We start from the raw sequence: 72,089 nt of genomic DNA on the forward strand, positions 1-72,089 counted from the left end.
ATTTTGTTTGCCTTTTTAATTTTGAAAAATATATCAAGGAAACGCTTAGCCCGAAAAAGTTTAATAGATAATTTTACATAATTATGTGTTTGAAGCCACCTCATTCACTGTTCAAGCAGTGAGCATTTGTTGCATGTCACATCCCCATACAATGTAATTGAATGCAATGTGATAGTATATAATGTATTTTTTAGTATAAATGTAATTGCGATGATTTATAAGTTTCGATATTAATTTGTGACCACGCTGTAACGCTATATGGGACATGAGCGATATGTTTTTAGGTTTTCTTTGAATATTCAGGCGGTGCTGATGTAACATGTATTGCTGATGTTACATGTAATGTGATATATAATTATATACTGTGATGATTTACTTTATGTTTGTATGACTATGATATTATCTGACAAAGGGTATAAGACCACGCGATATGATACATTGTGATGCATTATATTAATACGATGTGATTTATTTTATTGAGTTGATTTGATATGAGCGCTCTCATGCAATATGTTGATAAATAATTTGATATGAATACGCTGCTTTGTGTTGCGAATGCCGTGAGGCGATACTATGTGATTTGGCATGAGCGCTATGATACAACATGGTGATAAGTCATGTGACGTTTCTTATGTGACATGTTATATTATAACAAGCTGATTATTGTATCTGACTTACTGTAAGTTTGTATGAGTATTCGCCACCTTCAGGTGATATTATCTGAGTAAAGATATAAGACTATGCGATGTGGTAAAATGTGACACATTATGTTAGACGATGTGATATATTTATTTACTTGATTTGGTAAGATGGTGATGAACCATGTGATATAAATTATATGACATGTTATCATATGATATGCTGTGATAATTTACGTTATGTTTGTACGCGACTTGACGTAATATCATTTGCCTTACTTAGTTATAAGTTAGGGCTTCATTCTGTATTGCGACCGATAGCTCAGACGAATGGTTGGTCTCCAAACGATTTCGTCTAGCTATGGTAATCCCTTTCATTACCGTTCGGTCTTTACGTTTCTTACTTTATGTCAGACAGGAAGGCGAAACCAATTGTCAACTGATATCTTGCCATTGCTTAACATAGTGCAAATACACTAGCGAATGTGGCCCTTTAAGAATATTAAAAACGTGTGATATGCTGTTTTAGTATATCATATACCTTGATCAAAACAGCGATCAACTCAAAAAATCGCAAAGTTCAGAAAACGCGAAAAATAGACTGCCACCCTCATACGCGTCAATACAATTTTTTATTTTTTACAAAGCTTTTTATCTCTTATTAGTTGAGGTAATAACAAATCGACGAAAAAGTTATATAGGTAATGAATCGAGAAGCCCGAAGGTACTAATAACTTCGAAATTTCAGATTTTTGTGTTAGCTCCCTACTGATTACGGCCGACATGATGAAAACGTATTTACTATTAAATTTCATAAAAAATTTGATTGGTGGAGTAATCTGATGATATGCATGTGATGTAGTACTTGTTGATGTGATATGACGATTGATTTCTATTAAATGGCTAAAAGCAATGTAAATTTTAGATTTTGAAACTATGTTATATCAACGATTTAGCGCTTTGTTTAGTTAAGTACTATGAGCGCTAGTCAAATCATATCGTATGGCCATAAATGATGTGGCATATCATATCATGTCGCAGCCGAGCTTTTTCGAAGGCTGAACGAATTGTGATATGATCTGATATCACCTTAGTAAGCTTATCATACCTTTGAAGTAATGTCCTTCGGTCCATTATAAAGCAATAAACCATACTACTCTAATATTACCGGAACTAGGAATATAAAACCAAACTGATAACGTTATCACGGACCAATTTAATGGATTCAACCTAAAAAAAAGACAAAACAAAAATAATTAAGCATAATCGAATCGGCATTACCCGGTATGTAGTCCGGCTTATTTATCAACAAAAAAAAAACAAAAAAAGTGTCGGTTTCACGCATATGCTTCTCTCTATGCCGAAAATTATTTTTTTAAGAACCAAATTAATTACCTTTTTCCAGTTCCTTTCTCCTAGCAGTACACTCCGTTCTTTTTAACATAAACATAGACATACGCAAAAATTCAGTTGACTTTGTCCATAGAAGCACTTGTACATTATAAATGTTTCTGTAAGGGTGCAGATGTATACAATATATATTTTCTTGTAAAACTATTTCATTTACCATATCTGTTACATACAATTTTCTTTACAAGTAATTTCTGCATCAGCACAATTTGCGCCAACGCTCCGCTTTTCAATTAACTGTGCTCTTCTTTCGTTGATATTAATACACACACAAACAACACGCACTGAGCTATATTCGTGCTTTAATAAACATTACTTTGAAATATATTTTCATTGTCTACTGCTGTTTTTCTTTCACAGATGTGTAGATACGCACACACAAATATAAACAGTTTCTTTGTTGAAAATTTGTAGTTTTTCTATGTTAGTTTTGAGAAGTGCAGCGGATTTAATAGCGATATGTATAATGGCATATTTTACAGATTTATAGGGCAAATGCAACTGGAAGACGTATCTACTTGCTGCAGCTTGAAAATCAAGAATGCTTGCACACTCAGCATTTCCTGTCGCTGCATTCTTACAAGGTTGCGTATACGTCATGGCATATTTGCATGGCGGTCGCAGTGGTGTGGTGGTAGCGTGCTCCATCTACAAAGTTTTTTTAATCAGAAGACACTCCGAGCGTATTTCTGGCTCAGTGAAAACTTATCTACGTTGCCGATGCCGTTCGGAGTCGGTAAATGACAACGCAAGGTTGTAGGAAGAATTGTAGGAGGAAGATCGAAACTTGAGGAGAAGCTCGGCCTGGATCTCTTCGGAAATAAATAGTGGCAAGTATTTTTTTTTTTTTTTTTTTTAATTTTTATATCTTTAATATAAGCACGCGTAGGGGTAGAATATTTTTAATAAAATAAAAACAAATTTATATAATACAAAATAAAATATAATAAAATAAAATAAAATAAAATAAAGTGAAATAAAATAAAATAAAATAAAATAAAATAAAATAAAATAAAATAAAATGAAATAAAATAAAATAAAATAAAATAAAATAAAATAAAGTAAAATAAAATAAAATAAAATGTAACAACGTAAAACAAAATAAAATAAAATAAAATAAAATAATATAAAATAAAATAAAATTAAATTAAATTAAATATAATAAAATAAAATAAAATAGAATAAAAAAGAATAAAATAAAATAAAATAAAATAAAATACAATAAAATGAAATAAAATAAAATGTAACAAAGTAAAATAAAAAAAAAATATATAAAATAAAATAAAATAAAATAAAATAAAAAAAAAATAAATAAAATGTAACCAAAAAAACAAAATAAAATGAAATAAAATAAAATAAAGTGAAATAAAATAAAATAAAATAAAATAAAATAAATTAAAATAAAATAAAATAAAGTAAAATAAAATAAAATAAAATGTAACAACATAAAATAAAATAAAATAAAATAAAATAAAATAAAATAAAATAAAATTAAATTAAATGCAATAAAATAAAATAAAATAAAATAAAATAGAATAAAAAAGAATAAAATAAAATAAAATAAAATAAAATACAATAAAATAAAATAAAATAAAATGTAACAAAGTAAAATAAAAAAAAAATATATATATAAAATAAAATAAAATAAAATAAAAAAAAATAAATAAAATGTAACAAAATAAAATAAAATAAAATGAAATAAAATAAAATAAAATAAATTAATATAAAATAAAATTTAATTAAACTAAATGTAATAACATAAAATAAAATAAAATAAAATAAAATAAAATAAAATAAAAGAATAAAATAAAATAAAATAAAATAATATAAAATAAAATAGAATAAAAAAGAATAAAATAAAATAAAATAAAATAAAATACACTAAAATAAAATAAAATAAAATAAAATAAAATAAAGTGAAGCAATTAAAATGAAATAACATATAATATTATAAAATAAAAAATAAATAAAATTAAATAAAATGAAATATAAAAAAAGAATAAAATAAAACAAAATAAAATAAAATTAAATATAATATAATATAATATAATATAATAAAATATAATAAAATAAAATAAAATAAAATAAAATAAAATTAAATTAAATAAAATTCAAAAAATAAAAATAACATAAAACAAAATGAGATAAAACTAAATTTAAAAAAAATAAACAAATTGAGAAATTAAAAAATTGAAAAGAAATAAAATTAAATTCCAAATAAAATAATTTTCTAAATTTTTTTGGTTTCATTTGGCAAATTATTCTTTTTTCTGGATATGTGTAAACGTGTGGCTTGAATGAAGTGGATCGTCATATCAGCAAGCTGCACCTTAATGTCCATACATTCAGTGTCTAAGTACTACAATATCTACTCAATTCAGCTCAGCTTACCTAGCAAAAGGAAGTGTGCACCTAATTAACCTTTGTTGCCCGTCGTTAGACGGAAGCAAGAAGATAAGCTATATTCTAGTTTGGCTTTCATGAAAAACATCAGAAATATAAAAGACCGTTTCAATGTACTTATTTTTCTTAGACGACAAGCATTTTACAAATCCGCTTACTTGCCCAACAATCTCCAACAACCTTCATTACTTTAATACTGGGGATATTTTCTTTGTTTTCCTTACATTCAATGTTTGTGTGATTTATTTTGTTGCTTATAATTTAATGTTGCATTTAAAAAACTTTTTTTCTTTAAGTTCTCCCTCTGCCTCTTCATACTATTTAAGTAGATGTTTTGCTTGCTAAAGAGAAAAAGTTTCTTGTAGTTTCAGATAGTTTTTCAAGTAAATTATGGCTATGTAATAAATATTGCATTTACTTGTAGTTACAGCTTGTTTATAGAAGAATTATTCTTAAATAACATTCACTTAAGTAGTACTACCTTTCTTCGAACTTGTTAGAGAAACGACGAAAAATACAAACATCAAAAGGAATAAAACAAACTTGTGGAAAGTAGAAAGCACAAAATTAAAAGAAGCGAACACCGTTAAAGCGTTTAGAACTTCGAATTCTATACAATGCAAAAGATAAATGCTATAAGACGTGGTAAAATATATAATCAGTTGTGAATTTAACAGGAATATCAAATTTGTGCATGCAACTTTGACAAGTTCGATCTGATTTGGCTTAATAATAGTGATATTTTTAAGGCAATCGCCATGGTGTCGTGGAAGTGTGTTCCGCCTACCACACCTGGGCGGGCAGACCCTGAGATAAAAAACCGGGCAAAGATACATCAAACGCTTAGAAGCAAGTTTTAATACACAGTTGACCAGAGCTCACAGAGTATATTAAGTTTGATTGTATAACGGTTGGTTGTACATATATAAAGGAATCGAGATAGATATAGACTTCCATATATCAAAATAATCAGGATCGAAAAAAAATTTGATTGAGCCATGTCCGTCCGTCCGTCCGTCCGTTAACTTGAGTAAATTTTGAGGTATCATGATAAAATTTGGTACGTAGGTTCCTGAGCCCTCATCTCAGATTGCTATTTAAAATGAACGATATCGGACTATAACCACGCCCACTTTTTCGATATCGAAAATTTCGAAAAACCGAAAAAGTGCTGTAATTCATTACCAAAGACAGATAAAGCGACAAAACTTGGTAGGTGAGTTGAATTTATGACGCAGAATAGAAAATTAGTAAAATTTTGGGCAATGGGCGTGGCACCGCCCACTTTTAAAAGAAGGTAATTTAAAAGTTTTGCAAGCTGTAATTTGTCAGTCGTTGAAGATATCATGATGAAATTTGGCAGGGACGTTACCCCTATTACTATATGTACTTACTTACTTACTTACTTAATTGGTGCTTAACCGTCTAAACGGTTATGGCCGTCCAACAAGGCGCGCCAGTCGCTCTTTCGCTCCGCCAACCGGCGCCAATTGGTCACACCAAGGGAGTTTAAATCGTTTTCCACCTGGTCCTTCCAACGGAGTGGGGGCGCCCTCTACCTCTGCTTCCATAGGCGGGTTCCGATAGAAACACTTTCTTGGCCGGAGCATCATCTTTCATTCGCATAACATGGCCAAGCCATCGCAGCCGCTGCGTTTTAATTCGCTGGACTATGTTGATGTCTGCGTATAGCTCGTACAGCTCATCATTAAATCTTCTTCGGTACTCGTCATCGCCAACGCGTAGAGGTCCATAAATCTTTCGGAGAACTTTTCTCTCGAACAGTCCCAAAGCTGCTTCATCTGCTGTTGTCATGGTCCATGCTTCTGCCCCATATAGCAGGACGGGTACGATAAGTGACTTGTAGAGTATGATTTTCGTTCGCCGAGAGAGGACTTTACTTTTCAATTCCCTAGCTAGTCCGATGTAGCATTTATTGGCAAGAATAATTCTTCGCTGGATTTCTTACTATATTTACGCCTAATAAAAATTAGCAAAATCGGAGAAGGACCACGCCCACTTTAAAAAAAAAATTGTTTAAAGTAAAATTTTTACAAAAAATTTAATATCTTTACAGTATATAAGTAAATTATGTCATTCAACTCCAATAATGATATGGTGCAACAAAATGCAAAAATAAAAGACAATTTCAAAATGGGCGTGGCTCCGCCCTTTTTCATTTAGTTTGTCTAGGATACTTTTAACGCCATAAGTCGAACAAAAATTAACCAATCCTTTTGAAATTTGGTAGGGGCATAGACTTTATGATGTTAACTGTTTTCTGTGAAAACGGGCGAAATCGGTTGATGCCACGCCCAGTTTTTATACACAGTCGTTCGTCTGTCCTTCCGCATGGCCGTTAACACGATAACTTGAGCAAAAATTGACATATCTTTAATGAACTTAGTTCACGCACTTACTTGAACTCACTTTATCTTGGTATGAAAAATGAACGAAATCCGACAATGACCACGCCCACTTTTTCCATATCGAAAATTACGAAAAATGAAAAAAATGCCATAATTCTATACCAAATATGAAAAAAGGGATGAAACATTGTGAGGTAATTGGATTGGTTTATTGACGCGAAATATAACTTTAGAAAAAACTTTATAAAATGGTTGTGACACCTACCATATTAAGTAGAAGAAAATGAAAAAGTTTTGCAGGGCGAAATAAAAAAACCCCTAAAATCTTGGCAGGTATTATATATTATATATATAAATAAATTAGCGGTATCCAACAGATTATATTCTGGGTCACCCTGGTCCACATTTTGGTCGATATCTGGAAAACGGCTTCACATACACAACTTCCACCGCTCCCTTTTAAAACTCTCATTAATACCTTTAATTTGATACCCATATCGTACAAACACATTCTAGAGTCACCCCTGGTCCACCTTTATGGCGATATTTCGAAACGGCGTCCACCTATAGAACTAAGGCCCACTCCCTTTTAAAATATTCATTAACACCTTTCGTTTGATGCCCATATTGTACAAACAAATTCTAGGGTCACCCCTGGTCCACCTTTATGGCGATATCTCGAAACGGCGTCCACCTATGGAACTAAGGATTACTCCCTTTTAAAATACTCATTAACACCTTTCTTTTGATACCCATATTGTACAAACAAATTCTAGGGTCACCCCTGGTCCACCTTTATGGCGATATCTCGAAACGGCGTCCACCTATGGAACTAAGGATTACTCGCTTTTAAAATACTCATCAACACCTTTCGTTTGATACCCATATTGTACAAACGCATTCTAGAGTCACCCCTGGTCCACCTTTATGGATATATCTTGAAAAGGCGTCCACCTATAGAAGCAAGGTCCACGCCCTTTTAAAATACTCATTAGCACCTTTCATTTGATACCCATATCGTACAAACAAATTCTAGGGTCAGCCGTGGTCCACCTTTATGGCGATATCCGTAAATGGCGCCCACCTATAGAACAATGGCCCACTCCCTCTTAAAATACTCTTTAATACCTTCCATTTCATACACATGTCATACAAACACATTCCAGGGTTACCCTAGGTTCATTTTCCTTCATGGTGATTTTCCCTTATTTTGTGTCCATATCTCTCAACTGAGTATGTAATGTTCGGTTACACCCGAACTTAGCCTTCCTTACTTGTTTTGTTTAGGCGCGGTTAACGTTAGAGGAGGTTAAAGCCAAGCATTTCTTACAACCTGTAGTGCATCAAAATCTTTTATTTCAATTTCGGACAGCATAATGAAACAGATTGGGATGGCTTTCCACACCCCTGCCTATGGGTTGGTCTAAAAACTTCTCTAAATTGTTATGAGTTGGACCCTCTTGTTAGTTACAGCAGCATACTAAAATGTTTTTGCTCATATCAGAAGTTCCAAAAACGTTAACTTTAAAAGAAAGCTTCTAGAGTTTAAAATTTTTTCTCAAACACAGTCGATAATTTCAAGACCCAATAAATCGATTACTTGGCTTTTCACGAGATTTTCGAATATCAAAATACTCATAAAACTCGCAAACTTCTCGACATTCAAAAAGTCGCTGCATTGCCTGTAATAAACGTAGAACTTACGAAGATCGCCCAATAAAAGCTGGCACCCTTCGTTTTTGCATTTTTTTCTCTCTTGTTCACTTCGAAAAATGTGAGAAAATATGTGGGGAGCAGGAGCATCATTCAGTCCCAGCCTTAACCCATATCTGTAACTCCGTCGCATTTTTTTAACTGACAGTTTTAAAAATTCTTAAATTATTAAAAGTATCGTTTTGTGCTAAAACTTTTCTCACAGTCAACTTACCTTTTTTGAAGCTTACCGTAATCTTAAAATACAGCTATCTTATAACTTTAAATGAGCAATTCTTGTATATTTGTATAGCCGAACGATCTCGGGAACGGCTCATCCGATTTAAATGAAATTTGGCCTGGAGATAATGTATCACCTTCTAAGACTTTCCACGTAGGTGTTGCCACTCAGAATGTTTCACAAGGTTGCCACCGAATCGAAACTAAAAAAAAAAATTTCATGAGATATGCCGATATGGGTATCAAACGAAAGGTGTTTCACTCCGCATTACAATAGGGACATTTTTGAGTAGGGTTGCCATTTAGGGTTGCCACCTATTCGAAATTTAAAAAAAAGCATGAGATATGCCGAAATGGGTTTTAAACAAAATGTATTTCACTGCGCATTACAATAGGGATATTTTGAGGAGGGTTGCCATTTAGGGTTGCCACCGATTCGAAATAAAAAAATAAATTGCAAAAGATATGCCGATATGGGTATCAAACGAAAGGTATATCACTCCGCATTACAATAGTGACATTTTTGAGTAGGGTTGCCATTTAGGGTTGGCACCTATTCGAAATTAACAAAAAAAATTTCATTAGATATGCCTTAATGGTTACCAAACGAAAGGTATTTCACTCCGCTTTACAATAGGGACATTTTTGAGTAGGGTTGCCATCTAGGGTTGGCACTTATTCGAAACTAACAAAAAAATTTCATTAGATATTCCGAAATGGGTATCAAACGAAAAGTATTTCACTCCGCATTACAATACGGAGATTTTTGAGTAGGGTTGCCATTTAGGGTTGGCACCTATTCGAAATTAACAAAAAAATTTCATTAGATATGCCGATATGGGTACCAAACGAAAGGTATTTCACTCCGCATTACAATAGGGATATTTTTGAGTAGGGTTGCCACCTATTCGAAATTTAAAAAAATTCATGAGATATGCATTCATTTTGTTTCAGTTTCTTTGTTAGGAGAATATTCCGCTCACAGGAGTACTTGCCATTAGTTTGATTGTATTGGTTTTGTGAATATTTGAGTGATATTTGCATTAAGCCGCTGTCAATATTCTTTTTTCCTAAACATTTAAAATGGAATTTTTTACGTTAGTTTTCCTTTTTAACAGCAAATACGCCTATGGTACATTCATACGAACACATGTCTATGTAAAGCTTACATATTCACTGAAAGCTCTATTTGTATTATATAAAATGGTATTTATATATCTACATTAACATAAATGCCTAAATGTGAATGTATCTCTAAATCGCAATCAAATCTAAATATGCATTAACTTTGTGTATAGATTTGTATTTACATATATTGGCGTTTATTTATGCAACAACAAATGCAATATACGCCGTGTTTGATTTTAACGGAAATTAGTACAACCCATTTGACTGTAGCATGAAAGAGCTCACGCATACTTAAGGGATTGATTATGCCAATGAGATGACTATAATGTTCCGTAACGTGTGCACATAACTAATTTCCATAGATATATTTGAATTTTTGTAAGTATTGTATGATATTAACATTTAGAATTGTGGTAGGTTATTGAAGTAGAGCATTGGGTAAACGTAATATTCAAGATTTACCATAATTTAAGGTTAGGCCATATTGAATGAACAATTGATAATTTTCTATATTATCTATATACACCTCACGTATATATATGAATATATGTCTGTGCATATATTAAGCCAACTAAATATCTAACAAATGAAGGATCGAGTATCTCAAAAAACTCGTACTTGTGGTCCGATTTGAGTCATATTTTGAACAAATAAAAGAATGAGAAATTACAGGCAGTTAAAAAAAACTAAAAACATCTGTATTTAATTAGCAAGACATTCTCATATTGCTTTATACAATTGTTTTTATACTCAGTTGAGCAGAGCTCACAGAGTATATTAACTTTGATTGGATAACGGTTGGTTGTACAGGTATAAAGGAATCGAGATAGATATAGACTTCCATATATCAAAACCATCAGGATCGAAAAAAAATTTGATTGAGCCATGTCCGTCCGTCCGTCTGTCCGTTAACACGATAACTTGAGGTACCTTGATGAAATTTGGTATGTAGGAACCTGGGCGCTCATCCCATATCGCTATTTAAAATGAACTATATCGGACTATAACCACGCCCACTTTTTCGATATTGAAAATTTCGAAAAACCGAAACAATGCGATAATTCATTGTCAAAGACTGCTAAAGCGATGAAACTTGGTAGGTGGGTTTACCTTATGACGCAGAATAGAAAAGTTTTTGAACAATGGGCGTGGCACCGCCCACTTTTAAAAGAAGGTAATTTAAAAGTTGTGCAAGCTGTAATTTGGCAGTCGTTGAAGATATCATAATGAAATTTGGCAGGAACGTTACTACTACTACTATATATGTGCTTAATAAAAATGAGCAAAATCGGAAGAAGAACACGCCCACTTTTTAAAAAAAAATTTTTTAAAAGTCAAATTTTGACAAAAAATTTTATATCTTTACTGTATATAAGTAAATTATGTCAACATTCAACTCCAGTAATTATGTGGTGCAACAAAATACAAAAACAAAATAAAATTTCAAAATGGGCGTGACTCCGCCCATTTTCATTTAGTTTGTCTAGAATACTTTTAATGCCATAAGTCGAACAAACATTTACCAATCCTTCTGAAATTTGGTAGGGGAATAGACTCTATGACGGTAACTGTTTTCTGTGAAAATGGGCGAAGTCGGTTCAAGCCACGCCCACTTTTTAAACACAGTCCACCGTCTGTCCTTGCGCTCAGCCCTTAATACAATAACTTGAGAAAAAATCGATATATCTTTACTAAACTTAGCCCACGTACTTATCTGGACTCACTTTATCTTGGTATAAAAAATGGCCGAAATCCGAACATAACCACGCCCACTTTATCGATATCGAAAATTACGAAAAATGAAAAAAATGCCATAATTCTATGCCAAATACGAAAAAAGGAATGAAACATTGTAACTGGATTGGTTTATTGACACAAAATATAACTTTAGTAAAAACTTTGTAAAATGGGTGTGACACCTACCATATTAAGTAGAAGAAAATGAAAAAGTTCTGCAGGGCGAAATCAACAGCCCTTGGAATCTTGGCAGGAATACTGTTCGTGGTATTGCATATATAAATAAATTAGCAGTACCCAACAGATGATTTTCTGGATCACCCTGGTCCACATTTTGTTCGATATCGCGAAAACGCCTTCACATATAAATCTAAGGGCCACTCGCTTTTAAAACCCTCATTAATACCTTTAATTTGATACCGATATCGCACAAACACATTCTGGAGTCACCCCTGGCCCACCTTTATGGCGATATCTCGAAAAGGCGTCCACCTATAGACCTAAGGCCCACTCCCTCTTAAAATGCTCAGTAACACCTTTCGTTTGATACCCATATCGTACAAATATTCTAGGGTCACCCTTGGTCCATCTTTATGGCGATATCTCGAAAAGGCGTCCATCTATACACCGAAGGCCCACTCGCTTTTAAAATTTTCATCAGCACCTTTAATTTGATTCCCATATCGTACAAACACATTCTAGTCACCCCTGGTCCACCTTTATGGCGATATCTCGAAAAGGCGTTCACCTATAGAAATAAAGCCCATTCCCTTTTAAAATACTCATTAACGCCTTTTATTTGATGCCCATATCGTTCAACCACATTCTAGTCACCCCTGTTCCACCTTTTTGGCGATATCTGGAAACGGCGTCCACCTATGGAACTAAGGATCACTCCCTTTTAAAATACTCATTAACACCTTTCATTTGATACACATATTGTACAAACGCATTCTAGAGTCACCCCTGGTCCACATTTATGGCGATATCTGGAAACGGCGTCCACCTATGGAACTAAGGATCACTCCCTTTTAAAATACTCATTAACACCTTTCATTTGATGCACATATCGTTCACACACATTCTAGAGTCACCCCTGGTCCACCTTTATGGCGATATCTGGAAACGGCGTCCACCTATGGAACTAAGGATCACTCCCTTTTAAAATACTCATTAACACCTTTCATTTGATACACATATTGTACAAACGCATTCTAGAGTCACCCCTGGTCCACATTTATGGCGATATCTGGAAACGGCGTCCACCTATGGAACTAAGGATCACTCCCTTTTAAAATACTCATTAACACTTTTCATTTGATGCACATATCGTTCAACCACATTCTAGTCACCCCTGTTCCACCTTTTTGGCGATATCTCGAAAAGGCGTTCACCTATGGAACTAAGGATCACTCCCTTTTAAAATACTCATTAGCACCTTTCATTTGATACCCATATCGTTCAAACACATTCTAGAGTCACCCCTGGTCCACCTTTATGGCGATATCTGGAAACGGCGTCCACCTATGGAACTGAGGATCACTCCCTTTTAAAATACTCATTAACACCTTTCATTTGATGCCCATATCGTTCAAACACAGTCTAGAGTCATCCCTGGTCCACCTTTATGGCGATATCTGGAAACGGCGTCCACCTATGGAACTAAGGATCACTCCCTTTTAAAATACTCATTAACACCATTCATTTGATACCCATATCGTACAAACATATTCTAGAGTCACCCCTGGTCCACCTTTATGGCGATATCTCGAAAAGGCGTTCACCTATAGAAATAAAGGCCATTCTCTTTTAAAATACTCATTAACACCTTTCAGTTGATGCCGATATCGTACAAGCACATTCTAGAGTCACCCCTTGCCCATCTTTATGGCGATATCTCGAAAAGACGTCCACCTATAGAACTAAGGATCACTCCCTTTTAAAATATTCATTAACACCTTTAATTTGATACCCATATCATACAAACAAATTCTAGAGTCAGCCCTGGTTCACCTTTATGGCGATATCCCTAAATGGCGTCCACCTATAGAACTATGGCCCACTCCCTCTTAAAATACTCTTTAATACCTTCCATTTGATACACATGTCATACAAACGCATTCCGGGGTTACCCTAGATTCATTTTCCTACATGGTGATTTTCCCTTATTTTGCGTCCATAGCTCTCAGCTGAGTTCGGTTCGGTTACACCCGAACTTATCCTTCCTTATTTCTTCAATGGCGGTTATTTCTGTTTAATGGATATAACAGTGGCAGTTATAATGCCCTATACTCGAATTCAAAATACTCTGGCCAGGATGATAATAGTAAAGTTGCATTTCTTAGTAATCAAAAACCTAATCATCAATTTTTATTTATTGTATTAATTTATTTACACAGAAATAATAATCTATGAAACACATGAAATCTTACAGACTACGTAACAAATTAAATACAATTATCACTTCAGTGAAGGTTTAAAATTTCATTAAGTTTTAAATTGAACTTAGATTTATTAAGCACAAGATCTACAGCCTAAGAATTTGAGAGAAAATTAAACTCACCTAACGTTCTGGAACGATAATGGCGACCTGGTAATTGACGCTCCGAGTTTGCTTAAGTTGGGAAGAGAATACTTCTTCTCAATGTTAGCTAGGGAGTGAAAAGACGAACCCGAACTTTAATCGCCGATAACGGAGAGCGCGTTCTAGCACCCGGCTATGACGAAGAATGGCAATATCCCGGCTAAAAATCGCAAGGCGACAGATAATGACGTAATACCCACCGAGCTGTTCAAACACGTAGGCGAAGATTTGGTAAAGAGCATGCATCAGTGCAAAATATGGTCGGGCGGACACATGCCTCAAGATGGGGTCTGACGTACGCTCTGCTACACCCAGAAGAAAGGCGATCCCGCAAACTACGATAATTACCGCGGAATCAGCCTGCTTAATATCGCGTTTAAGGTTCTATCAAGCGTACTGTGCCAAATACTGTAGCCCATTGTTAACAAACTGATTAGACCTTACCAGTGGTCAGTCTTCTTGGCGGCTGCCGTGGTGTGATGGAAACGACCTGAGCCTACATCACCAAAGATCCTAGGTTCACGTCCCGGGCAAAGCAAAATCAAAATTTAAGAAACAAGTCTTTTCAACTAGAAGAAAATATTTCTAAGCGCGTTCGCCTATGCAATGTTTGGCAAGCACTCCGAGTCTATATCTGCCATGAAGAGCTCCTAGTGAAAACTCATCTGCATTGCATATGCCGTTCGGGGTTGGCATAAAACAAGTAGGTCCTGTCCCGCCAATTTGTATGAAAAATGGAAAGGAGCACGATGCATGTTGGAATAGAAGTTCGGCCTAAAACCTCTTCGGAGGTTATCGCGCCTTACACTTTTCATTTATTGATTGGTAAATCTTCTTTCTGCCAGATCTTCACGATGCTCCAGATCTTGGCGAAGAATAACGATAAGTGAATTGACACCCCCAACTCTTCGTCGACCTCAAAGCAGCATTTGGCAGCGCAAAAGGAAACTGCTTTTATGCTACCATGTATGAACTTAAGTTCCCTGCAAAGTGTATAAGGCTCTGCCAAATGACGTTGAGCAACACCACCAGCTGCGTAAGAATTGGAAAGGACCACTCCAAGCCATTCGAAACCAAATGAGGATTCAGACAAGGCGAATCCTTATTGTGCCCATTCTTAAACATAATACTGGAGAAGATAACTGGAGCAGCAGAATTATACCGTGATGTTGCGTTGCAAATTATTATAAGACCCGACAATTACTTGCGTATGCTGGTGATATTGAAATTACTGGCCTGAACAAACGTGCTAACAGTTTTGACATTTCAAAATTACATAAAGTGCGACCTTTCGCTGTAAGTTCTGTTTAACCTTACCGAATAAACGATAAGTATTTTATACCCGTTGTACTTGTACACAGGGTATTATAACTTTGATTGGATAACGGTTGGTTGTACAGGTATAAAGGAATCCAGACAGATATAGACTTCCATATATCAAAATCATCATTATTGGAAAAAAATTTGATTGAGCCATGTCCGTCTGTCCGTTAACACGATAACTTGAGTCAATATTGAGATATCTTCACCAAATTTGGTACACGCCTAATCCGACCCAGAGTAGATTGGTCTTGAAAATGAGCGAAATCGGATGATAGCCGCGCCCACTTTTTATATATATAACGTTTTGTAAAACACAAAAAACCTGATTATTTAGTAAATAATACACCTAGAATTTTGACGCATGGACTGATATTGTGACCCTTGATAAAAATTTGAAACCATTTTTTAAATGGGCGTGGCACCGCCCACTTGTCATAAAATCAATATTAGAAATATTATCAATCATAAATCAAAAATTGTTAAACCTATCGTAACAAAATTCCATCCACTACCACTTTTATCAAAAAGATTTTTAAAAGGGTCGTGGACGAATAAAATAAGCTATATCTTTGCAACAAAGAGCTTTATATCAATGGTATTTCATTTCCCAAGTGGATTTATAACAATAAATAGGACAAATTTCAAATTTTTAAAAATGGGCGTGGCACCGCCCCTTTTATGACTAAGCAATTTTCTATGTTTCGGGAGCCATAACTCAAAGAAAAATTAACGGTTCTTAATAAAATTCGGCACAGAAATTTTCCCTATAGCAGGAAATATTTCTAGAAAAAATGGACGAGATCGGTTAAAGACCACGCCCACTTTTTATGAAAGATTTTTAAAAGGGTCGTAGACGAAAATAGTAAGCTATATTTTAGCGAAAAAGAGCTTTGTATTAATAGGATTTTACTTTCTAAATTGAATTATAACATTAAATGGGAAAACACTAAAATTTTTGAAAATGGGTGTGGCACCGCCCCTTTTTTGTCTAAGCAATTTTCAATGATTCGGGGACCATAACTCGAAGAAAAATTAAACATATCGTAACTAACTTGGGTACACATATTTTCCTTATAGCAGGAAATATTTCTAGTAAAAGTGGATAGAATTGGTTAAGGACCACGCCCACTGTTATATAAATGACTTTAAAAAGGGCAGTAGGCAAAAAAAATAAGTTAAATCTAAGGTAAATATAGTAGAGAAATCACCATATCTGAAGGAAAACTGCATTACTACCCGCTCAAGGTCATTGGTGTTAGCCTCTGTATCTTTTTGCTTCTTTTAAACGAAAATTATAATAGAACCATATATATATGTATTATTGCGCAGCCTTGTAGCACTATTAAGCACACAAAACAAACAACAACAGCATTTCAAGTGTACAGCTGGGTATGTAATGTTCGGTTTCACCCGAACTTAGACTTCCTTATTTGTTTGTCATCAGGTTGATGTCACGAAGCAGAAAAAGCTGAAGACCTTCACTACAGTGAAAGAAATAGGCCTAAGAAGACTTAATCTCCCTTTATATGTGTGTGTATCCTACCAATGTCACTCATCCAAATTGCGATAATTCCCACTGTCAGCCCAACAGTTATATTTTGTATCCCCAGGTGTTAATGAATGTAATTAAACCTTATGGCATTAATATAACTTTTATTGATTTAAAATTAAATTCTAATTAAAATATAAACCCACATACAAACAAAAATATTTGTTCTCATTAATGTTAATGTAATTAATGATTGTCATTTAAAATAAAACTTAAAGCAAAATTTACACAAATACATTCGCATATTCGTTTAATGCACACGTCTTTCCTTCGCGCTGCATTTGCATAACCACAAAATATTCTTTTGAACCTTTGGTCTTCCACCAAAATGCACAATATCTACGGTCTTATCGTTTGCTCAATCCAATCTATGTAATCGGCGACACGTGTATATACCGCAGGCCAACCTTCGAGGCCACAACGATTGCCAAATGAAACAATACCCTCCAAATACCAACGACCCTGCTCATTTTGACGCATCAAAGGGCCACCAGAATCACCATCACAACTATCCTTGGAAAATTCACCGCCCGCGCAGAGTTGGGATGTAATCAGATTGGTATTTCGTGAAGAAAACTTACGCGCACATGCATCATGATCCACCAGTGGCACGGCTAAATGTTGTTTTACATTGCTCTGTCGTGCTGTTGTATACGGATGAAGTAAGATAAAACGGACAATGAGTAGAATATATTTAAATGCATAAGTTTCAGTAAAACAAGAGATTAAAAAAGCAGAATCATTTATGTATTTATATAACAAAAGATTAAACAATGTATAAAATGAGTAAAAAAACATATTAGCTACTACATAAAGTAGGCCGAATCAATATTTGTGTCGGACTCTGACGCACAGTGGCAGAGTCGAAGCTAAGCTTAACTAATTCAGAATGGTCACAACAAACAGTTCCGTTGGAAATGGGTTTTTTACAGATTTGTATGTGTTATATTAAACTACACCTTCTTTTAAAATTTCAAAACATTAGTACAAAAAAAAAAATGGAGTTATGCTACTTAAAAAAAAAAAGACGTGAGTACAAAGTACACATAAAGTTCAATTTGTTAACATGCAAGAGAACACTATTTTGTATTATTTTACTCTATGCTTGTTATAGAAAGCGAAAGTATCGTCCAGTTATCGATTTGTTGTCGGCTTGTTATCTCCTAGTCAACGGATGCTTATTGGTTATTTACTGGCTTGTTATCGGCGGGTTACAATGTTTTATCGATTTTTTTTTAATTGGTATTTGTTTCATCACAAACGCATGAGTCGTCGATATCAAATTGATAACTCGATGCCCATCGATTACTTTTCGATATTAAATCGATAATATTTTGATAACGAATCGATAAATTTTTGATAAAGAATCGACATTTTTTCCCTAACACGTCGACATATATCTAACTTTTCGATAAAATTCGATGAATTCCCTACAGCAAATTGACTAGATTTCGATAAAAAATCGATGAATTTTCCTAAACAAATTCATATTATTCGGATAACAAATCGGCAACAAGCCGATAACAGAGTAGGAACACTGCAGTAACAAATCGATAACTTTTTGATATAAAAATCCGGAAAATTTTCGATAATAAACCGATAACTTGTCTGTAAAAAATCGATAGCGCATCGATAACCTTGTCGTCGATAGGTAGCTCATAGCACTTCGATAACAAAACGATTACTCGTCTCCTGTAGGCATTTAAACTTGTTCGTTGGAGTCTTTGTGAATTGAACCACCGTTTTATTACAATGACCAATGGCTTTTAGGCGGCCGCCGGGGTGTGATGGTAGCGTGTTCCGCCTACCACACCGAATATTCTGGGTTCACGCCCGGGGCAAAGCAACATCAAAATTTTAGAAACAAGTTTTTCAATTAGAAGAAAATTTTTCTAAGCGGGGTCGCCGCCCGCCTGTGTTGGCAAACACTCCGAGTGTATTTCTGGCATGAAAAGCTATCAGTGAAAACTCGTCTGCCTTGCAGATGTCGTTCGGAGTCGACATAAAACAAGAAGGTTCTGTCCCGCCAATTTGTAGAAAAAATTAAAAAGAGCACGACGCAAATTGGATGAGAAGCCCGGCTGTAAATCTCTTCGGGGGTTATCGCGCCTTTCATTTATTTTTTTAATGGCTTTTCGCCAATTATTTATCCAACAAAATGCTAGGGTCTACACCTTTTCCAGCTGTGCTTAAGAAACGGGGAAATGAAGTTGATAAAAGGGCAAATGTGTTTGACAAATGGTCAAATGAATTTGAGGAAAGGGCAAATGTATTTGAGGAACGGGTGAATTTATTTGCGAAAAGGGCAAGTGTATTTGAGAAAAGTATTTAATAAATGTTTTTGATTTTTTCTAAAAAAAAATGTGCCCTTTTCTCAAATACATTTGTCCGTTTCTCAAATACATTTGCCATTTCCTCAAATTCAGTTGAGCATATCTCAAATAAATTTGCCCTTTTATTAACATCATATCTCCGTTTACCAAATAAATTTGGAAAAAGTGTAGACTGTAGCATTGCGCTGGATAAATAATTGCCTTAAAATAAATTATTGGCTCAGTATATGGCAAGAAACGCTTTGGAAATGGTTTTAAGTGGGGTTCCGTATGACGAATACTGTGTTTCCTCCTGAAAAAAAGTAAAGGAATACATTACTAAGATAACGATTTTGCTGTGGACCAACCGGTATAATAACATGATCTCAAAACATTTGTGGAAGGAGAACAACGCGCTCTCTTCCTAAATTAGGCAAATATAATGCAAGAGTGCTTACTGGTAAATGTGCTATATGAAAAGCAGGAATAGGGTTCATGTATTACACTATTTGAAGGGTTGTGTAGCGTAACTCAAAGCTTCTCCAGCTCAATTATCAACGCCAACTATCTGTGGCTGATCTGTTTTATTTAGCAGGCGAGGCTCCAACGACCTTAAACTCTTTACGGAAGGAGGGGGTTGTATGAATTAGAAGTATCAATGTGTTCAAATCATAACTCTCCGCAGATAATTGGGCTAGTGCCTTAATGGTCAAATTTTACGGTACGTGCTAGATACATATACTGCAAAGGACCACCAACATCGATAAAATTCCCTAAAGCCTTCGGGATTTTCCTTGTTGCTTCATGAAGAAGAAGAAGGCTACAGACGGTACAACTGAGTTTAATGGATGCATTTTTGGACAGCCTTTGCTTTGCCTGAACTGAGGTTTATAAATTTTTCCTAGTTATGGCTGTTTAGGTCTTTCGTTCATAATTTAGTTTATATGGGTGAACAACCGGTTTGGCGAAAGCTAATTAAGAAGTACCTGGTGAGATTAATGTACCCGGCAATTACCGAGGACATATACATATGTATAATGAGCTAAAAGAGTTGCGTTTATTAGGTACGTGGGAATGTTGTTTACCCAAAACAACAATGCGCCTCATCCAAAAGGCACTGAGCAACATTCTGAACTGCATTGAGACTACCTAAGACAGGTTTAAAATAAACCAACTTCGAGCGATATATCAAGATTACCCTTGGACATTTTTTATTGCAGGAAAAAGTATTCAGGCCCAATGTTTATGTATTTTTTTTTTTTTAATAAACCCCATTGCAACACTACCACTGTAAAGTGCAATCACTTTAACGCTCCAAGGCACCATCTTTGCTTAATGTACGCGTACGCCTCTTTTCGATTTACTTCTTTTGGCCCACCTTTTCCAGCTTCACTACTAAGCTTACTTATGCATTTACATTTACAACAAATGTGCTTATGTCTGTGTGCATTAAAATATTATATATATACATATAAATATATCTATAGATAATACCTACCAAGTAATGTTCTTCCCCAACCTGCTACCGTTAACTGTTCACCCACATTAATCGCTTGACGGTTACTGCTACTTGGCAACGGTAAGCAAACTGGCCTAATGAAATCCGTGTATGCCACGTCTTCTGCCAGTCGTATTAAAGCAATATCGTGATGACGATTTTTATTGTTTGGCTGATATTGTGGATGTGGAATCACCTGTTCATATCCCAATTTTACAACTTTGTTATTGCAATCTTGTTGTATACAATCAATTTCCTTGCTGATATCATATTCGCCCAAATGAATTGTAGAGCTGCGCGTTTGTATGGGAATTGTGGATTGCAAGATTTTCCGGTTTGATATCGGTCGCAGATGAAAGCGGTTGGTTTGGTGTTTTTATGGTTATATGGCGCATTTACAAAATATTGTACGATGAAATGTAAAATTGTCCAAAATCCATTTGATTACAAATATGAGGAGAAAAATATTGAAGTGAAATTTAATTAAAGTGCAATTTAGTGAAAAATATGTTGGAAGGATAGTAAATGTAGGTGGAGTATGTTTTAAGTACTTAATATGTAATACGAGTGGCTTAGCTCACATTTAGGGGCTCAAAGAATAATTTGGAAATTGGTGAAGTCAACCAAACTATAACCGAAAGTAGCAAATAAACATAATAGCATTTTTGTTTAGACGTGCATTCACTACGAAACAACTTTTGCAAAGCCTATCTTTTTTATAAGCTTTTATTTAGTTTCACTTTTGTTGTCTGTAATGGAATTTTGCAAGTTAAATTTGATACACTTCCCGGTGTCCGATTGAGCTGAAATTTTGCACACATGTATAACTCCGATGACAATGCAATATTAATTTGTTAGAATTCGATAAATTAATCGATAACACAGTTATCGGTAAAGATTTGTATTTACTTTGGCATAACAGCCTAAGTCCCATACAAACCCGCCGGTACCTATCCGTGGATTGTGATATTTGGACGTGGTGAATCACGCGTGGTGAATCTCAACGCTTACGAAAAGCGGAGACACAACCCTCTGTTGTATTTCTGTGTATAACCAACATAGCTGAATTTTTAAGGCTGTTTAACTCTGTAATCTTTTCTGTAATTTATTTTGCTTTTGGAAAAATTACCTATTTGAAAAAAGCTGGCTGAAAAATATTGGCATAACAGCTTAAGTTAAATCAAGAATGGAAAATTTGAGCCGATGTGGCAATTTCGCGCGTCCGTTGAACGAAATATTGACAATCTGCTGATCATCGCTAGGAAATTAGCGACATTCCATCAACTAAGCACCACTTTAGCAATACTACTGTTATTATTTGGCCGCTCAAACACACATATATTAATTGTGCATTAAATCTAAAATATACAAATACACCATAATAATTTACACGGCCAAAGCCATAATAATTTACACGGGTCATCAATTCTTTCTCTGATACAAAATCTGAACTACCAGCGCTACCGTCAACAGCTCAGTGTCATCATTGCCAGTAGCGCCAATAACACCAAACTCGTGCCTGACACACAAAAGTCGTTCCACTCAATAGCGCAAGTAAAATGTACTACGCACTCACTACTAAGTAGCGTCAAAATTCGCTTGGAGTCATTTCGTCAATGAGCTACCATTGAGCTGGTACCGCATTGGCGCTGGCGCCATGCAATTTACATCACTAAAATTGCGCGAATGCCCAGGCTCATGACTTCAATACTTATATTTACTATGCTTTAAACTTTGAATACACCTCTGAAGTTGCTGCGCATAAAATGTGTACTAATAAATTCCAATCCGCATTATACGCAGATGTAACTGAAATATGTGTTTTTGTTTCACCTCCTTTACTTATATTTAAAGCTTTTCTAAGAACAAGCTTCTATTACTTGTTAATAAAACGAACTAAAAAGTAAAAAATAAAATTAAAGAAAAAAAACTTTTTTAAAAATAAGCCTTTATTATTTTGGTTAATAAAATTAACTAAAAAGTAAACAATAAATTGACTCTAAAGAAATATAACACTTTATAAGTTCATTGTAAGATTAAACGATAATTAGGCTTTGTCGTCTGCGACAAAAAAATTCTATATTGTACATAATTATATATTTTTAACATTAAAACTTTACCGCCGTACCAAGCATAGCTTTAACACATAATTGCATACGAAGTATGCAATGTGTAAAAGATTAAAATATGCATAAAGAAGGCAATTGGGAAAGACTTCCCAACAGGCATGACGTAGCTGAATGCGTTTACAACCATTTCAACTATCGTAGGGGTGCGAGTTCGACTCCCACTCCCGGGAGAAAAGGCTTTGAAGAGATTTACAAGGTATAATCGAAACAGCTGTCGCCTTGTCCGTCCTGATGTCACGTTGTTTAAGTTTTTCCCAAATTATTAAATAAATTATAAAATTAAAAAATTGCTTCAAATAAATGTTTTCATACATTTAAAAAAAAAAAAAAGCAATATGGGCAATCCCCGATTATTAAAAATCATTAAAACTTTACACCTAAATTATTAAATCTTACAGTTTATATCACAGTCCTAATTGTTCTAATAAAAAACGTGTTAAATTTTGATGGTATTAATTGTCGTTTAATCATACAATGAACTTATAAAGTGTTATATTTCTTTAGAGTAAATTTATTGTTTACTTTTTAGTTAATTTTATTAACCAAAATAATAAAAGCTTATTTTTAAAAAAGATTTTTTTCTTTAATTTTATTTATACTCAGCTGAGCAGAGCTCACAAAGTATATTAATTTTGTTCGCATAACGGTACCCCGTAACGGCATAAACTAACCGAGATAGATATAGACTTCTATATATTAAAAAAGAAATTAATTTAGCCATGTCCGTCCGTCCGTCCGTCGGTAAATACGATAACTTGAGTAAATTTTGAGGTATCTTAATGAAATTTGGTGAGTTCCTGGGCCCTCATCTCAGGTCGCTATTTAAAATGAACGAAATCGAACTTTCTCGATATCGAAAATTTCGAAAAACCGAAAAAGTGTGATAATTCATTACCAAAGTCGGATAAAGCGAGCAAACTTGGTATGCGGGTTGACCTTATGACGCAGAATAGAACATAAGTAAAATTTTGGACAATGGGCGTGGCACGGCCCACTTTTAAAAGAAGGAAATTTAAAAGTTTTGCAAGCTGTAATTTGACAACTGAGTATGTAATGTTCGGTTACACCCGAACTTGGCCTTCCTTAGTTGTTTAATCAAATTTTTTTCGCAACCTATTGAATCAAGTGAACATTAATGAAACAAGTAAAGGTGTCTAAGTTCGATTGTAACCGAACGTTATATACTCAGCGTGAGCTTCAATTGCACATTTCTTTTCAGATAAATTACTTTTCTACATAACACGTGGCACCGCCCGTTAAAAAAAATGTCTCCCCATTTCCTCTTACAATAAAACTTGTTAAGTGAAATATCATTGATTCAAAACTATTTTTGCTAGGTTATAGCTTATTAGTCTATTCTACGACCCTTTAAATGATCCCGTCCATTTTTACTAGAAATATTTTCTGCTATAAGGAAAATATGTGTACCCAATTTTGTTACGATATGTAAATTTTTCTTCGAGTTATGGCTCCCGAAACATAGAAAATTGCTTAGTCATAAAAGGGTCGATGCCAATCCCATTTTTTAAGATTTGAAGTATTTATGTCAAATTCGGACTCGGATTGCGATATAAAATTTTCTAAGAAAATTAGGAAGGCTCGAAATTCATTTCAGACATATGGTGCCATGGACAATATTACACAGTATGACCCATAGATTCAGAAACTTGATGTGCACCTGAAGTTTTTTCCCCATACAATTTGACCCGCCCTACTGTACAACCAACCGTTATCCAATCAAAGTCATGCCATATACATATTTTTACCAGTCGACGCTATTATTTACGAGCCGATAGTTTAAACGCATATATTAAAGATCGATTATACAAACAATGTTATCGCAAACAATCGAGAGAGATCTTTCCCCTGCCCTAATTTAATTAAACGTTTTAGTTTGAGAATTCATACACTCAGAAAAAATCTTTTACTAAAAATGAGGAAAGCATTTCTTAAAAAAAAACTTTCTTTAAATTGAAGAAAATTTTAATGTAGTGAGTAACAACTTCACATTTCTGTACGGCAAATATATTTATCGTTTCAAGGTGGCGCTAAATGAAAATGTTGTTGTTGTTGTTGTAGAGTGTTTCGCCCCATCAAATAGGTGCGACCGATTACACATTGTCATCAATATCCACTAACGGGAGTCCAAGGAAACTTGCTGTTTCAACATGGGTGGACCATAATGAGAGGGGTGTTAGAGGCGTTGGTTCCACATTACAATTTAAGAAATGGTTGGTGTCATGTGGGGACATATTGCAAGCAGTGCATACATTTTATATGTCGGGACTGATTCTGGATAGCTAAGAGTTTAACCTGTTACAGTATCCAGATCGCAGTTGAGCTAGAGTGACACGCGTTTCATTGGAGAGTGTGCGTTCCTCTTCTGCTAGATTTGAGTATTGTTTTTTGAGTACAGGATGCACCGGGCAGTTCCTGGCATAAAGGTCCGACGCCTGTTTGTGGAGGTCACTGAGGACATGCTTGTGTTTTTTGTCTTCATACGGCTGAGTTCTCAGGTGCCGTATTTCCTCATAATGACCCTGGCCGGCGTTGGCTCATCAATCAGATGTCTCTTGGGATGGCCAGGTTTCTGGGTATTCAACAGGAACTGTTTGGTTAGCATCTCGTTTCTCTTCCTCATGGGGAGTATTCTCGCCTCATTATGTGGATGGTGTTCTGGGGACATAAGAAGACAGCCCGTGGCGGTTCTGAGAGCAGTATTTTGGCAGGCCTGTAGCTTTTTCCAGTGAGTAGTTTTTAGGCTTGGCAACCATATGGGGGATTTAATGTTTGAGTGAAAACTTGATTTCGATACGAATCATAACACACGATACGGGCCCAAGCTAGTTACTTCTGATATCGTTATGCAGACAATATATGAAAATCAGCTTTTATAAAATGACGAAAATAAGGTCTGTTTTTAGCACGCTTTTATTAGCTTGGCCTGTATGTAACGGAATCTTTGGGTTTAATTTTCACCGGTTTCTAGAAGTCTGATTAATTTGAAACTTTGCATACGTATCAAGGACCGATGACAATGCATTAATGTGATGTTGTGGTGACATAAGGTCAACGGCCGTAAGGTCAATTAGTCTTATCACCACTTTGAATGGCGATAAGTTTGATTGCAACTTTGCACAAATATCAAGGCTCGATGACAATGTATTAATGCGATGGTGTGGTGACATAAGGTCAAAGACCACAAGGTCAATTGGCCTTATTACCACTTTGAATGGCCATAAGTTTGATTGAAACTTTCCACACGTATCAAGGGTCGATGACAATGCATTAATGTGATGGTGTGGTGACATAAGGTCAACGGCCATAAGGTCAAGTGGCCTTATTACCACTTTGAATGGCATAAGTTTGATTGAAACTATGCACACGTATTAAGGCTCGATGAAAATGCAATAATGTGATGGTGGGCTGAAATACGGTCAACGGCCATAAGGTCAATTGGTCTTGTCACCACTTTGAATGGCTATAAGTTTGATTGCAACTTTGCACACATATCAAGGCTCGATTGGCCTTATCACCACTTTGAATGGCCATAAGTTAGATTGAAACTTTCCACACGTATCAAGGGTCGATGACAATGCATTAATGTGATGGTGTGGACATAAGGTCAACGGCCATAAGGTCAAGTGGCCTTATTACCACTTTGAATGGCCATAAGTTTGACTGAAGCTTTGCACACGTACCAAGGCTCATCGACAATGCAATAATGTGATGGTGGGCTGACATAAGGTCAACGGCCATAAGGTCAATTGGTCTTGTCACCACTTTGAATGGCTATAAGTTTGATTGCAACTTTGCACACATATCAAGGCTCGATTGGCCTTATCACCACTTTGAATGGCCATAAGTTTGATTGAAACTTTCCACACGTATCAAGGGTCGATGACAATGCATTAATGTGATGGTGTGGGACATAAGGTCAACGGCCATAAGGTCAAGTGGCCTTATTACCACTTTGAATGGCCATAAGTTTGACTGAAGCTTTGCACACGTACCAAGGCTCGTCGACAATGCAATAATGTGATGGTGGGATGACATAAGGTCAACGGCCATAAGGTCAATTGGTCTTGTCACCACTTTGAATGGCTATAAGTTTGATTGCAACTTTGCACACGTATCAAGGCTCGATGGAAATGCATTAGTGTGATGGTGTGGTGATATAAGGTCAACGGCCATCAGGTCAATTGAACTTGTGACCACCCAAAATGGCCATAGATTTGAAACCTTGCACATAATGCGAAAAACGCATTCCTTTATTAATGATAGAAGTGGATGCGTGGCATATCTACGAAAAGGCATACTGGAGCCCTTTTTAACACGCTTTTATTAGCTTGGCCTGTATCTATCTATGTATCCATGTATGTATGTAACGAAGTCTGGAGTGGAGCCGAGAGCTCCGGTAAGCCAGAGCTCCGAACTCCGTTGCACCTTTTGAAGCATTTAAAGATAGGTACTTTTAGCAAGTGCAGGCCACCAGACCAAGGCACCATAAAGAAGAATCGGGCAGACAATGGCTGTGTAAATACAGTAGGTCACCTTAGGGGACAATCCCCAGGAGGTGCCAATTGCCCCCTTGCAGGTGAACAGCTCTGCTGCTGCCTTTTTGGTCACTCCATAATAGCTTCCTATCGAGAATGACTCCCAAATACTTGACTTGGCGGTGTAAGATTTGGTACTTTGTACCTCCTCGTGAAGAGAACAAGCTCGGTTTTTTCCGGGTTTACTTCCAAACCTGTGGCGGGTTGTACTCCAGGAGTAGCTCCAGGATGTTAGCTGGGGCCGTTGGCGTCACTGGAACCCAGGCTCTAGCCCTTGGTCGTGAGGGGATATCACGCGCCTCCACTACCTTAAAGCGCGCGCCCGGATATACTAACCCTATCAGCGTGACGGCGGCCCTATAACGGTTGACCGACTTGGCGTCGTCACAGGCAATTAGCTTGACATTGCCCTGGAACCACCCTGCATCGGTGTAAGATGGTGGTGGACCAGGGTTGTTTTTTTAACCTTAACGGCCACCAAAGCGAGCGCGGCCTCAATCCACTTCCACTGTTGTTTCGGGATCCTGCCATCTTCGTTGATCTCGTCTATAATGCCAATGATCTGCCGGCCCTTGGCAATTTCGGCGAAAGACCGCGTCCAGCATCCCTGCGTCTTGGCCCTTTTCGGTGCCGTGGGGCGGATTCATCCATGGACCACTGGCGTTTCGATGTTTCATCACTCTCGACTAAAACTTTTAAAATTACTTGAACTAAAAAATTAAAAATATATAATAGTTTAAAAAACCTAAAAAAACACGCTTTTATAGCAAACTGAACTAAAAAATAGAAAATAATTTTGAATTAAAAAGAGTTTGTATAACAGTAGTAGAAGGTTAAACAATCGTTTATAGTTAATCACCTCAAAATAAAATTATAATAACATTTAAGTTATTAACAGAATAATTTAAGTCACAGTAAAAAGCGTGGGGTGCTTGATACTGAATGATACAATCATTCTGTTGGCAACTATCTGAGAGGAAAGATATGAAATGTAGTCAAATGCACCCACGCTTTTTACTCTGAATTAAATTATTCAGTTAATAACTTAAATTTTATTATAATTTTATTTTGAGGTGATTAACTATAAACGATTGTTTGACCTTCTACTACTGTTATATAAACTCTTTTTAATTGAAAATTATTTTCTATTTTTTAGTTCGGTTTGGTATAAAAGCGTGTTTTTTCAGTTTTTTTAAACTATTATTTATTTTGTTAATTTTTTGCACGATATCTAACAAAACCACTCTTGTTTAAGCCTTATGGTACAGGCATGCTTAACCAGCGAACCGATATCATTTCTTCACTATAATTAACGAAATGATTTTGATTCGTTTTCTGCCATATCAAAACGAAATCAAATCGTTTATGTTGATTATTAATTTCAAACTATGCTGGTAAAGCTGATTGGTGGCGGAGTCATTAGAGGTGAAAGCATTAGCCAAGCTGATTGCAACTTTTCTCATGAATTTTGACAGTACGAACATTTCTCAGAGTATTTTTGACATTATCACCAACGAATTACACAAACAAATTACATGGAGTTTGTGTGCATGTCCGCTCGCTGCTACCACCTTACGGCTTCACCATGGCTATAGGATTGCCAGCACAATTAAAATATAAAGTATAACGTTTTTGTTAACGTTTTTAACGTTAACGAAAGCTTTTCGTTTCGGTTAAAAACAAGATACAATTTATCTTGATAATTTCTTTATCGATAATATTTCGGAGTGTTTCAACGGAAACGGTGGACATTTTTTGATAAACGATTAGCTTAACGTTAAGGTGCATCCCTGGTATGGTATATCAGCATTCCTTTTTCAGGTGGAAGTATGCGCTGACGAAATTTCAGCTACTATAAAATTACGAAGGTCTGGCAATCACGGGCTTTTAGCCTATTAATTTTAAGACACATTTTTCTCCAATCAACTTGATTGAAAATTTCTCACATATTAACATGTACGAGATAGCTTAGTGAATATGATTACTCGCCTGTAAATTTGTGGACCTCAACTAGAAATCCACTGCACTAATATTGAATTAAGGGTAAGAACTTTTTATTTTTGCATACATTTTTTGTTAATTTGAGAATTTTTTTTTTTTTTTTTTCATAAAGATAACTTGATTGAATATATGTATCTCACAAAAGCTACATGTACGAGATATGTAGTTCTTGGTTAGAGTAATCGGCTGTGAAGTTGTAGACCTCGAATCGAAGTCCACTGCCATGACAGTTGCATATTTGAATTTGTTTTTTAATACAAATTCAGAGAAAACTAATTTTTAGTTTTCAAGAAAACTACTTTAGACTAGTAATTTTAGGCAAAATAACGTAGGACTCTCGGAATTCGCGGATACCAACTAATTTTTTGTATAAATTTTTATTTTGATGTTTTCAAACTTGTTTCAAAACCTTCTATTGCAAGGTGCCATTTCTGTCATAAAAGGCACCAAAAATTCATTTTTTGGAAATTTTTCACAAATATCTCGTTTTCGTTGGGGTTAACGCCATTTGTATTTATTAATAATATTACAGAAGATAAAATTTTGTACAACTTTTGCATGAAAAGCTTTTTTATGCTTTGAACAATTTTCGAGAGACAAGGCGCTGGGAGCGCGGTGTTAAGTGAGTCGCGACCGAAGTACTTTCGCCTAGTTCTGGCAAAAGCTGGGCAATCAAGCATAAAGTGATTTGGTGATTCCACCTCATCATCCTCCATACAGCTGCAGCAGGAAGTAGTTGCCAATATATTGAGACATACCGCATGGGTAGCCATGGGACAGTGCCCTGTCAAAACCCCAATGACCATTGATAGGTGAGCCGTAGTGAACCCAATTATTTCAGCAGACCTCCTGCCATCCACTTTCGGCCAGAAAGATCTTGCTACCCTGCAAAACGTAGTGTCCGCCCAACGTTTGCTGAGCTGACTCGAGGTCCAGCTATGGAAGAGCAATCCACGGGTGTCTAGCGGAATCCCGCAATCCCTACAGCCATCTTCATCCGGTTCAGTTATACCGATTCGGGCTAAGAGATCCACTTGACAGTTACCCGGAATGACTTTCTGTCAGAGAAATAATCGATGTAAGCGTTGCTCACGACTTAGTTCAGAATCAACGACCACCAAAAGATATTGTTTGGTGAAAAAATTACTGTACAAAAATTGACGTAGTTCGACACTTACTTCGATTCTGAATATGGAATGGAAAAGTGACCGACGCTCAGTCTATTCACATTCGATATCAAAATTACAGTTATGGTTAAATTTGCTCTTTTATAGCTTTCTAGTAAGAATATGGGAGACGGCTACGCAAAGCATCAGTTTCGCACAACAGGCTTGTTGACCACCTCTGAACTGATGTTAATCGGATGCAGAGCTGGACAGTTGGTAGGCGCACATCTACACGTATACATGTAACAACTGAAAGACACCGAATTTTTGAGAACCACCTACGACGGAGCCAGTTTAGAATGAGCTCAAAAGGTCTGCCAGGGGGTCAGTTGCAATTTCGTAAGACATCACATTGTTAAAAGTGTCAGTTGAAAATACTGCGAGGGTCATAATAAAAACTAGTATCGTCTCTTAATGAGATGGCTCTACGCTAGTTCGGAACTAGTGCGATTTGCTGCAGGACAAGACTTACAGTTGAGAGTAAAGCTACAGTTATGCTTTCGATTATATTTCCGGTAAAGTCTCATGAGGTTGTTAGGGTAAAATGAATTGTTATGTTAACGGCCTTACAATTGCCTCGGTGATTCAATGGGTTGTGTAACGCAACCCTCTATTCGGAACGATTGGACATACAAAGATCGTTTCGCCTTCCGGATCACTGTAGCGTATTCAGGCCGTGCTGGCGGCCATACAAGATGCTGTGGACTGCCTTAGGCAGAAGGCAGTCTCTCAGAAACACATTTTTATTTTCTCAGACAGTTAAGCAGCGCTGAAAGCCCTTGCCTCTGTCACAACTAATTCTGAAATGGTAGTAGGCTGCCGCAGATCACTAAACGTAATGGCTGAACAGTTTACATCTGGTATGAGTTCCGGGACACAAGGGCATACCAGATAATGAGATGGCGGATTAGGTTGCCAGCCTGGAAGGGGTTGGGCATGCCGCTCTCCACCTGCAATCTCAAGATAAAGGAGGCTCTACTGATGGGAGCTGGAGCCAGGTGGGAGCATCATGATAGATACCACACGGCAAAGCTCACATGGGCGGAATGGAATGATAAGAGATCGCGAGAGCTTCTGACCCTCCGTAGGAGGGAACTTTCCTTAGTTGTAGGAATTCTCACTGGTCACGTTTGTATTGGACCGCGTGCGGAAAGTATTGGCGCTCCATTTAATGATTATTCTAGAAGCTTCGGCAACGAAGAAGAGTCTGAAACTGTTAAGCATCTACTCTGCGAATGTCCAGCGATCGGTAAAGAAGGCAACGTTTTATGGGCAAGATGTTTCTCGCATATCTAACTGATATAGCTGAGGTCAACACACGGCGCTTAGTTAGCTTCAGAAACTCAACGAAGTGGTGTGATTAGGAGAGTAGGAACAAATCCGTGTGGTTTCACAATGGGCCTATAAAGGCCTAAGTGCGCCGCTCCGATGCGGACGGCAGCCACTTAAACCTAACTTAACCTAACCAACAGCAACAAATATGGTTGTAGTTTTGATTACAACGGCTGCAGTTGTGGTTGAATTTACGGTAAAATTTACAGTTAAAGTTACTAACACAGTTACAGTTACGGGGACATCTATTCTACAACTATATTTATAGCCATGACTCTAGATATCTCAAAATTTGGATTCGGTCATTGTTGAGGATACGGTAACGGCTAAATTTACAGATGTAATTATTGTTAAAGTTTGACTTACACTTACAGATACCGTTATGTTTACAGTGACGGTAAAAGCTGCAGCTTAGGGTTAAGTTAGGGTTCCAATTACAGTTATGGCTACAGTCGTGGCTATAATATCGATTACAGTTGTTGTCACAGTTAGAGTAACGTTAACAGATGTGGTCATGGTTATGATTAGATTCATTGTAACGGTCATCTTTTCCTTGAAATTGTTTGCAAAAAAATTAAATACAATTTTTATTTTTTCTTAAACGGTCTAATTCACATATGTCTGCTGTCTTATGGATATATTTGCAGTAAAGATTTGATTGTGCCCTAAGGGTATGTCTAGAAACGTGTAAATACTAACAGCGTAAATACATATCTTGATGTTTACACGTACGTATGTAAATTGTACATATACAGTTAATAGTTTCAATAAATATGCTAAAGCACGTTTTTACTTACAGTGGGCCAACTTCCGTTTCAATGGCGCCCGCAACACAATGACCTGCTGTCAGCACATAACGTTGATTTATCAAACTGCCACCACAATTGAGTATGGGTCTGCCATCTTCTGTGAATGATGGGTAAACACAAGTGAAAAATTATCCAAAAAAAAATTGCCAAACAACACAAAACAAAGTAAGAGACATAAAATGACACAACAAAAAGCAAGCAACTTTTATAAAAACATAAAAGCCATTGAAATTCAAATCAATAACGACGATTTGATCAACAATAAAAAAAAGCAGCAGCCGGAAAGTTGAAATACATAAACAAAAACACACATATACATATATATCTATATATAAACTTACTTTGTTGATATTCTAACAGCACCATCCATGGATACTGATCCAATGCTGTATCTTTACCATTGTAAATTTTATCATCCAAAGAATTTCGACCACAAGCCGGCGGTACCGGTAATACATTGCCTTTACCATTACTTGGTGACGGTGGATTGACATTTGTTGGGCGACGAGTGTTTGTAGTGCCAGCTGTTGCTGTTGTTGTTCTTGCTGTAGTTGTTGAAATAACAAAACCCTTATCAGGCGTACAACAGACATACGGTGGCTGGCCATAACCATTTACACATTGCGACTTTTGTAGAAACTCCCGATTCGATGCAGACAAATCATAAAGTTGTACAACTTCGAGTAGGCTGGGGCATTCGTAAATTGAGACACAATAGCCCACTTTACGATTTGGATTATTACAACGAGCTATTGAAATAACAAGTAAGAGCGTTTCGTGAGATTATTTTGCGTTCGAGTAAATATGTATGTGTAAATATGTATTTTGTAAAGAGCGTTAAATGAGAAAATATAAAGTGTTTATAGACAGGATTGCCTTTGGAAAAAAAATCCACCAACTTTTCAGAGAAATATTCTCCAACTCTTCAATGGAAAATCCACCAACTGCTTTAAATATTTAATATCTGGGCCCGTATTACGTGTTACGATCAGTGACTGAAAACCAACTGTCAAACTTTTTTTAAAAATTATAGTAAAGAATTGATCTAACGAGTACTATTTGTCGGTAGTTCAAATATGACATTAATACGATGCACCTTTCAAGAGCTATTGTGATTTAAAAAATGAGTTTCGATCATGGATCGTAACACATAATACTTGCCCTGAATGTTTTAATGAATTTTGCGACGTTTGAAAGTTTCATACTTTTGAAGCTCATTCTAATATACTAAGAAGGTTTTCCAAATACTTATCTCATGCTTATCTTAATTTCTTTCATTAGCATGGGTGTTGGCTATTTGCATCCCTACAACGCATTAACAAAATATATAGTTTTTCGGAGGGAATATATAAAGAACAGGTTGGGAAGTCTAAGTTCAAGTAAAACCGAACATTATATGGGTACCCAGCTGGGAACTTTAATATATATATATATTAAGGAAAGCTGAATAGTATAAAAGGTTATGCAACATCTACTGTTGTTGTTGTTGTTGTAGCAATGCTCGCCCCACCTAATAGCCGCGACCGATCACAAATTGTCATCAATATCCTCTAACGGGAGTCCAAGGAAACTTGCCGTTTCAACAGGGGTGGACCATAAGGAAAGGGGTGTTAGAGGCGTTGGTTCCACATTACAATTAAAGAGATGGTTGGTGTCATGTGGGGACACATTGCAAGCGGGGCATACATTTTGTATGTTGGGGTTGATTCTGGATAAGTAAGAGTTTAACCTGTTACAGTATCCAGAACGAAGTTGAGCAAGAGTGACACGCGTTTCCCTGTGGAGTATGCGTTCCTCTTCCGCGAGTTCTGGATATTTTTCTTCCAGTACTGGATTCACCGGGCAATTCCCGACATAAAGGTCCGACGCCTGTCTATGGTGTTCACCAAGGACCTGCTTGTGTTTTTTCGCTTCATACGGCTGGGTTCTCGGGTGCCGTATTTCCTCAAAATGCTTACGGAGATGACTCCTTAGGCCCCTAGGAGGTGCTGGTTCGTCAATCAGATGCCTGTTGGGATGCCGAGGTTTCTGGGTATTCAACAGAAACTGTTTGGTCAGCATCTCACTTATCTCCCTGATGGGGAGTATTCTCGCCTCATTATGCAGATGGTGTTCTGGGGACATAAGAAGACAGCCCGTGGCGATTCTGAGAGCAGTATTTTGGCAGGCCTGTAGTTTCTTCCAGTGGGTAGTTTTTAGGCTTGGCGACCATATGGGTGACGCGTAGCACGTAATCGGCTGGCTAATTGCTTTGTATGTGGTCATGAGCGTTTCTTTATATTTTCCCCAGGTACTTCCAGCAAGGGATTTGAGGATTTTATTACGGCTCTTAATTCTCGGAACATCTACTGTCACTCACTATAGCAGTAAGCGTAACGTTGCGGTGATGGCTTATCGCTCCCGACATTGCGGCCGGGCTGTTTAGGGGCCAGCATCTAATCCAGGGTGCTATGCGTACCGCGCCTATTGGCCGTATTTTCGCCGGTATTTCAATTGAGCTCACCCTTTAGCAGACCAGGAAAGGGCGCTGCTGTGGCGGATGGTTTTTTATCGCAGCGATGATTCGGACGCGGATAGCAACGAAAATGTGCAAAAAGTGCGCTCAGCAAAGGAGAGGTCTAACAGCGTGGACAAAGAACGAAGAAGAAGACGGATATGATCTTGTTTACTAAGAAGTACAAGGTCCCAAATTTGACGAGGCCTAGATATCTAGGAATCATTCTATACAATAAGTTGTCGGGGAAGCTCAAAGTGGAGGAGAGAGTGAACAAAGCCTCGGTGGCACCTTAAGTATGTAAAAGAAAACTGGGGTGTACGTGGGGTCTGTCGTCCTCTCTTTTTCTCTCATTGGGTATTTACAGCGATTCTTAAGCTTATCTTATATACTATGGAGAGTTTCTATGGTGGATAGCAGCACAAAAAGAGGCTGCCTCAAAAATAATCGGGATAGCGAGAAGCATACATTTATATTAGGTCCCAGGGTACATGGGAATAAATGGGAATGAAAAAGCGGATGAACTAGCTAAAAATGCACATCCCTCAAAATTTGCTGGGCAGATGTACCAATTAGATTTGGCTATATTAAGAGATCGCAAGCGTTGCACATGATCGACCAAATGGGAAAGCCGTAAACCCAAGCGCGGCACTGTAAAGTGCAGAAGATTATGTGTAGGTCTTATAACCTTAGATCGCAAGGCTCGATAACCTCCGCGAAAACCAATTTAAGTCGTGCTCCTTTAAGTCCTACAAATTGGCAGGATGAGATCAGCACGTTTTACGCCAATGCCAAAGGCAACTCCAAAGCAAATGAGTTTTCACTGGAAAGCTTTTCATAAAGGAAATATACGCGGAGTGCTTGCCAATTCATGCCAAGAGACGACCCCGCTTAAAAACACCCTTTTTCTGATTGATAAAACTTGTCTCAAAATTGTTGATGTACCTTTGCTCGGGATTGAAACAAGAACCTTGGCCGACATGGTGGCCACACACAACGTAACTCGCATCATTAAAAAGAGAGAACTTTGGACTCATCAGGGCTACTCTGACTAGCGCCAAATACCTTCATATAAGCCTTGGTTAGTGATTGCAGAAGCAGGAATTACGGGTTGAAGGTGGGGGATGGAATGATGGGGCACGTTTTAAGCGCATGCCCTGCGCTTGCCCGGATAAGACTCTACCTATTGGCAGTAATACAACTGGTAATTGTAGAAGCAGCAAGTAGAACAGGTCCTAGAAAACTTTTAGTATTTTTCAATAGAACGGAGTCATTTTATAACATAAGTAATGGTTTTGACAGTGGTTTTCAATTTGTTCGTTACACAAATTTCCGATAACACTTCGGACTCATTCAGTCAATGTGAGGTCCTCACCGACCAGCCAGATCAAGATAACCTTACCTTAGCCTTCGTTATTTTAAACAATTTGAGAAGTTTGCGCGCTAGCGGTAAAGCGCTGATCGCGCAAGCGAAATGATGGTATTGTATTATGCGTGTGCATTCTCATTCGCTTGTAGATTGCTGTCATATTGACGTCATTCTGATCGCTCTTACAGTGGGAGTAGAATGTAGTGGTAAATATGTATGTGAATGTGTTCTGACGATGCTACCAAATACGTGCGATGCTACTGAAGTCGGCCTTACAAGTGTAGTTATTGGCAGGGTGCGTGGGATACTCTTTTCTCAATAAGCAAAATATTGGCCTTCAATTTTTCCAAACTTTAGCCTATCTATGTGAAAAATTTCATTTAAATCCGCCAAGTTTTTCTGAGATGATTCAATAGTTGTTTAGAAGTTAAGCGAACACGAAAATAGAAGTGGCAATTTTTGTCAAATTTTGTTAATGAAGTTCCTTTTTATTTCCGATATATCATTAAAAAACTTCCATGAATTTTGTAACGGGATTTTTGCAAATCAATCTGAAAAAGGTTTTCGAGAAAATTTTACAAAACTTTCGACATTTTATTCAAAGTTTTCTAAATTTTTTTAAGAATGCAGATTTAGTTATAGCCTAATCAATTTCAAATTGCATCTCCGCTGCGTGTACGTACATATATGTAGACATAATGACTGAATTTTTGATCTGCATCAAGTCACTGCTTACCATCGGCTTAGAGATGATAGTATCCCTTAGTGCTGCTAATATTCGTTACAATATACTCAAAAAAGTTCAAAAAATTCTACATATATGAAAAGTTCAATATTTTCTCGAATTTTTTAATTTTTTTGAAAACATTTTTGGGATTGTGGGGCACAGTTTCAGTTCCAAAACTTATGGAAATTTTTATCAATTTATCAGAAATTAAACACGATGAATTTATTTTGACGAAATTTGATAAAAATTGCCACAGCTGCTTTTGTGTTTACGTAGTTGTTGCTGTAGACTTGAAATTGGACCGTTTTTTCTATTGACACATTATTTTTGAAACGTTTTTAAATTCTCCAGCGGATTCTCTGGTTAAAGAGCAGATATTTTCTTTGGTTAGGCATAACAATTTTTGGGCATGTGCGTGCTTATGAGATAGAGAAAATTTCCGTTTACTATTTAATTTAAGAGAACTACTACTAATTTTTTTTTTTTTTACTACTATTTAATTTAAGGCGAAATTGAATACGAACACACGAACTAACGACTAAAGCCGGCTGCAATAAGATCTGAAGCAGCAACATCATTTGCCGGCAATAGCAGAGACATTTTTAAGATAGAGATTTTGCAGAGACGAAAAATAGTGTGCAGCATCCTTCACAAAATTCCAATAGGTCACATTCACCACCTACCACAGCAGAATTTGTTAAACTTCCACTGTCTTTATTTATTATTTAACAGTTATTTGTACATTTTTTATTCAGCTAATCTGTTCAGAATTTTAATTTTTACTCTCTAGAACTCCAAACAATGTATTTTGTGTGCTTAAATTATGTTAAAAATTGTGTTAAAGTTTGTGGTGTGGTGAAAGTGAGCTACTAGAATTTTGTGAAGCTCCGCTGATTTCCACTGAAGTTCGCGCATGCAATATCTTGATTATTCAATCAATATTTGGCAATAGCATATGTACGTTACTTCCGTCTGTCACTAAATAAGCACAACGTTTAAATCGCAAATCGCCGACCACCCTCACACCCCCCCCCCTCTGATATGTACATCGACTTAACGTAAAATGTGCCATCAAAACAAAGCCATTGGATTCAACGCAAAAACGCCAATTCGCATTGATTGCATTGAACTTTAGCATTTTGTTCGTTTGTTTATTGTATTGTTGTACTTTTTGTTAAGTATTTGTTGTTCTCCCTTTTTTATTCATTCCCGATTTTCTTCACCATTCATTTCACATTTGTTGACCTTTTTTGTGTTTGTGTGTTTTTATAACTTTCATGAAAATGAAATGGTATATTAATTTCATCACGAATCCCAAAATTGTAAGTAATTAAAGGAAAATAGATAGACCAACCATAAAGTATACCGAAATAATCAGGATGAAGAGCTGAGTTGATTTAGCCATATCCGTCTGTTCGTCTGTCTGTTTGTATGCAAACTAGTTCCTCAATTTTTGAGATATCGTGATAATATTTTGTGATCGGGTGTATTTAGGTGTCTGATTAGACATTTGTCGGAACCGGCAATATCGGACCACTATAGAATATATCCTCCATACAACCGATTTTTCAGAGAAAAAGAGAGTTTTTGTCATATCTTCCTCAATTTATCAGATTGAAGCTTCAACCTTCACCATATGCTTTCTTATATTGCGCATATTGTTGTCTGAAAAAATGAATGAGATCGGTAGCATATATAGCATATATCCTCCACAACCGAAACCGAAAAAATGCGATAATTCATTACAACAGACGGATAAAGCAATGAAACTTGGTAGGTGGGTTGGCCTTAGACGAAGAATAGAAAATTAGAAAAAATTTGGACATTTGGCGTGGCACCGCCCAATTTTAAATTTAATTTAAAAGTTTTGCAAGCTGTAATTTGGCAGTCGTTGAAGATATCATGATGAAGTTTGGCAGACACGTTACTCCTATTACTATATGTGTGCTAAATAAAACTTAGCGAAATCGGATGGCGAACACGCCCACTTTTAAAAAAAAATTTTTTTTAAGTCAAATTTTAACAACAAATTTAATATCTTTACAGTATAATAGTAAATTATGTCAACATTCGACTCCAGTTATGATATGGTGCAACAAAATACAAAGGTACAAGAAAATTGCAAAATGGGCGTAACTCCGCCCTTTTTCATTTAATTCGTCTAGAATACTTTTAATGCCATAAGTCGAAAAACAATTTACCAATCCTTGTGAAATTTGGTAAGGACATAGATTCTATGACGATAACTGTTTTCTGTGAAAATGGGCGAAATCGGTTGAAGCCACGCCCAGTTTTTATACACAGTCGACCGTCTGTCCTTACGCTCGGCCGTTAACACGATATCTTGCGCAAAAAACGATATATCTTAACTAAGCTTAGTTAGCGTACTTATCTGAAGTCACTTTATCTTGGTATAAAATATGGCCAAAATCCGACTATGAACACGCCCACTTTCCGATATCAAAAATTACGAAAAATGAAAAAATTTCCATAATTCTGTATCAGATAGGAAAAAAGAGATGAAACATGGTAATTGGATTGGTTTATTGACGCAAAATATAACTTTAGAAAAAACTTTGTAAAATGGGTGTGACACCTACCATATTAAGTAGAAGAAAATGAAAAAGTTATGCAGGGCGAAATCAAAAGCCCTTGGAATCTTGGCAGGAATACTGTTCGTTGTATTACATATATAAATAAATTAACGGTACCCGACAGAAGATGTTCTGGGTCACCCTGGTCCACATTTTGGTCGTTATCTCGAAAACGCCTTCACATATACAACTAAGGGCTACTCCCTTTTAAAACCCTCATTAATACTTTCAATTTGATACCCATATCGTACAAACACATTCTGGAGTCACCCCTGGTCCACCCTTATTGCTATATCTCGAAAAGGCGTCCACCTATAGAACTAAGGCCCACTAAGTTTTAAATAATCATTAACACCTTTCATTTGATACACATGTCATACAAACACATTCCAGGGTTACCCTATGTTCATTTTGCTAAATGGTGGTTTTCCCTTATTTTGTCTCCAAAGCTCTCAGCTGAGTATGTAATGTTCGGGTACACCCGAACGTAGCCTTCTTTATTTTTTTTATTTTATATTTATCTTAAAAATCGCTTAGGTATGTACATTTGTTCACTGTTACGAATCTGTCATCTGTTACGAATGGGATAAGATTATTGACAGCCCTATTCATGAAAGGTATGAAGTCTTCGGCACAGCCGAAGACAGTCCCGTCCTTACTTGTTTTTAAATATTTTTGTTTTACTGACTGGAATTGCTTTAAATTTGCGACGGCACGAATTGGTGGTGCTACCAAACTCGATACAGTGACTCAAATATGCTTACATTTAATGTTGGTTACCTTTGGATAAAATGCAGCATAATATTTTATGTTTTTGTTCAATCTGGATACGAGGATTTTATAGCAAAACTGATGCAGTTTCCCTGGACACTTTGCATTTGAATACTAGTGCGGAACATGCACTAGTCTTCTCTGTTAGGCGTTAGCCACCTCGGTCTATCGACAATACCTGGCCACACCGTTGTTAGTAGGGACGTCCCTACTTTGCTGTAGGTCGTGTCTAGAACATTTCTAACATCACCACTCGATAGTGTACTTCAATTAAGAATTTCTGGTCTTTGCCACTGACAGACTGCCCGACTGAGTAAACCAACATATATAGTATCCGCAGCCATGCCGCAAGCTGCGAAGTTAACCCGAAAGACGCTGAAGTAACTCAGTTTCTTTTAGCTTTAGAAGAACGGTACATATTTCGGATAGAAGCAGTTTAACTATAAGCTCGAAGCATTCTAGCAAATTAGTGTGAACAAAGTATGTTATAATCCATGTACTTTAAGCAATTCTCGATTGGGGTGCTCTTAAACCACAAAGTCAAGTGGTGATTGACAGCCGATAGTAGAGTGCCTTTAACGTGGATATTTAACGATGCTGCCATCTTTCTTACCTTAGTCTTGAGAATAGACCCAACCAACTCCCTGAGCTCTATTCGAAAGTACGTTAACAATGGTAGATCTTTGAACTTATTTGAAACTATCTTTTCAGTAACATCTACATCTTAAAAGAGCAAGTCATATACGTTGTCGCATATCAGCAACCTTGCGGAAAATGTTCTTATAATCTTTAACCTTTAGCATCGTATTTACACGCCATAAAAGGCCAACTAACTAAACCGCTCGAAAACTGACTGTTATACTTACAAACATTTCCCCTGTTGCATTTAATTTTATATACAAAATAGTACTAATACAATAAAATGTATTTAAGTCAGTGTGCATACCAACCCACCTAAAGTAGTTAGCAGACACGCAGACACGCAGCTAACCAACAGGCCCTTCAAATAGCTTTTCACAACACCAAAGCCAACAAGAAAACATTTTATTCAACTCAATTACACTCGCAACTTTATGTAGTAAGATTACATGTAAATGATAAAACTAAAGTTAAATGGCAGAAGAATTATGAGAAACAGGGACGGTTGGTTGTCTCGTACGTAAGTATTGATGATAGCCTTTTATGAATTTTAACACAAAGACATTCGTAACCTTAGACAAAGGTTTTTTTTATTTAGAAGTGTACTTCTGCCATGAAAAGCTTTCAGTGAAAACTCATCTGCCTTGATGCCGTTCGGAGTCGGCACAAAACAAGTACGTCCCGTCCCGCCAATTAGAAAAATTAAAAGGAGCACGACACAAGTTGGAAGAGAAGATCGGCCTAAAATCTCTTCCGAGGTTATGGCGCCTTGCATTTATTTTTAATTTTATTTTTTAAAAACAAATCTTGTGTCTAAACAACTGAATAGCTTTTGACAAATTTCGAAAGCTATACTAGCAAGTTTTATTTAAAAATAATTGCGCTAATCACAACCTAATAGGGTTGAAATATATTATTTTTTATAAATCACGTTTTAAGTGAACAGCTGAAAGAAATATTTACACAACCCAACTAAATTCTAGCAAAAACAATTGGCATGGCTTTTTTAAATTTATCGATTAAACTAAGAATCGCAGGGGTTGGTTTCCCGCTCAATTTCTAGAAATTTTAACCCAAATGTTAAGCTCTTCTGTTCGTAGTGAATCCTGTTTCTTTAGCAGGCAAGGCTATGTTCTCATGGAGCTAGCGTATGGGGGGGGGGGGGGGGGGGGGGGGGGGGGGGGGGGGGGGTACCGCGATGGCCTTGAAAGTTTAATGTGATCATACCGAATCGTTCTCCAGATGATCAGCCTCATTTATGGTGCTTGTTATAGGCAATCAACATCGATAACACGTCCCAAAATTTTTGGGAAAGGGTCTTCATCGCTACAACAACTAAGAACCGTATGTTTAAAGGAAAGGAGTCAAAATATTTCGTTAAATTAAAAAATGTAAAATTTTTCTAAAATTTCCCACAATGCTGAAAGGATCTGGAAAGAGCGCAGAATTTATCTCGAAAACAATTAATGGCTCGAAATAATTTAAACTGATCCAAAAATCATTCAGAAAACAGTTCAGATATAGCTTTAAAATGATGTCAAATCGGTTTCGAGATTATCTAAAATCAATCCTAAAATGATCCTTAGAGTCACGAAATCATCCCGAAAGGATCCGGAAAAATATTTCGAAATTTGTCCCGGAAAGAGTCCCAAACTATCTCGAAATTAATATGAAAACAGTCCCGAATGATTCACGAAATAATCTTGAAACAGTTCGAGACATTTAAGAAATAATGGCAAAAATAACAAAATAGCTGGGAAAATATCCGAAAACTGTGACGAGAGAGTCCGGATGTTTTCTCGAACACAATTTGAAATGATCGTTTTATAGTTTTGAAAGAATTTTCAAAAAAATTAAACAAAATAATAGATCCATAAAAGATTCCCGAAACTTCAGGATCATGAACTAATCCAAAGATACTCCGAAAATCGTAGAGAAAATAATCTGAAATAGAATTAAAATTATTTTGAAAACAAGCCCGAAACGATCGGGATAAGATCACTAAGTACTTTAATTGATTTCGAAAACAATTCCAAAACTATCTCAAAATAGTGGAAATTTTCACGAAAAACATCGGAGGCATTTCCGTAATGATCCCGATATATTTCAGAAATAGTCCCAAAAGCAATCACGAAATATTCCTTAAATAGCAAAAGTTATCCAGAAATAAAACCCCGAAATTACAAGAAGACGGGTTCACACTCTGACTACTTGAAGTACTCTATATCGCGTCATAGATATTTTGAATTAAACAAAAAGTGTTACAATACCTATCTCTGTACGATGAAAAAGAAAATAAGTTGCAATCCGAAAGCTTTCTATGATTTCGGAAACTCTAAACGTAGGGTTAAAAGGTTTACTTCTGGTATGAAATACCGTGATGATTTCTCTAGCGACGATCAAGATATTGACAACCTTTTTGCACAATTTTTCAATTCCAACTATTCCGCTGAATTAATTTCTCTGTCTAGTGAATATCCGTATCAACTTAGATCAGTTAACGCAATTAATATTCCAGCAATATCACCTGAGGAGGTTTTTTGACATTTAACGTTTTTGAAGGACGTTTGAAACCGTCCCACTGGTTTTCTTAAAAAATGCGCTGAATATATTTATCAGCCCCTAACTGACTTATTCAGTATGCCCCTAAAACATGGTGATTTTCCTGCTGCTTGGAAGGCATCTTTTCTTATACCCCTTCGTAAAAACTGCAGCAGGTCATGTGTAGAAAATGATCGAGGAATTTCAAAATTATCTGCTATCCCAAAGGTATTTGAAGCCATTATTACTAATCAGCTAACATTTTCCATTTCTACGTTGATTTCAGATTCACAGCACGTGTTCTGTAAAGGGAAATCTACCATTACCAACCTACTTGAATTCACAACTCATGTTTCTAATGGATTTAAAGAAAGTCTTCACACCGATGTTATATACACTGATTTCAGTAAAGCATTTGCTAAAATTTGCCACTCCATGCTTATCCACAAGCTTTATCGACTTGGCTTCCAACCTGGTCTCACCCAGTGGATCTCTTCGTATCTCTGCGGTAGAACGCAAAAAGTAATTTTTAAAAATGCTCTTTCAAATGTTATTAATGTTCCCTCTGGCGTCCCACAGGTCAGTCATCTCGGTCCAATTCTGTTCTTGCTATTTATTAATGATATTTGTACCACAATAAAATATTCCATAATTTTAATGTATGCGGATGATGTAAAGCTTTTTAGGTTCTATGCGTCTATTGATGAACGTACTTTGCTTCAAGCGGATTTAAACTGCTTAGTTGCTTGGTGCAACGCACACTAAATGGCGCTGAATCTCAGTAAATGTAAATTCATGTGCCTCTCTCGAATATCTTTGCCTGTAGCCTCTTAGGTAATTAATAATTTTTGTATTGCATCAGTAAATTATTTTGTTGACTTGGAAGTTATGATGGATTAGCACCAACCTTCATATTGTGGCTACTGTCAATAAGGCTAGAGGAGTTCTATCTTTCGTGAAACGATGGTCTAAAGAATTTAGTGACCCTTATGTAACTAAAGCTCTTTTTACCACATTAGTTAGACCGATACTAGAATACGGATCAATAGTATGGAATCCGCGGTATCAAGTTCATGCAGATAGACTAGAGTCAATACAGAAGCAATTTTTACTTTTTATTTTATGTTCATTGGGACTCTGGGTATAATCTTCCACCTTATACTAGTCGGTTAAAGCTTTTCAATCTTCCAACTCTCGCAAGTCGTAGAGAAATCCTAGGCATATTATTCATGGCTAAACTACTGAATGGACTGATTTCTAGCCCCTTTCGTTTCAACGAAGTAAACTTCAATGTCCCATCACGAGCGTCAAGACATTACAAACCTCTTCTTTTGAGGCAATGCAGAACTAAGGTCGAATTAAATGAACCTTTCCGGTGTTTGTGTCATTGATTTTAACTCTCATTCTAACTCGTTTGATATAACAGATTCACTTTTTACTATAAAAGAAACTGTCCTATCCTGTCTTAGCTCGTAACAAAATAATAAAAAAATAAAAATAAATTTTTTTTTTAATGTTCGCTTATTTAACTATGTTGATTGGTTGGTTGCTGTGCTGCCCGTCTATGGAGCCGGGCCCAAATAGCGCTCTAGGCGCCATTTTGAAGCACTTCCTCCTGGAACTAATTACGTTTTGGATTGTTGTACCCTATGTATAGTTTTACTCAAACCACTTGGTTAGTTCAATAAACCTACTGATATTCCTTATTCGGCAGGTTGAAACCGTCCTTAAGTCCGGAAACACATAACTGCTTAGCGTTCGGGACCAAAAATTCGTGAGGGCTGGGCACTCGCAGAGAAAGTGAGTAACCGATTCCTCGGCACCCTCCTTTCTACAGCACCTAAACCTCTCATTGTAGGGGATAACCATTCTATTCGCGTGTGTGCCAAACGGCCAGTGCCCTGTAATAGTGACCGTGATTCTGTATACTTCCTTCCTAGACCTATTTAGTAGCTCATCGGTTCTTTTCTGGTTGTAGTCTGGTCACAATAATTTGGTGATTCTACAGGTGTCCCTAGAGTACCAATCGCGGATTGCTATTTTCCTTATATAGGTGAGAATGTCTCGTTGAACTGATGCGAGTGGTCGATGCACCGCGACTGCTTCCGTGATGTCTAACGATGCTCCTTCCTTTGCTATTTCATCCGCTTTTTCTTGCCGTCAATGTTCCTGTGGCCGGGTACCCAGCTGAGAGTGACAGCTGCCTGGTTGGCTGCTTCACGTATCACCCCCTTACAGTCTATGTAGTATATGTATTATTTCCAACTGTTATGTATAATAGTCCGCTGATGATATTTATTCTGTAGCTGAGCAGTTTTAGATCTCAACGCTTAACAAATTTCCGCCTATCAAAAACTGCGTCATGCGGATGCGCCCCTCGTGTCCATTGGGCGGGCTTTGGAGGGTATTTATCCGTTGCGTCTATCATTATTATTATTATTATTCCTCAATAATCCCAAAACCATTATGGAATTTTCCGAAGGTAGCGCCGAAGTCATCTCTAATAGTTTTCAAAAAAAAAAAAAGCGAAAAAGCCACAAGAAGTCAACCTTGACTTTATGCCTAAATGTTTTTCTTTCTATAAATCACCGAGTAACATTTTTTCACTGCGAACTTGTAAAAATCGGGTTTGACGACAATAAGGTCAAAATAAAAAGTTGTGATACAAATTTGACATAATTTATGCAGTTTTTATTTTTATTGAGTTATTCGAAATCATCTTCTACGTCACCTCTTCCACATATTCTTTATTTATCACACCTTTTTACTCCAAAATTGCTTTTAAATTAGCTGATAAATATTTTATGCTCTAGTGGTTAACGCCCCCTCTATATGTTTGCACAAATTGTTCATAAAACCGGTGTGCATGAATATTAAAATGTGTACAGCGCACGTATAATAAATGTGCATTAGGGTGTTTGTTTAAAATCAAATAAACCCCTTAAGATAGAAAAAAATGTCCAAAATTATTACATATAAATCTTGGTTTCGACAAAAAACAGCTGAAAAGTGTCGCACAGTGATAAAATGTCTGATATAATGATCTTGAGCTTTCATATAGGGCAATCTGAGCTCGGGTCCTTGTACAACACGCCTAAACTGCTTGCAACACACCTAACTGTGACGAAAATGTGAGCCTCTCCATGATGCCAATGGTGACTATCAAAAGAGGTATTATGATGAGCTGAATGATCTTAACGCAGATATGAAGATAGAGCAGCGAATAAAAACCCAAATGCTTGGTTGAACAGTTTATGTTATGACGATGGACCAAGTCGCTCCGGCCAAGTAGTTTGGAAGCAAAGAAAGACCACCACTGAGTTGACGGGGGCAGGTGGAAGAAACTTAACCAAGATTGGTACTATCGACTGGCATAAGTTATTGCAAACCTGGGATAGCTGGAATGACTAGTGTCGATACGGCCAAAATAGCTTAGGTGGTTAAACTCCAATTGCCTGTGGTCGAAATTCGACCAATTTTTATTTTTTTCAATTCTCGATTCAGTCAAGTTGCATCTAAATCATAATAATAAACTAAGTTGAAATAAAATAATATATAATAAAATAAAATAAGAAATAAAATAAGTTAGTATAAAAGGTAATATAAAAAATTTAATGTTATATTTTTGTAGCAAATTTATTATTTTTTGTTCAGTATAAGACGTACTTTATCTAAAATGAGTTTTAAATCTACAAATGCAAAAACATTTTCGGGCAAATTTGCCATTAATTGTTATAAATAAGTTAAGTGGTTTGAACAAAAGTTAACTCACTATTTGTGATTTCATGTTGTTTTTAAAGCAACTAAAATAAAAAACAAAGAATCTGTTAAATAAAGGCCTATGTATTTACGTGTAAGTAAAATTTGTCCAAAAAAATGGGTCGGTTAAATTATTACTTCTCTTTAAAGTTTTTTTGTGCGCTAACAATTATTTTGGAACTACTTTTTTATTATTTTGGTACAGACCAATATGGGAAAGTGGCAACAATGTGGAAACAATATTTTATTCGAACTGAAAATGAGTGAGGGAGCAGTTCTCTCGCCGCTTGGTGCCTGCGAGCATTTACAGTTTTGAAATGGAAAAAGCCGTTATGATGCCGGTTGCTGCTTTGACCTAAAATCAAAAACGTTTTTGGGATGTTTTTTTTTTGTTTCATATACAACGTGCAACTTTCCGGTTCAGCCAAGCCGTTTTTCCGTATTGGAAATTTTTTACACGTGGCCCCTACAGTTTCAACTTTTGTGAAGTTTTTCAGCCAAAAATTTTAAATTTTCAAATTAATGTAATGGGCATATTATAATCGAACAAAGTTAAACTAATAATAAATATAGTCGAGTAATATACGGCATATGCAATATTTCGACCTAAAATCGAAAATGTTTTTGGGTCCTTTTTTCGTTTAATATACAATAAAAGATAACATAATAAAATAAAATAAGAAATATCGAAATAAATTAGCATAAAAGACAATGACAAATTTTTATGTAATATCATTGTAGCACATTTATTTATTTTTTGTTCAGTATAAGACGTGTTATATCTAAAATGAGCATAAAATAAAAATTTGGGTCAAATTTGCAATTGATTGTTATAAATAAATAAATTTAGTGAGTTTGAACAAAAGTTGACTCATTGTGTGATTTTTTTTTTTTTTTTTTTTGAAAGCAACTAAAATAAAAAACAAAGAATCTGTTAAAGAAAGACCTATGCCTATAAAATATGTGCAAAAAAATGGGCCGGTTAAGTTATTGCTTCTCTTTAAAGTTTTTTTGTTTGCTAACAATTATTTTAGAACAATTTTTTAAGGATTTTGGTGCAGAGCAATATAAGTAAGTGGCAACAATGGCAAACAATATTTTATTTGAACTGAAAATAAGTGAGGCAGTAGTTGTCTCACCGTTTGGCGCGTACGAATATGTACATATGTAGATGAAACATTTGAGCAACGCGACAATGCAGCTTTTGGAATTTCGAATTCAGAGGCGTTTGTGAACATAATGGGTCCTACAGATGGCAATTTCGATATTTGCACAGATTTTAGAATTTACAAAAAACTTTTTCTATTAATTATAAATAAATAGAGTAATATTTGTTAACAAAAATAGGCCTATGCACTGCGGCTGATCCATACGAATCGATTCATATAACTTTTATATGATTTTACGTACGCTAACTATGCGAAAAGCCTGTCAATTGATTGTATGGAAATTTTGTTAGCGTATTAATATATAGATGATGATATGATATCGCCAAATCTATTATTATTGGTTTGGTTATTGAAAATCAAACAATTTAATTGTAATTGCTTCAGTCTCCATAGTGCAATCTTAATGTATGTTTATTTGATTTTCAAGTACCACCCTAATGTACATACGTATGTATCTTCCCGATACAAGCTTTCTGCCCATATTGCTCATGCTTACCTTGTGCAATGGCTGTTGAACATAACGCAGCAATCAAAGCAAAGCAAAATTGCCAATGTTGCATATTAAATGCACTGGATTTTCGCACGTTGAGGAACCGCATGCCGAATTCGTTGATTGTTGGCTTTGTTATGAATCTTTCCTATCGGTATTTTTTTATTTCAACTTTGCTTTGTTTTGAATTTGTTTAATGTTATACATAAGTACGTGTAGTATAAAGCTAGCACGTTTCAGTTGAAAAAATCAGTTTTACTTTTTTTTTATTTTTAGCATGTATATTTCGTTTATATAACTGATTAATTATCACTGAAAGTTATTACGTTTTAAATAAATTAGTATACATTCCTTAATAAATTTCTTATTTCTAGATTTAACTTTAATTTTTGTTCTCTATCTAAAAATTAAATACTTTATAAAATCACATAAATTTATTTTTGCTTTTTGTTATTATTAGAAATAAAATCATCGCCACATTAATTTTAATTAATTTAATAATTTTGACACATTTCCGATATTACATATTTTTTTCAAACCCACTTCAAGGTTTTAGTAGCGCTAAGTCTCTTTCATAACTGAAGCTATATTTATGAATCTATATATTCAGTACACAATTTCTTTTAGCTCTCCCTTAAAAATTTCAGTGCTCAGCCTGTAATTATCAATATATGATTCTTGCACAGTGATTACTACTTAAAATGGGACATATGAAGATTTTGGTCATCTACCATTCATAGGTATTTTTTCTCTGCCTTCCTTTCCCTATAGTTCTCCCCTTCAGCTCTTAATATAGGCTATAGATTACAGATTTTAGGATATAGATAACAGATTAAAATTTGCAGTGAGAATATTCTAGAAGAGATTCACTGTTCATTTTACATACAACTTCCACTACATATGGGGTACTCCATCCCATTTCGACCAATTTTGAACCCGACCCCTTTAGAATTGGCTGACAGTTTTTCTTCTTTTTCTAGCTTACGAAAGACGTTTTTCATAAGTTTTTCAAATTTTTTCATCCATTTCAAAAAAAGTTATGAATTTTAAAAAAGACACCGTTTTTGTTTTCAAAATGCTATAACTTTTTTAAAAATTGACCGTTTGGGATCTTTTTTTTAAATTTGTTTTTAAATGTACTTTTCGGAAAAAAATCAAAAAAATTTTTAAAGTTTTTTTTTTTTTTTGTAATTGTTCAGTTTTTCGAGATTTTTCGAATTTCGCCTTTTTTTCTCATAAAAAACTTCAATCAATTCTGCAATCATCCCCACTAATCCCGGAGTGGGCCTTTTTTTTTTATTTAATTGAAAAAACAAAAACTTAAAAATTTTTTTGTTTTTTTCCGAAAAGTACATTTAAAAACATATTTTTTAAAAACAAAATGATCACAAACGGAAAATTTTTGAAAAAGTTATAGCATTTTGAAAAAACATCGTTTTTTTCAAAATATTTAAAACTTATTTTGAGTTGGAAAACGGTTGTTTTTTCTCGGCCCACTCCGGGATTAGTGGGGATGATTGCAGAATTGATTGAAATTTTGTATGAGAAAAAAAAAGGGCGAAATTCGAAAAATCGCGAAAAACTGAAAAAATACAAAAAAAAAAACTTTAAAAATGTTTTTGAATTTTTCCCGAAAAGTACATTTAAAAACAAATTTAAAAAAAAAAAGATTCCCAAGGGTCAATTTTTGAAAAAGTTATAGCATTTTGAAAAAAAACAGTGTTCTTTAAAAATTCATAACTTTTTTTGAGTTGGATAAAAAAATTAAAAAACTTCTGAAAAACGTCTTTCGTAAGCTAGAAAAAGAAGAAAAACTTTCAGCCAATTCTAAAGGGGTCGGTTTCAAAATTGGTTGAAATGGGATGGAATACCCCATATATTTTTTTTTGTTTTACAAAAAAACGAACCAAAGATTTCATAGATTATAGATTATAGATTAAAGATTATACATTATTGATTACAGATTTTAGGGTATAGATAATAGATTTAAATTTGCAGAGAGAATATTCTAGAAAGAGTTCAACTGTTCATTTTACATACAACTTCCATTATATATTGTTTTTGTTTTACAAAAAATGAACCAAAGATTTCATAGATTATAGATTATATATTATAGATTACAGATTATGGATTACAGATTTTAGGGTATAGATAATAGATTGAAAGAGTTTAACTGTTCATTTTACATACAACTTCCATTACAATTTTTTTTTTTTTTTGTTTTACAAAAAACGAACCAAAGGTTTCATAAATTATGGATTATAGATTATAGATTACAGATTTAAGGATATAGATAACAGATTGAAATTTGCAGAGAGAATATTCTAGAAAGAGATGAACTGTTAATTTTACATACAAGTTTCATTACAATTTTTTTTTTTTATAAAAACAAACCAAAGATTTCAAAATGTTGAATACTTTTCCAACTATCCACCTCTGTTTTAAGCTAACTGTAATAAGAGCGTGTTATATGTAAGTAAGCAATCACTAAATCAAAGCTTGTTATTCTCAGCGTTTCTCAGTAACAGCTTGAATCAAAAAAACTTTCAGTTGTGCTCTTATTTAACGCAGTTTTTGATCAATATAGTTGTTGATATCATTATTGTTGTATTTACATTTTCTTAACACATTATGATTATGTTCGTAATTTTAAGCGAGAGCTAAATTCATCTCTGTTTGTTTGTCTTAAGCATGTGCCTAATTATTTTTCAAAATTTTACTACAAATTCTAAAGAAAAACTGATACACTTTGAAAAAAGGTGACAAATACCATTAACTTAAATTTTTCCAATAAAAAATAAAGCAGGTTTCCTGGAATAAGTAGATTTAAAATCAAAGTTCCCCTTAAATGTGATGACCCTTTGTGTGACTTTTAATAAGCTCTTTAAAAGCTACACTGCTTTAAATGAGATAAAGTCGGTTATGTTTTTAATTATTAAAAAATATACATGTATGTTATTTGTCTTTGTTAGCGTCATTGTTCAGCTTTGTTTATCATTAATAATATTTATTTCCCACAATGAACCGATTATCGTCTTTAATTGACTGGTCATGCTAATTGCTGTGTGACGTGTGTGCAAATGTAAATTTCATGTTTGTTTAGCGCGCTATAACTAATTGCATATCTATGTGTAGGTATTTTACAATGTAACCAAATGATGATTCATCGAACAGTTTTTTATTAAATTTTAATGGGCGCTGAATATAATATATATTAGTAGTATTAGCGCTTAGTGGAATAACGACGTAAAAAGATAAATATTTTTTTAATAAAAATTTTAATTTCATATATGGGCTGTGCATTGCCCACCTTTCTAAAATTTCTTAGAGTTGGAACGATAAAGCAAACACTTTTCTTTCGTAAAATAATTCAAAATAATAAAAAACCAAATAAGAACGGGACTGTCTTCAGTTATACCGAATTGAGCTGAACAATATTGCGCTTAAATATCAAAATTTCACACAGTCTGATCAAACAGTTGAATGCGATATATATTATACATTCGAGTGGTCTTTGCGATATTTCAGACAAGAATGTATGACTTATGTATGTGCAAGCAACTTGTGAAATTCTGAGATTCTTGACAAACCTTATATACCATTTAATTTTTGTAAAAAACTTAATAAAAAAATCCAAAAAAGTTTCAAATATTCGGGATGTTATAACGCAAAAAATCTCGAAATGGCTCTGAGCTTTTGCCAGAACTAGACGAAAATAATTCAGTCGCTACTCACTTGGATCTCCCGAGGATTTATACAAAGTTGAGATCGGTATCATTCGGAGCTTTATCGTTGCTACCCAACGATTCTCTAAGTAGCTAAATCTACGTCACCGCTATTTTATTGTATGTGGTATCACGGCGGACACTCATGTTGTCCAAGTGAGCTTCCCTTATTAGGGCAGCTACCACCCAACCTAACCTAACGTAACCTAGTTTCGAAACTGTACAAAAATATGTAAATCGGCAATGATCTCCAAGCCAATCACGAAATTATCCTGAAGACTGCTCTGATATTACACTAAATTTAAGAAAAAAATACTACCAAACTGATCGCGAAACGATACTGAACATTTTCGAGCGAGCCAAAAGAAATTTCCGACGTAATGGACACAAAAAAGATCCCCAAAAAAACTCCCACATGGTCCGAAAATAACACACTTTGAAAAAAAGAATTGCGGGGTGACACTGCCCACTTCCAGAAAATTGCTTAGATCTGGGATTATGGAAACCTCATATCTTGGAGTTTCAATGATTAAACAAGTAAGGAAGGCTAAGTTCGGGTGTAACCGAACATTACATACTCAGTTTAGACAAAATAAGGAAAATCACCATGTATGAAAATGATCCTAGGGTAATACTGGAATGTCTTTGTATGACATGTGTACCAAATGGAATATATTAAGGAGTATTTTAAGAGGGAGTGGGCCATAGTTCTATAGGTGGACGCAATTTAGGGATATCAAATGAAAGGTGTTAATGAGTATTTTAAAAGGGCGTGGGCCTTAGTTCTATAGGTGGACGCCTTTTCGAGATATCGCCATAATTGTGGGCCAGGGGTGACTCTAGAATTTTTTTGTACGATATGGGTATCAAATGAAAGGTGTTAATGAGTATTTTAAAAGGAAGTGGGCCTTAGTTCTATAGGTGGACGCGTTTTCGAGATATCGCCATAAAGGTGGACCAGGGGTGACTCTGTAATGTGATTGTACGATATGGGTATCAAATTATAGGTATTAATGAGGGTTTAGTAGGGTAGTTGCATATGTGAATGGGTTTTCGAGATACCGACGAAAATGTGGACCAGGGTGACCCAGAACATCATGTGTCGCATACCGCTAATTTATTTATATATGTAATACCACGGACAGTATTCCTGCCAAGATTCCAAGGGCTTTTGATTTCGCCCTGCAGAATTTTTTCATTTCCTTCTACTTAGGTGTCACACCTATTTTACAAAGTTTTTTTTCTAAAGTTATATTTTTCGTCAATAAACCAATCCAATTACCATGTTTCATCCCTTTTTTCGTATTTAGTATAGAATTATGGCATTTTTTTTCATTTTTCGCAATTTTCCATATCGAAAAAGTGGGCGTGGTGATAGTCGGATATCGGCCATTTTTTATACCAATATAAAGTGAGTTCAGATAAATACGTGAACTGAGTTTAGTAAAGATATATCGATTTTTGCTCAATTTATCGTGTTAACGGCTGAGCGGAAGGCCAGACGGTCAACTGTGTATAAAAACTGGGCGTGAATTCAACCGATTTCCCCGTTTTTCACAGAAAATAATTATCGTTCTAGAATCTAAGTCCATACCAAATTTTACAGGGATTGGTACATTTTTGTTCGACTTATGGCATTAAAAGTATTCTAGACAAATTAAATGAAAAAGGGCGGAGCCACGCCCATTTTTAAATTTTCTTTTATTTTTGTATTTTGTTGCACCATATCATTACTGGAGTTGAATGTTGACATAATTTCCTTATATACTGTAAAGATATTGAATTTTTTGTTAAAATTTAACTTAAAAAAATTATTTTAAAGTGGGCGTACTCGTTCTCCGATTTTGCTAATTTTTATTTTTTATTTATTTTTATTTATTTAATATTTAAAGTCGACGACAAACTATGGTCGACTGCATAATATAAAAAATATATAAATATACAACTCAAAAGATAAACTTTAAGATATATCGAGATTTCAACAATGTTATATTACAAACAAAGATATATTAATGAACATTAAACTTTAATTTCATAATATCAAAATATTAAGAAATATGAGCAGAAATAAGATCTTATACCGAAATCTTATACTGGCTGAATGCATATCATTCCACTCAGCATGATTTCGGAATGCAGTGGATTCCAATCTTCCTGTTGGAATGCAACAAGATTCCAATCAGCATGTCATGGGAATCCGGCAGTGCTATGAGTAGTACAATGAGGATACGCCATCACAAGGCATAAAAAATTAACATGACGTGTGTTGTTGGAATGTACCGGATTCCAATCAGCTCGATGCCTGACCCATAAGATTATACTGCCGTAATGCATACGACTCCGGTCAGTGACTCATGAAAAAGCATGTTTTTTACGTTGTTGAAATGCACCAGATTCCAATCAACACAGTACTGTCTTGTTCCTTTTTAACGATACATGTTGGTAGGCATACATATAGTAATAGGAGTAACGTTCCTGCCAAATTTCATCATGATATCTTCAACGACTGCCAAATTAAAGGTTGCAAAACTTTTAAATTACCTTCTTTTAAAAGTGGACAGTGCCACGCCCACTGTCTAAAATTTTACTAATTTTCTATTGTGCGTCATAACGTGAACCCACCTACCAAGTTTCATAGCTTTAGCCATCTTTGGTAATGAATTATCGCATTTTTTCGGTTTTTCGAAATTTTCGATATCGAAAAAGTGGGAGTGGTTATAGTCCGATTTCGTTCATTTTAAATAGCGATCTGATATGAGTGCCCAGTAACCTACATACCAAATTTCATCAAGATACCTCAGAAGTTACTCAAGTTTTCGTGTTAACGGACGGACGGACGGACATGGCTCAATCAAATTTTTTTTCGATCTTTCATTCACTTTCATCATATGAATAATATTACACTAATATAAGTAATTCATAATTCGAGCAATCGTTACTGCATTTTAGTTTTTTGTAAACTTAATTAACTGCTTGAATTTCCAACTTGTACTTAGTTGGACAATTAGACGAGTGTGTGAGCTAATTTCGTATTCCTTACCAGAATACCTGTGAAGTACAATGAGGCGATGATTTAAGTTAAATAAGCCAATTGCGGTTGCCAATGTGCTGCAATCTACGTAGTGTATTGTGTTAAATTGCTTCGAGAATATTTAAGATAAATATTGATGTAAAAAATTTTATTTAAAACTATTTTGAACTTGTGATTTTGTCACAGTGACTAAAGTATCACAGAAAGTTACAGCGACAGTTTCGAATAAATCGCGAAGATTTAGTTTTTCTTTCCCAGCTTAAATTACTTGCAATTAAAGATCGCTTTGAAAACTCCTTTATGCTCAAGTAAGGATGTCCACACAAGTTGTATTTTAATTACAAACCTAAAATTTTGCGATGTTGATGTAACTTAACGGCTCAAGCTTTAGAAAGGTAAAACAAACCGAATAAAAACTATTTAAACGTCCATATGAAATAATGCTCAAGAATAATTCTTCCTCATTAAACATTTTTCTTTTCGTTCGGCAGTTGGCAGCTTTGTTGAAACACTGAACTCATTACTTCTATGCCAACCACAGCTGTTACGACTTCCGCAGCAATTCACTAAATTTACCAACAGCATTTCAAGTCGCTTGCCGCATACGCCAAAGGTCAGTGCAAAAGAAAACAAGTAAGGACGGGACTGTCTCCGGCTGTGCCGAAGACTTCATACCTTTCATGAATGGGGCTGAACAATAATCTTATCCCGTTCGTAATCTCCAAATAATCGGATGTATAAGATAAGAAATATATAGGGAACAGATTTACATACCTAAACGATTTTTAAGATAAATATAATATAAAAGAATGGCAAAAAATCCCTTATCTGAACGATCGGTTGTATGAGATATATACTATATATAGCTCCGATCGAAATGATTTTTACAGGAAATCTTCTATTATATATTAGAATATATATCACCAAGTTTCACGTTTTTATATTGGAAACTAAAGGAGAAATGGCCAAAAATCTTTCCATCTGAACGATCGTTTGTATGGGATAGGTATAACTATATACATATAGCTCCGATCAAAGTAATTTTTTCAGGAAATCTTCTATGATATATTAGAATAAATACCACGCAATTTAACGTTTTTATATTGGAAATTAAGGGAGAAATTGCTAAAAATGTTTCTATCTGAACGATCGGTTGTATGGGATATATATTATATGTAGCTCCGATCGAAATGATTTTTTCATGAAATCTTCTATGACATATTAGAATAAATATCACCAAGTTTAACGTCTTTATATTGGAAATTAGGGGGGAAATTGCCAAAAATCTTCCTATCTGAACGATCGGTTGTATGGGATACACACTATATATAGCTCCGATCAAAGTGATTTTTTCAGAAAATCTTCTATGATATAGTAAAATATATATCACAGAGTTTCACGTTTATACTTTCTAAATTAACGGAGAAATGGCCAAAAATCTTTCTATCTGAACGATCGGTTGTATGGGATATAACTGTATATAGCTCCGATCAAAGTGGTTTTTTCAGGATATCTTCTATGATATATTAGAATATATATAGCCAAGTTTCACGTTTATACTTTCTAATTTGCGGCAGGAATGACCAAAATCGTCTTATCTGAACGATCGGTTGTATGGGAGATACATATATGTTATAGTGGTCCGATCCTAACGGATCCGACAAATGTCTAATAAAATACAAAAATACATGCTTGTGCCAAATTTCATTGAGATATCTCAAAATTTGAGGGACTAGTTTGCGTACAAACAGACAGACGGACCGACAGACGGACGGACGGACAGACGGACATGGCTATATCAACTCAGTTCATCACCCGGATCAATTCGGTATACTTAATGGTGAGTCTATATTCTATATTTCTCAACGTTACAAACATCGGACCAAAGTTAATATACCATTTCATGTTCATGAAAGGTATAAAAAACACGTAAAAATACTTAGAAAATTCTTAGTTAGGAGTTTATGGCGTTCAAGAAGTGTGCGCGCGAAAACTTTTTGTTGAGGCATTAACATTTAAATAATATTTACAAATGGTTTAAAAATATTTCTTCAATCTTTTTTTTTTTTTGTACAATTTAACTTTACTCAAATGCACACGAATACGTATAAACATAAAGGGGTATTTTTATTAAGTATTTCAGAGTGTCTGAGTACCGTTATTTGTAGGTAAACTAGCACCTATAAACACTAGTCTGCTGGCAAAGCAGACTTTCCACAAAATATTTAACACAATCAAAAAAAACTAATTGAATAAAATATAAACTTCAATTTACACAAACACCTAACTGAAAGAGTAAAACGAAAATGGAATTATTTATTTAGATGTTTTAGTGTACATAGTGTGTAGGTAGATGTAATTTCAATGGGGACCAACAAAAGTTCAACAAGTTGCATGTCACGGGATTCGGCTTGTAGCATACGCTGACGATGTTTCAATACCGATCTATGGTCACATTAAAAAAACTAATTACACACAACAATTTCTGTGTTTTTCTTTACATGTATATATGTACATATGCACTTTAACTTTATATAAACCGATAAGTGTATAACCTTATCTTACACTTATGAAATTGTTGCGCATAAAATAAGTACTGCTAAATTTCAGTATGCATTATACTCAGTTGCAACTAAAATGTGTCTCTGCATTGCGCAGCTAAAATGGAGTTAGAAAATATTTAGTATTGCTACCCTTTCGTAAAATGTTTGTAATTTGCACGGTTGACTTCCGCATTTGTACCACCAATGCGAAAAAAAGGCCGCATTAATTCGCATTTTGGTGTCAAATTTAAACGAGCAAAATGGAAAATGTTGGAACAGGACCGGCCTTATCCACCACGGGCCATGATAAGCCTTTTCTCCCGGGAGAGGGATTTTAACACGCACTCCTGCGATGTCCAGCATAATCGCAACAGCTGTCGCCTTTTCCTTCCTGACGTACAGTGGTTACAAGCTATCCCTAACCAATTAATAAAGTTAAATTTTGAAAATTGCTTTCAAAAAATGCTTGAATGCATTTAAAAGCGAATAAGTATTTCAATAACACCTAATTATCATAGCTAGTTGTTGCTGCTTCTACTCCACTTAATAGGTCTTTTTTATACTCAGCGTTCTTTGCACACAGAGTACTTTGATTGGATAACGGTTGGTTGCACAGGTATAAAGGAAGGTAGTAGTTAAAAGTGGTTGCTCTGAGACGAAGTGCCTGTGCTCGGGGGTGCCTCAGGGATCTATACTTGGACCAGTTTTGTTCAGAATGTTCATTAACGATAATAATCATTGCTGTAAAAGTGTTTCAATACATCTATATGCTGATGATGCACAAATATATCTATCTCGCCCTATTGGCTTATCTGAAGATTTGGTTTGTAGGATGAACGAGGATCTCGGAAGCATCTCTTCGTGGTCGAGTGATAATAATTTAAATCTAAATGCGTCTAAAACAAAAGCTATTTGCATTTCGCACTCTCCGCAACTAGTAGAGAATTTGCCATCGGTTATACTACAGGATATTACCATTAAGTATGAGTCGGTCGTGAATAGTTTAGGGTTCAAACTAAATTCCAATTTTAACTGTGTTGATCATATTAATTACGTTTTATTAAAAATTTATTTTGTGTTAAGGAAATTGTGGTACACAGCTGCTTTCATTCCTCCAAATGTCAAATTAATGTTAGTCAGATCACCAATAGTTCCTTTCATTTCGTTGGGAGGGTTAGTGTTTGGTGATATAGACTGCAGGTCTAGAAATAAGCTACAACTTGCATTGAACAATTGTGCAAGATATATATACTTGAAGCGTAAATTTGACCACATATCAGAGTTTTCGTTTAAAATACTTGATTGCAGTCTTACTACCTTCCTAAACTATCGCAATCTAATTTTCCTGAATAAATTAATTTATAAAAAACAACCAGAATACCTATTCCGAAATTTATGTTTTGCTAGATCTGACAGAACCTGTAACCTCATCGTTCCACGCCATAAATGTCTCTCTCTCATCATCAAGGACGTTCTTTTTCAGTACTATCAAAGTACGGAACTCATTACCTAATTTTATTAAAAACGAGCACAATGCATCGCGCTTTAAATTGGCTTTGTCTGAATTTTTTGATATACGAAAAACACTATTCTAGCTATTTTCTCGAATCTACATTGTCTATTTCTGTTATCTCTTTTATATTAATATAAATATTGATATACTCACATTATTATATTGTACACATATCCAAATATCGATGTACTTTAAGAGACAATAGTCTCACTTGTACAAATGTGTTAAATAAATTGAATTGAATTGAATTGAATTGAAGGAATCGAGATAGATATACACTTCCACATATCAAAATCATCAGTATCGAAAAAAAAATTTGATTGAGCCATGTCCGTCCGCCGTTAGCACGATAACTTGAGTAAATATTGAGATATCTTCACCAAATTTGATAGACTAGCTTATCTGTACCCGAAATAGATTGGTATTGAAAATGAGCGAAATGGGATGATAACCACGCCCACTTTCTATATATATAACATTTTGGAAAACACAAAAAACCTGATTATTTAGTAAATAATACACCTAGAATGTTGAAATTTTACATGTGCACTGTCATTGAGACTCTTGTTAAAAACTTGTAAAAATTTTCAAAATGGGCGTGGCACAATCCACTTATGATAAAATCAATTTTACAAATATTATTAATCATAAATCAAAAATCGTTAAACCTATCGTAACAAAATACGGCAAAGAGGTTGCCTTTACTATAAGGAGTGATTTCAAGAAAACTTAACCAAATCGGTTAAGGACCTCTCCCACTTTTATATAAAATATTTTAAAAAGGATTGAACGGGCGAATAAAATAAGCTATATCTTTGCAAAAAAAGAGCTTTATATCAATTGTATTTCATTTCCCAAGTGGATTTGGAACAACAAATAGTAAAAACTTAAAATTAAAAAAATGGGCGTGGCGCCGCCCCTTTTATTACTACGCAATTTTCTATGTTTCGGGAGCGATAACTCGAAGAAAAATTAACATATCGTAATGAAATTGTGTACACATATTTTCCTTATAGCAGAAAATATTTCTAGTAAAAATGGACGGGACCGGTTAAAGACCACGGCAACTTAGATATAAAACAAGTTTAAGTGGTCGTAGACTAGAATAATAAGCTATAACTTAGCAAAAAATAGTTTTGCATCAATGATATTTCACTTATCAAGTTTTATTGTAAGAGGAAATGAGGAGATATATTTTTTTTTTAAACGGGCGGTGCCACGTGTTATGTAGAAAAGTAATTTATCTGAAATGATATGTACAATTGAAGCGCACGCTGAGTATATAATGTTCGGTTACACCCGAACTTAGACACCTTTACTTGTTTTAATCAGAAGTCGAGACTGTTTTTTTTCGCAAAAAAAATTTTGTTTATTTTCTGCATAAAAATTAAAAGTCCGTATAAACTGTTATTTTTGAACATAAAAAATAAATTTGGATTTAACTGCCATACTAGAACTTAAAACTAAGTCAAAATTTAAAAGTTATTTTTTCCGCTTTTGAAAATTTTTTAATACACACATCATTAATTCAAATAGAACTTTAATTACTCCCCATATACATATATATTCAGTAAAACAAGTATTGCCTTCAAAAACAAACAAGAATAACTTAATTACCAATATTTATACACAAATATTGTATTTTCTATAGAAAAGTGGCTATGAAGTTACCTAAAATATTTCTTAAATAAATTATGCCAATAAATACAGTTAGCGCATTCGTCGTACCGTTGTGTTTGAGGTATGTATCAACTCTATGAAATATTTGTTGGTCTATGTAGATGTGCGTAACTACCAAATTGCCTATTTTAAAAGTTTTTCCTTAATGCCGCAGTGCTTGTGGCTATACTCAGTTACTTAACCCTGTGTTCTTTTTGGCAATATCATCTTCCTCAATTTTCTTTTATAATTTTATATATACCTATTAAGCTGGGTTGATTTGCATGGACGCAAGTTAACCCATATCACGCCATCGATTTTTCGATAGGTTTTGGGCTCAGGAAAAAAAAGTTCCACTAAGCATACCCAAAAAAATAATTTTCGAGCCTGCAAAATTTGAGTTTTTTGACTTTTTTTCTTTGATTTTTAAGGTTTTCTTCATGACCTATTTAAAAAATTTTCATTTGATTTTCAAATTTTCATGTATACCTTGTCCGACTCAAAATTGTCTGCTAAAAATTATGGCGATAACAGTTTTTTGAAAAAAAAATATTTTTTGGGTTTTGAGGAGTGTTTTGGTGAAAAAATTTATTTTTTCGCCACTTTTTTTAAGGGTTTCATCAAAAACGTGCAAAAGTGTTGCCGATGGAAACGAATTTTTCTCATGGTTCCTATCCCACTTAAAATTATGCGATAAAAACGTTGGCATTAGCGGTTTAAAAAAAAATTTTTTTTGGTTTTTGGGACTTCTTTTGGTCGAAATCGATTTTATTCATTTCCAAGGCTCCAAATCATATTTATGTATATGTTTCCGTTAGACCCACCAATAAATATACGAAAATGATCAGGGGACGAGCTGAGTTGATTTAGCCATGTCCGTCTGCCCGTCCCTCTGTCCGTCTGTCCGTTTGTTTGAACGCAAACTAGTCCCTCAATTTTTGAGATATCTTGATGAAATTTGGTAAGCAGGCATATTTTGATGGGGGATTTGACATTTGTCGGAATCGACCGGATCGGACCACTATAGCATATACCATCGATTGTTCAATAAGAGGGTTTTCGCCATTTCTGCCTCATTTTAACAGCTATCAACATCAAATTTTACCACAAGCTTACATATTGGGCATAGATGGTTGTCTGAAAAAATCGTCAAGATCGGACATATTTATAATAAAAATCACATACAACCGACTGTTCAGGTAAGAGGATTTTCATCATATTTTTCGAAAATCCTCTTACCTGAATAGTCGGCTGAAATCGATTTTTATTATAAATATGTCCGATCTTGACGTTTTTTTTAGACAACCATCTATGCCCAATACGTAAGCTTGTGGTAAAATTTGATGTTGCTAGCTGTTAAAATGAGGCAGAAGTGGGGCAGAAATGGCGAAAACCCTCTTATTGAACAATCGATTGTATGGGAGGTATATGCTGTAGTGGTCCGATCTGGTCGGTTCCGATAAATGTCAAATCCTCCATCAAAATATGCCTGCTTACCAAATTTCATCAAGATATCTCAAAAATTGAGGGACTAGTTTGTGTTCAAACAAACGGACAGACGGACAGACGGACGGACGGAGGGACAGACGGACATGGCTAAAACAACTCAGCTCGTCCCCTGGTCATTTTCGTATACTTATTGGTGGGTCTTACGGAAACATATACATAAAAAATGATTTGGAGCCTTGAAAATGAAAAAAATCGATTTCGACCAAAAGAAGTCCCAAAAACCAAAAAAAAATTTTTTTTTAACCGTTAATGCCAACGTTTTTATCGCATAATTTTAAGTGGGATAGGAACCATGAGATAAATTCGTTTTCATCGGCAGCACTTTAGCACGTTTCTGAAGAAACCCTTAAAAAAAAAATGGCGAAAAAAAAATTTTTTCACCAAAACACTCCTCAAAACCCAAAAAACTTTTTTTTTTCCAAAAACTGTTATCACCAAAGTTTTTAGCGGACAATTTTGAGTCGGACAGGCTATACATGAAAATTTTAAAATCAAATGAAAAATTTTTAAGTAGGTCATGAAAAAACCTTAAAAATCAAAAAGAAAAAAAGTCAAAAAACTCAAATTTTGCAGGCTTGAAAATTATTTTTTTGGGTATGCTTAGTGGAACTTTTTTTTCCTAAGCACAAAACCTATCGAAAGTCGATGGCGCGATATAGGTTAATAAATCGACCCAGCTTAATGTATACATTTATGTCTGGTACTTTAGTACAACATTACCTATCGAAAAAAAATTGCCATGCTTCTTTCCTTTTAGAAAAGCACTTATTTCATTTAGACTCAGCCTTAGTGCGAACAACTTCCAAGTGGCAACTTTGCAAGTATAATTTGTTAAAACGTTACAAGAAAATTTATGTGCTCCAAGACACTTTGCATGATAATATACCACAAATACATACAACAATATAAACCACAAACAAGTTGTCTATATTCTCGTAGACAAAGTGTGTGTGTTACAATTTTGCTGTGCAAGATATGCCATATTGTGTTACAAGTTCATATAAGTTTTAGAGTAACTCCAAAATAAGTACATACAACTTTTTCAACTGCGTTGCACTTGCATATACTGACATCTTAATACAACCAACTATCTAGTTTAGTACATGCGTGTATACGACTGCGTGCATTTTGAATTTGTATATATGTGAGATACGTAGATATGTTTGCTTCATATCAAAAGTCTCTAGAACACTGTTTATTCCAACCTAATCTAAAAGTAAGTTTTGAGGTTGTCTAATGATTCCATAGATTTAATTTACTTCAGATGTACTAGCGGCTTATGATAAAAGATATGAATACAGATAATCAAAGAGACTGTTATAACATTTGAAGTGACATACAATTTTTTTTGTAGTAGATATTGTATTAAAATTTCAATTAAAAATTTATTGTTCATATGACAAGGCATTTAGTTATAATGAAACTTGTTACACAAATTCTACTACCGGATGCACGTCCTTTGAATTCAATGCTAAGTAGCTCCTGAAATCTCCCTCAATAAGGATGTTGACGGTGTTGACGGCTTAGCCGAACTGCATGGCGTCCGACTATGTAGCTGAGCGGATTCGTCTCATGGGACCGACCAAGAACTGTCAACCCACTAATTCGGGGTATTATTCGGACCGCTCCTACTGAATGATTTGCAGCTAGAAGATATGTTTGGTTGTACTCTAACGGAGCCGTTCGGATACCGGACCACTCGGGAAGTATTGAGGGCCCAACCACAGTAAAAGGCGCTGCTGAAGTGAACGGTCCTTTCGCCATACTTAATACTGGAAAGCTGATCCCGCCTTGTTGGGTGGTGAATGACTCAAGATCTTATTCTAATAAAGAGGATGAGAGACGGAAAACAGAGTCACAAGCCAAGGAAGACAAAACCACAATACGCGATACTTTTGGTACTGCGGTGAAGATGAATGCATGCGACATTATCGCGAGCTTGCGGCGGCTGTAGGCAGTTATTGCAAATCTCCAAAGGCAAGGCAAGAACATGCGGTTTGGAGGTGGTGGATAAGTCACAGATCCCGATGGTACCAAAAGTGAAAGTACGGATACCGTGCGTAACCAGGTCAAAGGGTACACTGCAACTTCTACAGAGGCATAACCGGAATATACCAACACAGGATGAGTGTTACATTAACAAAGAGTTTGATAGCAGGTGCGATGTTACAAAAAAAAGCACAATTTTGAATGCTTTTGGGATTTTTTATGAATTAAAACAACTTCTTCAAAAATGTTTTATGAAAATAGAATGTGAAATAACAAAACGCTTCGGCTATATTTAGGTTAGATTAAACTGTCCGGTCCGTGGTGTGATGGTAGCGTGCTCCGCCATCCACAACGAAGAACCTGCGTTCGCACCCCGGTAACAGCAACATCAAAATTTTAGAAGCAAATTTTTTCAATTAGATGAAAATGTTTTCAAGCATAGTCGCCCCTCGGCAGTGTTTGGAGGGCACTCCAAGTGTATTTCTGCCGTTAAAAGCTCTCAGTGAAAATTCATCTTCCTTGCATATGCCGTTCGGAGTCGGCATAAAACATATAGGTCCTGGCTCCCCAAATTGTAGGAAAAACTAAAAGGAGCACGTCGCGATTGAAAGAGAAGCTCGGCCTAAAACCTCTTCAGAGTTATCGCGCCTTATATTTATTTTTATCTTATAAACTGGCCGGTCATGGCAGAATTTGTTTGAAGAACAAACGTTAAACCCCAATTAGGAACCAAGCCTTGAGTAATAGAATGACTCCATCTTCTTACCAAATACTAAAAGTTTTGTAGTATCTAGCTAAATTTCTGCCTCGAGATTTGGCATTTCCGCAGCCCTTTATGACTGGAGCTTTTACTTTAGGAGGGCTGAATACAGTTCCCAGTTAATATGTTCATCGTGAGCCTTTTAAACCTTCTCTCTTTAGAGATATGAGAAAATTTGTGAAACTAACGTCGCGCACATGATCTTGGAATCTTTGCAACCCCTCACTTCTTACCACGCCTTTTCTGCTTGATGTATTATATGAAACTCCTGTCTCCAAAACAGATGGGGACGTTTACCGTCTATTCATTAAGTGCTGCACCCTCCCTTGCAAACCCAACGGCCTTTTCGTGTCCTCAGGTATGGCTCGGCAGAGCAAAGTCTCTGTCTCTCCAATGCTTATAAGTATGGGCTTGGAGATTGCCGTAAATACCGAAGAAGAGAGAGTGGACGATAGCCTCTACGTGCAACTTAGCATTATGTTGCATGCATAAAGTTCCTCGGAGGTCGCTCTCTCGTCCACATAGAGTTTCCATGACAATTTACTATCTATTATGATTCATATTGTGACGAATAATAGCAACACTAAGGGATACTATCGTCTCTAAGGCAATACTAAGTAGTGACTTGTATGCACATCAATAAATCAATCATTATGTCAATACATATGTACATACAAGCAGCGGAGAGCAACGCACAAACACATGCATTTATCTGAGATACTCCTAAAAGTAGCCAATAATTTGTGAAAATATCACTCACATATATACGCGCATGTGAGAAGCTATAAACGTAGTTATAGCTGGTAATTTTATAGCTGGTAACTAACTAGTAAATTCTAGAAATAGAAACGCCTAGAAATATGCGCACGAGGAAAACAAACAGTATAAAAGCAGAAACAGTTGCAGAAAGCAGAAGTCAGTTTGATTTAGGCAAGCTATCAGTCGAACAGTAGAAGTGTTATTGTGAAGTGCTTTAATAAAGGCCATTTTGCATTATTGAATAGTGGAGTTATTTATTCAATAGTTTAGTAATTCGAACGTTAGTAGAAGAGTGCAAATAAGCGGAATTGCAGTAAATTCATTACAATATATATTTTGCTTTACTTTTCTTGTAGGGTTACCCCGGCCTTTTAGGCTTATTCCAATAAGGGATCTTTTATTTCCTAGTAATTAATACTACATCGGTTTTTCCGGGTTGGTGGCTAACCCGATTCCAGATGCCCAGGCGCGTATATGTAACGTAAATTTTTAGGGCCCTCTTAAAATAAGCTACAGGTTAAGGGGAGGTCTTTTGAAAAAGAAATGTTGTTTTGATACAGACTAATAAAAATCAATATGACATACAGAAATGTCTGTTTATAGTTACGTATAACTTATGAGAAAAATGTAACATTTAAATTGTTGCTAAAATTTTTTAAATTACCAAAACTTGTCTATGCAATGCTTGGTTGCCCAAGCAGTTGCTACATTACATTTGCAACAGAAACCAATTTGGCATCATTACCCTTTAGTAGCTGTATAAGTTACAAACAATGAATTTACATTACATGCATACATTAACTTGTGTCTTAACACATTGACAGTAGGTATTGCCCAACTAAGCATATGTCATTGCAATAAATGTCACATGACAGGCTGCTTCGATAGGGATTCACAAATGCACAAATACATATGCAATGTACGCAAGCAAGCATGACACTTCAATGCGTACTGTAGTGCAAGGGAAAGTTTTGGGGTTTCTATTTATATAATATTTTTTTTTTTTTCAAATAAGAAAACACAGAAAACTGAAAACAAACAAGTGGTTTAAATAAAGTATAAAGTAGGTGAAATGATGTAAATGAGATGAAAAATGAAAACATATAAAATGACAAATGAAAATGAACATTTTAACAATAACAATATGTGCGACAGGAAGCTAAATTACTTCATGCAATTTGGCAAAATGGAATATTTTGTGTTGGATGTGCCTTCACCTGCATTACATTACGGATTTGTTTTTTTTTTTTTTTTTTTATACCCAGCTTGTACTTGTACACAGGGTATTATAAATTTGATTGGATAACTGTTGGTTGTACAAGTATAAAGGAATCGAGATAGATATAGACTTCCATATATCAAAATCCTCAGCATCGAAAAAAAATTTGATTGAGCCATGTCCGTCCGTCCGTCCGTCCATCGTTAACACGATAACTTGAGTAAATATTGAGATATCTTCACCAAATTTGGTACACGAGCTTACCTGGACCCAGAAAAGGTTAGTATTGAAAATGAGCGAAAACACAAAAAACCTGATTATTCAGTAAATAATACACCTAGAATGTTGAAATTTGACGTGTTGACTGATATTGAGACTCTTGATAAAAATTTGAAAAAAAATTTTAAAATGGTTGTGGCACCGCCCACTTGGGATAAAATCAATTTTAACAAGTAAGGAAGGTTAAGTTCGGGTGTAACCGAACATTACATACTCAGTTGAGAGCTATGGTGACAACATAAGGGAAAATAACCATGTACAAAAATGAACCGAGGGAAACCCTGGAATGTGTTTGTATGACATGTGTATCAAATGAAAGGCATTAAAGAGTATTTTATGATGGAGTGGGCCATAGTTCTATAGGTGGACTCCATTTAGGGATATAGCCATAAAGGTGGATCAGGGTTGACTATAGAATGCGTTTGTACGATATGGGTATCAAATGAAAGGTATTAATGAGTATTTTAAAAGGGCGTGGATATAGCCGTAAAGATGAACCAGGGGTGACTCTAGAATGCGTTTGTATTATATGGCTATCAAATGAAAGGTGTTAATGCGTATTTTTAAAAGGGAGTGGGCCTTCGTTCTATAGGCGTTCGCCTTTTCGAGATATCGCCATAAAGGTGGACCAGGGGTGACTTTAGAATTTGTTTGTATGATATGGGTATCAAATGAAAGATGTTAATGATTATTTTAAAAGAGCGTGGGGCTTAGTTCTATAGGTGGACCCCTTTTCGAGATATCGCCATAAAGGTGGACCAGGTGTGACTCTAGAATGCGTTTGTACGATATGGGTATCAAATGAAAAGTGTTAATGCGTATTTTTAAAAGAGAGTGGGCCTTCGTTGTATAGGTGTTCGCCTTTTCGAAATATCGCCATAAAGGTGGACCAGGGGTGACTCTAGAATGAGTTTGTACGATATGGGTATCAAATTAAAGGTATTAATGAGAGTTTTAAAAGGAGTGGTGGTAGTTGTATATGTGAAGGCGTTTTCCAGATATCGACCAAAATGTGGACCAGGGTGACCTAGAACATCATCTGTTGGATACCGCTAATTTATTTATATATGTAATACCTGCCAAGATTTTAAGGGTTTTTTATTTCGCCCTGCAGAACTTTTTCATTTTCTTCTACTTAATATGGTAGTTGTCACAACCATTTTATAAAGTTTTTTCTAAAGTTATATTTCGCGTCAATAAAACAATCCAATTACCTTACCATGTTTCATTCCTTTTTTCGTATTTGGTATAGAATTATGGCATTTTTTTCAATTGTCGTAATTTTCGATATCGAAAAAGTGGGCGTGGTCATAGTCGGATTTCGTTCATTTTTCATACCAAGATAAAGTGAGTTCAGATAAGTACGTGAACTGAGTTTAGTAAAGATATATCGATTTTTGCTGAAGTTATCGTGTTAACGGCCATGCGGAAGGACAGACGGACGACTGTGTATAAAAACTGGGCGTGGCATTAACCGATTTCGCCCATTTTCACAGAAAACAGTTAACGGCCTAAAATCTATGCCTCTACCAAATTTCAAAAGGATTGGTTAATTTTTGTTCGACTTATGGCGTTAAAAGTATCCTAGACAAATTAAATGAAAAAGGGCGGAGCCACGCCCATTTTTAAATTTTCTTTTATTTTTGTATTTTGTTACACCATTTCATTACTGGAGTTGAATCTTGACATAATTTACTTATATACTGTAAAGATATTAAATTTTTTGTTAAAATTTTACTTTAAAAAAATTTTTTTTTTAAAGTGGGCATGGTCCTTCTCCGATTTTGCTAATTTTTATTAAGCGTATATATAGTAATAAGTGTAACGTTCCTGCCAAATTTCATCATGATATCTTCAACGACTGCCAAATTACAGCTTGCAAAAATTTTAAATTACATTCTTTTAAAAGTGGGCGGTTCCACGCCCATTGTCCAAAATTTTACTAATTTCCTATTTTGCGTCATAAGTTCAACTCATCTACCAAGTTTCGTCGTTTTATCTGTCTTTTGTAATGAATTATCGCACTTTTTCGGTTTTTCGAAATTTTCGATATCGAAAAAGTGGGCGTGGTTATAGTCCGATATCGTTCGTTTTAAATAGCGATCTGAGATGAGTGCTCAGGAATCTACATACCAAATTTCATCAAGATACCTCAAAATTTACTCAAGTTATCGTGTTAACGGACGAACGGACGGACGGACGGACGGACATGGCTCAATCAAATTTTTTTTCGATCCTGATTATTTTGATATATGGAAGTCTATATCTATCTCGATTCCTTTATATATGTACAACCAACCGTTATCCAATCAAACTTAATATACTCTGTGAGCTCTGCTTAACTGAGTATAAAAAAATTATTAATCATAAATCAAAAATCGTTAAACTTATCGTAACAATATTCGGCAGAGGGATTGCCTTTACTGTAAGAAATGCTTTGAAGAAAAATTAACGAAATCGGTTATGGACCACGCCCACTTTTAAAGCCGCCAGATTTTTAAAAGGGTCGTGGACGAATAAAATAAGCTATATATTTGCAAAAAAAGAGCTTCATATCAATGGTATTTCATTTCCCAAGTGGATTTATAACAATAAATAGGAAAAAGTTCACATTTAAAAAAAGGGCGTGGCACCGCCCCTTTTATGACTAACCAATTTGTACGGAAAATCAAGAGGAGCACGACGCAAATTGGAAGAGAAGCTCGGCCTTAGATCTCTTCAGAGGTTATCGCGCCTTACATTTATTTATTTATATAATTTTCTGTGATTCGAGAGCCATAACTCGAAGAAAAATTAGTTCAGAATAGAATCATATGTATATTTATTATTGCGCAGCGTTGTAACACTATAACACAAAACAAACAACAACAGCGTTTCAAGTGTACATCTGGGTATGTAATATTCGGTTTCACCCGAACTTAGACTTCCTTACTTGTGTGCACTGTATTTTTCTTTCTTCTTCTTCTTCTCCTTAAACATGCCTGTGCAAGTTGAATTAGTCATTTGTTCCTCATATTTGTATAAAGAGAAGCAGACTTAAAAGTGTCAACGTGAATGTATATAAAATTGTATAAATAAATTTTGTATATACATTTGCCAAGTAAACATATTTATTTATTTGAATAATGTTTACCGAAATGAAAAATTGGAAAAGAGCAAGACCAGGCCAAAGGAGACTGTGCCAAACCAACTTTCCATGTACAAAATATACGGATTTTGTAATTTGCCTTAAGACTCACAAAGGTGCAACAAATGGTACTATAATGAAGTTAATTAAAACTTCCTGTCAAGGTGTGACATCTGTAAACCAGATGGGAGGTAAATGACTACTGCTTTTTTCCATATTAGTAAATATCACCCCATGTATGTAGATATGTATGATAAATTATTACAAGCTAGTTGAAATACAGTTTTTAACAAACTTAAGTCAGTTAACTTAAACAAAATTGGATCATTTTTTACTTCTAAGAAATGCTTACTACACGTGATATTCTCTTTTCTGAGTCCTTTATTGATAATCAACTGTTATTTTTCCATTCATGGCATTGGATCCCATTTTTCACATTCCATTTCATTCCATTTCTAATCACCAAAAATAAAGCACCCGCAACTGCTATGAGGCTTGATGTCTCGGGACAGCTTAAGTGCAGGCGGAATGACCACAGCTGTATACC

At 35.3% G+C, this 72,089-nt stretch overlaps 1 protein-coding gene across 1 annotated transcript; it reads right to left on the minus strand.

The window, feature by feature from the left end:
- Positions 1-17,157: 17,157 nt before the first annotated feature.
- On the minus strand, positions 17,158-49,966 carry Sp7 (Serine protease 7). The gene is made up of 5 exons (XM_067782475.1): positions 49,436-49,966; positions 33,218-33,625; positions 32,865-32,973; positions 20,884-21,176; positions 17,158-17,717 (listed from the first exon to the last, which is right to left on the minus strand). The coding sequence occupies exons 1-5, from the start codon at positions 49,536-49,538 to the stop codon at positions 17,413-17,415; spliced, it is 1,218 nt and encodes a 405-aa protein (XP_067638576.1). The 5' UTR covers positions 49,539-49,966; the 3' UTR covers positions 17,158-17,412.
- Positions 49,967-72,089: the final 22,123 nt, after the last annotated feature.

Source organism: Eurosta solidaginis, chromosome 1 (assembly GCF_040869045.1).
Source record: "Eurosta solidaginis isolate ZX-2024a chromosome 1, ASM4086904v1, whole genome shotgun sequence".
In the NCBI taxonomy this organism is placed as follows: Eukaryota; Metazoa; Arthropoda; class Insecta; order Diptera; family Tephritidae; genus Eurosta; species Eurosta solidaginis.

What these genes read in the sequence shown, in the direction of transcription:
- Sp7 (XM_067782475.1), bottom strand. Translation starts at nt 49,538, where the DNA reads ATGCGGTTCCTCAACGTGCGAAAATCCAGTGCATTTAATATGCAACAT. An exon ending in TTCAACAGCCATTGCACAAG is followed by an intron (nt 33,626 to 49,435) that starts GTAAGCATGAGC and finishes TTATTTCAATAG; the next exon opens with CTCGTTGTAATAATCCAAAT. An exon ending in GAAACGGAAGTTGGCCCACT is followed by an intron (nt 21,177 to 32,864) that starts GTAAGTAAAAAC and finishes ACAAACGCGCAG; the next exon opens with CTCTACAATTCATTTGGGCG.